This window comes from Grus americana, chromosome 18 (genome assembly GCF_028858705.1).
Source record: "Grus americana isolate bGruAme1 chromosome 18, bGruAme1.mat, whole genome shotgun sequence".
NCBI classification, from domain to species: Eukaryota; Metazoa; Chordata; class Aves; order Gruiformes; family Gruidae; genus Grus; species Grus americana.
The window spans coordinates 686,143-754,263 of NC_072869.1; the positions used below are offsets into that span (position 1 = coordinate 686,143).

General features: G+C 59.8%; 3 protein-coding genes and 1 long non-coding RNA gene across 9 annotated transcripts in view; 2 read left to right on the forward strand and 2 right to left on the reverse strand.

The window, feature by feature from the left end:
* The window catches only part of LOC129214816 (uncharacterized), a 117,563-nt gene extending 102,851 nt beyond the window's left edge, over window positions 1-14,712 (reverse strand). For all 4 annotated transcript variants that reach the window (XR_008579822.1, XR_008579819.1, XR_008579821.1 and 1 more), the window contains exon 1: window positions 14,440-14,712. This is a non-coding gene — a long non-coding RNA (uncharacterized LOC129214816). The remainder of the gene's footprint in view (window positions 1-14,439) is intronic.
* Window positions 14,713-43,793: 29,081 nt separating this feature from the next.
* ENPP7 (ectonucleotide pyrophosphatase/phosphodiesterase 7) lies at window positions 43,794-48,849 on the forward strand. Its single transcript, XM_054847066.1, has 5 exons — window positions 43,794-44,034; window positions 45,911-46,056; window positions 46,928-47,548; window positions 48,161-48,374; window positions 48,761-48,849. The coding sequence occupies exons 1-5, from the start codon at window positions 43,794-43,796 to the stop codon at window positions 48,847-48,849; spliced, it is 1,311 nt and encodes a 436-aa protein (XP_054703041.1).
* Window positions 48,850-56,907: 8,058 nt separating this feature from the next.
* CBX2 (chromobox 2) lies at window positions 56,908-64,479 on the forward strand. Its single transcript, XM_054847058.1, has 5 exons — window positions 56,908-56,997; window positions 57,076-57,119; window positions 57,684-57,749; window positions 59,494-59,563; window positions 60,055-64,479. Exons 1-5 carry the CDS (start codon window positions 56,926-56,928, stop codon window positions 61,402-61,404), a joined length of 1,602 nt encoding a protein of 533 aa, XP_054703033.1. The 5' UTR covers window positions 56,908-56,925; the 3' UTR covers window positions 61,405-64,479.
* Window positions 64,480-67,203: 2,724 nt separating this feature from the next.
* Window positions 67,204-68,121, reverse strand: part of CBX8 (chromobox 8) — a 4,509-nt gene continuing 3,591 nt past the window's right edge. For all 3 annotated transcript variants that reach the window (XM_054846992.1, XM_054846991.1, XM_054846993.1), the window contains one exon: window positions 67,204-68,121. This exon is cut by the window's right edge and continues 2,352 nt beyond it. The gene's annotated coding sequence lies outside the window, so the exon portion shown is untranslated.

Sequence of the window (68,121 nt, forward strand, 5' to 3'; positions counted from 1 at the left end):
GAGAGAGTTCCAAGCCGAGCAGCTCCAACTCCTCCTGAATCCCCAGAAGTGTGGGTTACCCTGGGCCCGCACCATCCCCGGGGCTGGGGGCAGCCGCTCGCCCCTCCGCACCCCACCGGCACGGGGACCCCGACGGCAGCAGAGCCACCGCTCGTCGAACGGGGGGGCTCAGGGCAGGGCGAGATGGGCCACATCCAGAGCAACCGTCCGTGTTCACAAAGCAGCCCGTGGCAGAGCAAGGCTGGGCCGTGCCCCCCCCCAGCTCCTGCGAGGCAGAGGGTGCCGACAGAGCCGCATCCAGGCTGGAAAAGGATTCCCGGTGCGCCCGCGGTGCAGCCTGCTCCTGGGCTCCTGACCCCGCAGCGGCTGCGAGCGCGTTACCGGCCCGGGGGTGCCTTTGCATCAGCTCCTCTTTTTTTTAAAAACAAGGCAAACTCGGGTGCTGTGCTGGGACGGAGGAGCCCTTTCCACTCCAGCAGGGCTAGCGCTGTGTCCCAGCCCCCCTGCCCTCAGCCCCTGGTCTGACGGGCAGGGACACGCTGCCTGCATCCCGCTGCCTGCGCCCTGCTGCCTGCGCCCTGGCAGCGGGGAGGCCACTTCAGCCGGTGCTCAGCTCCAAGGCACCGCACCAGCAAAGGCCAGGGTGGCAGCGGGGAGCAGGGTTTTCCCCGCGCGCTCGGGCTGGGGGTGTCGCTGCCCGGGGGCTCCCACCTCCCAGGCACCAGGGACGCCGCTGCCCAGCTGCACCCCGCTCCCCGCAGCGCGTGCGACACCCAGCCCTGCGCCCGCTGCAGCGGCACGCTGTGCGGCACGCCAGCTGCCCGCCCTGCATCCCCCCCACCCGCACCAGCGCCGGGTGGGCGCAGCGGTGCTGCCGGGAGGGCCGCGGGCGGCTGTGCCGAGGCTGCAGATAAATTTTAACTGGGCAGCAAGAGAGCAGGGGAGAGCGAGCTGGAGAGCGAGCGCGCTGCGTGTCATTTCAATGCGTGTATTTATATCCTTCACCGACGCAGCATCCCTTTGTAAAGCCACGGAGCGTGTATAGTCAGGGCTGTCAGTTCAGCGGCATGTTACAAGTGTTTGATATGGAGATTTTGGCAGTGGGAATGGATGTACCTCGCTGAGAGGTTTATGTAAAATGACAGCTTCTGGAAAATGAAGCACTCAGATATAAAAAAAAAAAAAAAAGTACAAACAAAAGGGAAGAGAGGCCTTCCGCTCGGCGAGTCCAAAACAGATTTCTCCTCCCCGCCGGCCCGCGAGCATCTCCCCACCGCGGCCGGAGGCAGCGCGCAGGCAGCGCACCAGCTGCACCAGCCCCACCAGCTCAGCTCGGCTGGTTCAGGCTTCACACCCGCACTCCCCCGCCTCAGACCGCTGCCCCATTTCCATTTCATCACTCCTCCTCTCCCCCTTGTTTACGGGGCTGAGCCTTTTATCGCTGCCTGCGCGTGGGCGTGCGCGGGCGGGAGGAGGAGGAGGATGCCTGGAGAGCGCTGCTGTCAGCAGGCCCGGGGAGATGCTCTGCAACTCCTGCCATCGCAGGGCTGCGGAGCGGGGGATGCTGCGCAAACAGAGCGAGGCAGCGGCCGGTGCCCCCCCGCTGCGGCAGGTCCCCCCCACCGCGGTGCCGTGCCGGGGAACGGATGCCGAGCTCTGGTCAAAGAGCAACTCCAACACCCGTCAGGGAGTCTCCGCCGGCAGACACGGCTGGAGGAAGCCCAGCCGAGGGCAGAGGCACCGCAGGAGGAGCGGACGGGTTCCCACCCCAGGCGGGTCCAGGCTCAGGTCCCTGGCCCCCGCCAGCCCAGGCGCCCGGCGCCCAGCTTACCCCAGCACCCTGCAGCCGCAGGAGCGAGGGAGGCAGGCAGGGAGGCAGGCAGGGAGGCAGGCAGGGAGGCAGGCAGGGAGGCAGGCAGGGAGGCAGGGTCAGCCCAGCCGGGAAGGAAAGCAGCTGCAGCACCCAGCTCACACCTCCACAGCCACGTCTGCCCCAGCGTGCTCTGCCGCAGCCGGCTCGCTCCTTCGGCTTTACACCCTGCTCCACCACCTCTGGCCCGGCAGGGATACGTGCCCATGGCCGGGGTGGAAGCAATTCCTGCTGCAGCTATAATGATCCATAAAGAAGCTGACTTGTTTCTTACCTCTCCGAAATGAAGGATGGTGATTACCCTACATCCCAGTCCACAAAGCTTAATCCAAATTGATGGCCTCCCAGAGATTGCTTCTCTTGCCTGTCACCCAATCTAACACCCGACTCTTCCCTACCCACGTCTACTCAGTAGCAAAACGTCAGAGTAACTCAGGCAGGCTCTGGACGGAAAGGCCATTTATCCTGAAGCGAAAGGCTCCTAGACGAGACGTTAAATTAACGGCGCGTTAGGGAGAGGGGACAACGCCAGCCTTGCCTTCCTGCAGCCCCCGAACCGTCAGGCAGCAGGGCAGGGGTCTGCGGGGACCCCTCCGGGAAGAAGCCCCTCTGCAACCCCCGGGCTGCTCCTCCAGGTCTCTGCAGTGGATCCGGAGGACAGGAGAGGACCGGGACGCCCCGAAAGCCCGTCTGCCCAAACCCCACCATACACCCCAAATTCGCAGGACAAACGCAACTCCAGACACACACGAGACCGTCACCACTTTGCACAAGGGCTAAAGCAGGAGGAAACAGCAGTCCTCAAGTTCTGACCTGGGTCACAGTCTGCAGCCCACCCCCGCGGCCCCCCCGGCACGGACCAAGTCCAGGAGCAAAAGAGCATCTACGGGCTTCGCCGGCTGCAGCAAGAGCTTCCTCACGAACCCGTCAGGGCACACCTCTGCAGGGACCAGCAAAGCCCTTGCAATAGCACGCGCTCTGCAGAGATCCCGGTGATCGCCACAGCCCTGCACCTATGCACCAAGCCAAGCAGCATCCGCAGGGAGCTCTCATTTCTGACAGCCCTGCCAGAGACCTCAAAGCCCAGTGCCCAGCTACCATGCTCCTCCTGGAGCAGGACAAACCGACCGGCTGCACTGGCCACGCAGCAGGATACGGCCACACGGGATGCCGGCACGGGTCTGGAGAGCAGCACCGCTGTGTCCACACACCCCTCAGGCTCCAAACGCTGCTCGTCTGCTCAGGCGGCCGCAGAGCAGCGACACAGCACCCCAGGGGTCCCTGCCCTGTGCAGCACCCATACATCTCAGCAGACCCAGCTCCACCAGTGCCCTGCTCTCCCCCTGACCGAGAACATCTCCCCGGTGCCAAGCGATCCGGCCCCGAGCAGGAGCCCAGAGCTCCCCCCAGGGCTGCAGCCCCCACTCCCCGGCCGGGGTGCGGAGGCACCGACACGCAGAGGGAGCAGCGCTGCGAAGCAGGCGCTGGGCTGGGCGCAGCTCCGGGTGGCTATAAATATCCCAGAGCCGAAGTGACAACAAAGGCTACAGCTGAACCGTGCACCACGTGTCACGGGAACAGCACGGCCACCGAACTTAACGCCCTGCATTTCCCCCCGCACTTTAGTGAGACCCGGGAGAAAGCGGTCCCCGATGGCCCATCCGTTGGCGGGATCCGCTGGCACACGGCGTTTGTCGCTCCGGCGCAGCCGGCCCCTCGGCTACCCGAGCAGCGGGGCTCGCCGGTGACCCGGCGGGTGCGGCGCTGGGGGAGCCCTGGCCACGGGCACCGGGACACAAACCCACGGGAGGTGGCAGCTCCTCCCCTGGCAGCACCCGGCTCAGGCCATCGGGCTCCACCGCCTCTAAGCATCCTCGCTGCCGAGAGCCCCGCCGCTGACCCAGGCATCGCTGAGCAGGAGCCCAGGTGTCCCCAGCTGCCAGCAGCCCCCTCCCCGCGGCCGGCCGGCGCTGGGCAGCTCTCCCTCGTGCTGGCCGGGCAGCGTGGGCTCCCACGGCCCTGGCCCCAGGCAGGCGAGCTGATGAACGCTCCTACATCAGCCCTCTCTTTTGATCGCTTAAGACATCCTCCTTTCTACTGCACCACAGGTGTGCACGGCACTTAGAGCCCGAGAAGCAGCCGAGCTCCCTGCCAGGAGAGCTTACTTTCTAATTAGCCAGATAACAGCAAATCATGACAACAGACCACCGTGGGGAACGGCAGGGACTGCTGCTCCGTGGACAGCGGGAGCTCCGGGGCCTCTCCGACAGCTCCTCCGCTTGCTCCGCACTCGCTCCCCGCAGACGGCCGTGGGAACGCAGCCACAGCCCCGGAGAAAAAAACAGCAGGAGGAGGAAGAGGAAGGAGAGAAGGCAGCTGCCGGAGGGCAGCGGGGTCACTTCACCTGCTCCCACCGCAGCCCTTCGCCCCAGGCACCGCAACGTGCTCGGGCACCACGAGCCACCGCTCGCACGTGCGGGGAGCACCCCCAGCAGACAGCACCCACCGCAAACGCTGGGGCAGGGGGGCCACGGAGCCAGGGAGGGACACCCCATCGCGGCTCTCCCCGCCGGCTCTGGCACCGACCCAGCGCCCATCGCAACTCCGGCACTGGCTGTCATCGCTCCCACCGCAGCAGTGGGTGGGCGGCCGCGCCGGGAGGGGATGAGCAGGGACGCGGGAGGAGGGGGCCCCACAGGGAGGGTATCCCCAGAGGAACAAGGAAAACAAACCCAAACCCGAGGGATATTCACAGAGCCGCCCCGGCCACGGAGCGAGCACAGCCACGAACGTGCCCGTCCAACGGGAGAACCCTGCGCAAATCCAAGAGGAGCCGAGCGCCGCTCCGCTCCCTCGTCCACCCGAAATTCTCCTCAAAACCAGACGTCCCCTCGCGGTGCGAGGCATCGGTGCGTGCGTGCGCATGTGTTTTCATCCCAGTCTTTAAATGAGGTCTTTGCTGAGAATTTACAATTCCCCCATGGCCTCAATCTTGCAAAGATTGCTTTTTTAACACTGTTGGGCTTTAATTCTAATAAGCCTCCTCTTTATTACGGAACCAGGTCACATTGCCTTGACACTGCAAGAAAATCTTTCATCAGGAAGGAAAACAGAGAAGGGAAAAGAGAAATAAAGAAAGGAGGGGGGGAGGAGGGAGGAAGAAAGGGGAGACAAACAAATAGAAGCTGCTCACTTCATCCGGGGGACTTTTTGAACCAGGCAAACAGCCGGCGGGCCAGCAGCGGGGCTGCCGGGGAGAGGTGCCTTCCCGCAGCGCCGCTCGCACCCCCGAACACGCAGAATTATTTCTGGTGCAGCTTCACCTCCCACGCTCCCTCCCACCCTCCGCTGCTTAAAAATGCCGAGAGGAGCAGGAGGGGAAGCTTGACAAAACTTTGACAGACATAATGAGGACAGAGTTCAGCCCTGCCCTGGACAGATGGCCGTTATCTCCAGCCCGGCGCAGGGCTCCTCATCACCTGGCCGGCACCGCGGGGACGGGAAGCGGCACGCCGGATCGCAGCGGCGGTGCCAAGCACCCACGAGCCCCAAATGCCCCTGCCAGCAGAAATCAAAGCCCTTCACTGGCGGGAGGAGGCGGCAGCACGGCTTCTTCCCATCCAACACAACTGGTCAAATACTGATTTTCCCTTCTGGAGGCTCCCTGCCCTCCAGCGTCCCGACCAGCGCCCGGCCCCTGGGGGGGGTTGCTGCCTCCTCAGCTCCCGAAACTTCTTGGGTTTGCCTGGCTGGAGACACGTTACCACAACACATCTCCTGTCGCTGTCTTGTCCTGGCCATCGCTGTGGAAATGGGCTGATCTCATACCCGCACCCACGGCCTCCTGGCGCAGGATGGGGAGAGGGCTCGTTTGGGGCTCATTAAACCCCTGCCTCCGTCAGCTCCCGGACAACGACGCCCTATTAGCCAAAACGCAGAGCGAGCCAGGACTGGTGCCAGTCCCTGCTCCCAGCACCTCCCACCACCTTCCCCCTCCCGCTCGGGGCCAGGCGGGCAGCCCCGGAGCCCCCCGTGCCATGCGGAAGCCTTGTGTCACGCGGCGGGGAACATCCCAGCCTGTGCCGACGCACAGCGGTGTGCATCCGTGGCACAGCACAGGAATCCCGTGCGCTGGCGAGCCTGTTCATCTCTGTCACCGACGGCTTGGTGCTGCCCGTGGCGGAGCAGCCCTCTGCCCCTGCCCGCACCGGAGCAAAACCCTCGTGCAGCACGTGGGGCTGCGCAGTGATGGGGGGGCCCACGGTGGCACGTCCCTGGCAAGAGAAGTGCCCGACCGTCACATCCCTGGTCCCCAGTCTGTTTCGGGGGATGGCTGTGAGGGTGCTCCTGCACCGCAGCATCCCAGGACACCCGCTCACGGGGCTGCCAGCGCCACGAGGGACGACGAGAAAGCAAAGGAGAAGCAGCCGGAGGCCACCTGCACCGGCCAGGCCACCACGGCACAGCTGCCCTGGGCCGTCCCAGCAGCCCCGATCTGGGGTGCCCACAGCCACACCTGCACAAAGCCACCAGCGTCCTCCACACCGTGCCCCCCCGCAGCAGCCCAGCCCAGCCCAGCCGCTGGAGACAGCAAAGCCAGGCTCCCAGCACCGGTACGAGGGCAGGGGCCAGCAGCTCTGAGGCACCGCGGCAGGAGGGAGCAGCTCGACCAGCAGCGAGGTTTCCTCTGCCCCGGACAAGGAGCCAGAGCCCCAGCTCCGGTTCTGGTGGTCAGAGATCCGGAGGGGGCAGTTACGCCGTTTAGCATGCGACAGCGTACGCGGAGCGACGGCCAGGCGAGGTGCATCGCTGCAGAGGCGGCTCAGCTCAGGAAGCACGAGTGTCTCTCTCCCGCGCTGATGGGGACCCAAACCCACCCTCCAAATTCTTCCTGCGGGGTTGTTAGTTTAGCACGGGAAAGGCAGGGCTTTACTAAGCCAAGCAGCTCAAGCACCGGAGCTCAAAATGCCTTTTCCAGGGTCAGCAAAGGACGCGGCTCCTGGACCCCAGCCTCTCCCCCCCCCGAGAGCACAGCCAGGATTGCAGCGGGGGGGCCAGGGCCGCTCCGAATGTAGATGTTTTAATTCTCAACGCTAGCAGCTGCACTTAAGGCAAGAGAGGCAGGGAAGCCATGCACAGGAGTAACCATGGCAACTTCACGGAAGTTAAATAAAAACTTCTTTTAAAAAAAGATAACGAGGTCCCTGAATCATGCTTTATCAGCTATGTTGCTATAAAGATCGAGATACAGCCAGCTCAGGATTCCTAATTACTTCTGCAATATACTGTAGATAGCTTTATTTAAAAAAAATCTGGCTATGCGTATAATTATTTAGGCCCCTCTCCATACCGGGATTTGCATATTCCACGAAGCACCTTCCCAGGCAGATTCGCCTGCGAGAGCCCTCCCATGCGACGCCTGCCTGCTCGCAGCTCGGGGGGCTCCCGCGGCTGCACCCCAAGCCCTGCTCCCGCGCAGGGGGCACTGGGGGACCCCACCGGCGCTGCCGGCACACCCCCCTGCCACGGCGCTGCCGGAGCCTCCGGATCATCCCATGCGCCCAGCCCCGGCTGTAACACGGCTCTGGGCGACTGCAGCAGCGATGCGCTGCCATGCAGATTACCTGGGCTGCCTGCAGAGCACCTCGGCGCAGAGCGACGTTCTCCAGCAGCAGCCACCATTTGTACGTGCCGAACATCTGTAGCCGCACGCGGAGCCCCCGCACAGGCAGCGCCGCAGCCCCCCGCCCCGCGCCCGCCAAAGAGGGGATCCGGCATCAGGGCTGCGGCATCCCAGCCGTGGGGGTCACCTTGCCAGGGCCCAGAAAAGCAGCGCTCGTCCCCAGTTCAGCCAGCAGCTCGCACCAGCTCCATGTCTGCGGCAGGAATTCCTTCACTGCCCAGAAACCAAAGCCCAAGTTGTGAGAGCCCTAAGCCTTCTCCCCCACTAACCAGACCCTCGGACAACCCCAGGAACTCCTGGGGAGCCAACAGACCTTCCCAGCCTGCAAACAGGCAACGCTCGACCGCATCCCCGACCCAACCGCGCCGTGCCACCAGCCGTTACGGACCCAAACGCTGTTTGGGGAAAGTTCATCGAAACCCACGGTTTCCATCAGTCCCAGCAGCAAAGGCGGCTGGCGGAGGATCTGCCGGAGCCCAAATGTCTGTCAGCACTCCCGGCGACCTCCCAAACCCATAGACGTGGGACACCAGTGCCGTGACCCCCCCTGCCCTCCCGCCACGCCGCAGCTTGAGCCCGGCGGCACCTTCGTGCGGGGCCGGTCCCAGCCAGCGCTGCCGGCCACGAGGCAAATCCCCAGCACCGCGCTGCTAACCGATCCCACGTTACCGGGTTGTCACCTGCGCTCTGGCTACTGGCTTAAAATTAGTTTTTCTTTCTTACCGGCCAATTCGCAAAGACGTCACATTTAGCAAAAGGATGACAGGTCTTCTGCTAACGAGACGAATGTACCGCGTGCAGGTTTTAAATAGTTATTTGGGTTCTTTATTTTCACAGCTTATGGTAAGACTAAGTGAATTATATGTATTATTTACAATGTTTTTAGAATCATTTAATTTAAGCTGATTCTGAATGGAAATTAGAATTCAATTAAAATGTGGGGGAAAAGTCAGCATTTTGAAGCAGATTATTAAGTAAAGCTACATTAAACGCGTTGGAAGCGCAAATATCTAGGAACAAATTCTATATTTAAAAGTGGATTTATTCAGCAAAGGAAGTATCATCTGCGGTCCAGGAATTGAGGAATCAGTTATCAAGGTCAAGATTTTATCAGTAGCTCTCACGTGCTCACATCTATGTTTTACCCAGAGCTTGATTAAGAGTTTAGAGATCTGGAAAACTCTCCTTTTTTCTCTGGCTCCCTGCTCTACAATTAATTGTTTATCGATCCAACAAGAGGAAAATATTCTCTCCCGGCTGCGGAGGAGGTGAGCCTCTTGTCAAAAGTCATTTTATCACTTCCATAAATTCTAGGTGCAATGACTTCCCCCGGTTCAATAATCCCGGGTTCTCTACGCACCGGCCGTGCACACACCCTGCTCACCGATTCCTTGCGCTGATTTGAGCGGATTACAGGAACTCAGGCCACTGCCCGCATTCCCAGTCGCAGGAATTCCCGAATCCCTCAGACTGCCCAAAGGGAGCGTTAGCAGTCCCTCTCGAACCCGAGTGAGTCCAGGGCCTCTTAGATATTTAAACCCCATTTTCACCCCTCTTCTGCCTGGGCAGAGCTGGGCAGCCAGGAGGGCACACCGGGCACCGCGGCACGCCGGGCATCACGCGTACTGGGCACCATGCACACCGGGCACTGCAGCACGCCGGGCATCATGCGCACCGGGCACTGCGGCACGCCGGGCATCACAGCACGCTGGGCATCACACGCACCAGGCACTGCGGCACGCCGGGCATCACACACACCGGGCATCACATGCACCGGGCACTGCGGCACGCCGGGCATCACGCGCACCGGGCACCGTGGCACGGCTTGGCAGCTGCCATCCCCAGCCTGGGGGGCTGCGGGCAGCGTCTCATCTTCCCCACGGCAGCGCCAGTCGAGACCGCAAAAGAGCCTTATTTTTATTTTCCCAGGCAGAAAAGCATCCCGCAGCAGGGGCGCAGGCAGCCTGGCAGGGCCCACACGAGCACACGGGTCCTTCGATGCTTGGGAGAAGCAACAGCAGAACACTGGGGAGAAACCACTTTTCCCAGCAACCAAACCCTGCGGACCCCTCCCTGCCACCGCAGGATCCGTCCCCGCAGCCCCCCGCCCCTGCCAGGCGACGAGGGATGGAGCACCGGAGCCGCTCTCCGCCCGGGAAGCTCACAGGAGCAGAAACAGCTTCCGTTTCCGAGCAGTAGAGCCGAAAAATAACTAAAGGAGAAAAAAAAACTCACCAGCATCACGCAGCACCGCATGGGGCCACAGAGCAGCCGGGCTGCCCAGTTCCCCCCACGCTCCCAGGCCGGGGTCCCCCGGGGTACCGGCTATCGCACCTCACAGCCAGCAGCACGGCTGTGCACCACGGCTGAAAATAAAATAACGTCTCCTGTCGCAGCAGCCGGAGGAACACGGCGAGAGAAAAGAGCCTGAAAAGGAGCTTTGGCCAGCGGAGCTGGTGGTATCGGGAGGTGGGGGCTTGGGGGGGACGGCGCGCAGAGGAGTTTCAAATGGCACAGACCCCACCGCGCTGCCAGGGCACGCCTGCAGCCTGGGGCCGAGACGGGAGCTCAGGACATGCCAGCGAGGGAACGGGATCAAGGCTGCCCAGCAAAGCCTGGGACGGGCAGGAGCCACCGACCTGTGCCCGGCAGGGAGGGCGGGGGGACGCGTACACGTTGGGTAACGCAACACAAAAAGGGATCCCGCACTCGCGTGCTCATTTCTACCCATTAGAAATTCAATCTTGTCTAGTCTGGAAGACACAATGATGCCCAGAGCATCCGAGTGCGAGCTGAGCAAAGGAGAGAGCTAGCTTTAGATTGGTTTATTAAAAATAAAGTTTAAAAAAAAAAAAAATGTAATCTCAATAACTAATGAAATAACAGAGAAGAAAATTTTGCTTCCTCGTCTGGTATCTCAGCCTGTCAATTAATTTGCAAGAACGCACGTCCCGAAATACCTCGAACGATTCCAGCAGAAAGCCCTGGAAAAGCACCGCCAACAGCCCCTGCCCGTACTGCGAGACAGGAAAAAAGCAGCTGGTGCCGCAGCCCGGCGAGGGAAGGAGCATCCTGGTGGGAGAAGGCACCGGCTCAGCCTGCTGCCCCGCTCGCTGCCGGGGTGCGGGTGCTCCCCGAGGGCCTGGGGGCAGCGAATCCCCCCGGGGCGGCCGGAGCCGACGGCCAGCGACAGCCGGGGCAGGACAGGGGCTGGGGAGAGCAGCGGGGGGTCACCGTGGGCTGATACGTGGGAGGCCTGTCAGCTCGCACGCTTGAAAATATGTCTCCTTTCCACTTCATTGTATTCGTCGCCGATGAGCAAAAGGCGTTCAGAGCCATTTGGAAGCAAGCTGCTCTGCAGGTCACCTCTGAAACCCAGCTGAGACACTGACTCACTGCACAGCCTCAGGAAAGGCACCTCAGCCCGCCGGACTTTCTTACGCCAGATGTGCAAAAAGGAGAGCTGCTGCCAACCGATCCGCCCCGGCACCTCTGCAGGCTGCTCCACGGTGATGCCCGAGGAGCCCCCGGCACCGCGTGACTTCGGCTGCGCACAGCCACGGCCGCACCGCCGCCAGCTCAACCCCTCTCCCCCCAGCTCAGCCTCAAACCTCACCACCGGCTCCCCTTCCTTTTCCACGGCTGTTTGAAAAGAGCAAATCATTCATAAGAACTAATTACTCGGTGTACTCTCACCCCATAAGACTGTAAATTAAAAGAGAACTCAAATAAATTAAGGAACTTCCCTCATGCCTTTTATTATCTCAATAACCTTCAGAGGCATTTATCTACCGTCAGCTGATCCATTTGAAAAATTGTGACGACAAACTAATTTAGTAAATGCACACACTTAAAAACCTTTATTTATACCCTGAACGAGCAAATACAGCCCGTGCTGGACGAGCTGCTTGAGACGCGAGTCTGATGGGGACGCTTGCATCCCCCCTGAGCGCCTGGACCCAGCCGGCGCGTGCTCCAGCCCCGCTCCCGCGCTCGCCGCGGCCAGGGAGACCCGGGGACCCCTCTCAGGCATCGTGGCAAACGAGCTAAACCGTTTCCCACCCTGGGTGGGAAAGAAGAAACCTGCTGTGCAGGACAGGGAGGCAAAGCATCAGCAACCAGCAGCAGCACGGAGAGACAGGCGCGCAGGCTGCCCGGCCATCCCACCGCCTGGGACATGAACGCAGTAATTAAGGACGACATGTTCTAGTGATGGGAGATGGAGCAGTAAGTGCAACTGGGAAAGGCCCTTTCTTTTGAAAAGGAGGGAGAGAAAAATCCCAGCCCTTGTCATGAAGGGACTGTGTAAGCGGGGAGCACACGGAGTTCGCACGACCGGCCAGGTTTGGGAAAGGAAAGCTGGAGGAGCAGGTTTTCCCAAGGCAGCATCACATGGAGCAAGGGTCAGCATCCCAAAACATCCTAAAACCTCCCAGCCCACCCAGGTCCCTCTGGTTCGGGAGCAGCAGGAAGGGAGGAGACGGGCGTCGCAGCAGCCCTGCGGCCGAGCACAGGGGTGCCCACGAGGGACACCAGCCTCGCGCCGAGCTGGCTCCGGGGGACATGTCTGTCGGTGACGGCTCCTTCAGCGCCTCCAGTTCTGCGACATCTGTCCCCACGTGGCTCCTAAACTGCCAGGAAGGAGCGAGAGAGGCATGACTGCCAGGCTGGGGGGTCCCCGTCCCATCCCGGTCCCTCTGCGCCCCTGCGGCTACCTGGGGTCGGGCTCGCAGCCAGAGCAGTTCACCAGCCAGCTGGCCTGCAGGCTCCGGACCTCCTATCTTCAGTGGTCTAAGCCGCCCCCCTCAGCTCGCTACACAAAATTTATGTCCCTGTGAGAGGATCCAACAGCCGTGCCCCAAAAGCAGCCGCCTTAACCCTGGCAAAGGTTTCCCTAACGCTGCAGCAGAACGTTCGTGTGCCCTTGTGCCGAGGCTTTCCGTGGTGCCCAACAATCCCACAGATCACTCCAAAGTGTGTGTGTGTGGGGGGAAATCTCCTGTATTTTCTGTGAACTAACAGGCGGAGCCACAGCTCCCCAGAGCCACGAACAAGTTCCCAACAACGGGCCAGATCTGGGCAGCCCGGCCAGCCCCAACCTGCTGCAACCATCCCTCCACAAAAATTATCAACTCCAGGCCCTTTCTCCATCTATTATCCAGAAAAACAGCCGTCTCTTCTTACTTCGTGAGGCTTTATCACGCCTCCACCATTGTAGCCTGAAACCAGGAAGCTCTTTGGGGAACGGACTGCCCTCATCTACGTTTGCACAGCACCCAGCAGAGCAAGGCCTCCAGCCCGGCTGCAGCCTTTGGGTACCGCTGGAACGCAAATAGCACCAGGGCAGCAGAATACACCCGCGAAGCGCTGCGAGACAAACCACGAGCCCCGGACACCCCGGAGAATGCCAGGCAGAATTAGCAGAGAAAAAAAGCAAGGAATTCCCCGACGTCGCAGCCTCCCGCAGCGCACAGCGACCACCCCAGGCTGTGCCCCCCAGGACAGGAACCCGAGCGGCAGGAGCCACCCTGCCTGAGGCCAGGCTTCTGCAGAGGCAGCGAGCGAGTTCCAAACCTTCATGAAAGGCAACCGAAAATAGTCTGTGTTGTTAATGTCATGCTTACTGGAGTGAGAAGCCGAGAAATCCCTGCTTCCCTGCTCTCCCCCCCACCCCATCCCTCCGCCTGCGCACACACAGGCGCTATGGAACCTCCCCAGCGCTCTCCGGGCTGCTCCAGCCAGAGGGATGGGACCGTGCCCCCGGCTCCTGCCAGCCCGCTGCCCACACCCCGCTGCCCATCCCCGCGCGTGCCCTGCCCAGCACCTCAGCAGCACGGCCGCTCCCGGACCCCCGCACCACATTTGTTTACTTCAGACATCTGCCTTGAAGCATTTGGATGTGATGCTGCGCACGGTGCAGCCTCCCGGCACGCGCACCGACGGGGGCACCGCCAGCATGCGGGTGGCTGGATAACGGTGCTCTGCATTTACACCCGCGACACAAATAAACCAGGTGACTCCGAAAGGCCTTTTCCCTCCCCACGCAGCAAGCCCTTGACACGCCGGCACAGCAAGCTCGTCTCGCAATGAAATTCCTGGAGACAGGCAGGAATTCGGGAGAGGAAAAACCCAGCGGAAGCTGCACCAGCTCGCGCTTGCTCGCCTGGCTCTGCCCGTTGGCCGCGGGGCCAAGCTCTGCGCCCACGGCTCTGCCCGCTCCCCGAGGCCGGCCAGCCCAAGCGGGAGCCTCTCCTCCTCCTCCTCCTCCTTCACCCCATTAATCCAGACTCCACCTCGCCCAACTTTTCCTTATAATTTACCTTCACCTGGAGGGTGCGATTTTAATTAGCGTAATATTCCTGTTAACAACAGCACCTAATTAAGACATCCGTTAAGAACCTATAATGCAAACTTAATGAGAAGTTGTGCCAGAATCCTCTCGCAGGCAAATCAAACGCTGCCGACTCCAGCTTGATGAGGCGTCGTTAACGGGCAGGCTCGGTTACCGGACCCGAGCTCAGGCTCCCAGGCGGCACCGCCCGCCGCAGCCAAACTTCGTCCCGGAGCGCACCGGGGCAGCTGCACGGCGCCGGGGAGGGCGCTGCCGCCGAGAGCCCCCCCCGCCCCGCTCCGCTCCGCTCCGCCCGCAGCCGCGAGCCTTCCCCCGGGATGCGCTCCGGCAGCACCGCCCCGGGGCTCCGCTGTGGCTCCCGCTGTGGCTCCCGGTGGACACCCCCAACCCCCCCCCCCCCCGGCCGCCCCGGCGGAACTTCGCCGCTCCCCCCGCCGAGTTCCCGGGGCAGCATCGGGACGAGCCGCCCCCACCCGCAGCCTCCCCGCAGCGGCCCCGCTCCCCTCCCCGGTGCCGCCGCCCCCGGTGACTCACGCGCTCAGAGGTCCCCGCCGCGGCGGCGGAGGCGCAGGGCAGCCGCGGGTCCCCGCCCGCCGAGCGGCATCTCCCGAGCAGCGGCGACCGGGGCAGCCCGGCGGCAGGAGGCGGCGCGGCAGCGGGCTGAGCTGGGCTCGCCTCGCCGGGCAGCCTCGCACACGGCTGCGCCCGCGCCGCCGCCGCCCCCGGAGCCACCGAGCGAGCGAACGAGCGCGCCCGCCCCCGGCCGCCGCCGAGAGCCACGGGGGGGCACGTGCCACCGCCCCCGCCCCGCCCCGCGGCTGCCGCCCCCCGCCCGCGGTCCCCTCCCCCTCCCCCTCCCCCTCCCCCGCCGTGGGGCCGGGGGCCCCGAGGGAAGAACCGAGCGGGGATTGGGTTGGGGGGGGGAATGCGCCCCGGGCCGGGCCCCACCGCCGCGCAGGGACCCGCTTCCCCCCCCCCCCCCCCGGCGGGGGCTCACGGCGCGGCCCCACCCCGGCGAGGCGTCTCCCCGCCCGGCAGCGTGCTCGGCACACGCTCCCACCTCTGCTCCGGAGGAAGGGGCAGGTTTTTCCTCGGTTTCTCCCCCGACATGAACGTGGCACAGCCGTGACGAACGGGGAGCCGATCCCCGCAGCTCGGCTCCTGCCCCGGGGCTCCTCTCCCTTCCCGTGGGCGGCAGCGCCAGGCCCAGCGGGCCCGCAGGTGGGCGAGCAGCAGGACACCCCCCCCCCCCCCGCACCCCTTCCGGCCGCTGCCCGCCCGAGCGCGGTGGGATGCCACGGGTGGGCGGGATGCCACGGGTGGGTGGGATGCCACGGGTGGGTGGGATGCCCGAGGGCTGGCTGGGACGCCTGGGCCCACTTGAGCCACCCGGCAGGACGGCAGCGAGGAAGGAGGTTTCCGTTCCTCAGTACAGGCACTGGGAAACTGAGGCACACGGGAAACCCTCAGGATGTCGGCTGGCAGCGTACCCCGGATTCACGCTGTGCGTGCCTCAGCCCCTTACCCTTCCTTCTCTTTAAATCGAATTCAAGGACCTCTCTTACCCTTCCTTCTCTTTAAATCGAATTTAAGGACCTCTGGGCAGTGACCCTGGCATTCCCGGCTGGAAGGAACAGTCCTTCGTGGAATGTTACGCGAGAGCAGACCTCCGGTGTTCCCAGCGCTCTCCCGTTCTCCTGCTGTGCACCTCCTCCCCCAGGAAGCCGGCCGAACGCGGTGCAGACCTGCATTATCAGATTTTGCAAACCACAGGCCGTCAGAGGTCCTGTTCTCCTGCCCTTTCTCCTCCGGCTCGCTGGCGGGAGATGCCATCTCTCTGAGACAGCCACGGCAGTGCGGGTCCCTTGTGCCAGGTGTGGCCGGGCACCCCGAGGAGTCGTCGTCCCCCCCCCGAGTCCGGGGAAGTTACAAAGCGCAGAGGCAGCACGCTGCTCCTTGCAGAACCGTCGGAGTTACTGGATGGGGCTCAGCACCTTTTTCTGGCTCAAACAATGTATTCGTGGTTCCCAATAGTTAAGGCTGTGGTGAACCTCCCTAAGTTCTATTTCCTGAGAACCATCTGGAATACCTGCAGTCTGTTCAAGCCATCGTTTACTTCCTACGAACTTAGAACAGGGCCGATCTGAGATATTATCAATATCCTGCAGAGTCCGTGTGCAGCCCCCTGAAAAGGGGCACCCCCCCTTCCCCTCCTGACACAGTTTTACTTTCCTCCCCAGGGCTTTGAGGAACACTCTAGAGAAAATCACCAGGGTTAGAGAGAGCCGTAACGTGAATGAGGACTGTAAAATCACCGAGCGCACCTCATACATCTCACCATCCATTTTGCATGACAAACGTGTATATTTTTAGCCCTCCAGGATGCAGTAAGCACCCGAGCCCGAGCCCCGCTGCCCTGTCAGAGCGGCGGCAGCCCTTGTTCTCACAACCTGCCAGACAAAGGCAGCGCTCAGCCAGGATGGCTCCTTGCTATGCCCCGCCGTGCTGTTTTCTCACGGTTCATTGAGGCTGAAGATGCTTTAGGCAGCAGATTTGGAGAACGAGGAACCAGGAACACAGGAGAGAGCAGCTCTGCAAAATTTTCTCTGCATTTCAAGCCTCCGAGCGGGGTCCCTGTTTACATCTGTTCCTAGAAATGCAAACTGGTACCCGCTCGGGAGGTGCAGCCTTGCAAACGGGGAGGTGTGTGTGCGCTAAGCGGAGCTGAGGAGAGGCAGCGATGCTCGGATTGCTAGGCAACCCCGCGCTGCCCAGCGGGAAAAGGCCTGAGCCGAGCAGCGCACCCAGCCGGGGCTCCCGGGCAGGGAAACACCGAGAGGAACCTGCCGGGGAATCTGCCCGTGGGTCTCCAGGAGCATCGGAACTGGCCGTGGGAGAGGAGGAGCAGATGGGGGATAATGGCAGAGAATGCGCACGAGCGACGGTGGAGGGAAGAGAAGCAGTTAGAAAAAGCACAAGTCAACAAACCCCTGCCTGTGGCAAGGCTGTTACATGAACCAGAGGGAACAAACATGACTCTGGAAACATTTTTTTTTCTTTTTTTGGCTTATTTCACAGCCATTTAGGACCTTCATTTGGAGGAAGTCATAGTTGTTAAATTACTGCTGCTTTTTTTTATTTTATCCTTAACGATGACGAGGTTTTCCTTCTCATAACGGCAGCTGGAGTAAAGAGATGAGAAGACCTGTTGTGGCTCTGCCTTGGGTTCTTCTGAAGGCAGGGGCTGTAAGCAGGAGGCACAGCGAAGCCCCGGCACCCGGGGATCCTCTCGGTCCCCAGGGCTGAGCCTCCTGTCCCCGTTACTCCCCCTGCAGAGCCCCAGCAAGGACAGTGCCAAGCAGCCAATCCCGGATCCGCAGAAATCACCTCCGAGAGGCAACAAACGGCACCGAGTATCGGGAAGAGACGGCAGACAAGGAGGCGGCAGCCCCTCCGAGTCCTCCACAACAGCCGGAGCTCTCGGGGACCCTCGACTTCGAGGTGCCCAAAGGAGGCCCAGCCCCTCCTCACGACTCTGCCCGAAAAGGGGCCGTTTGCAGCGTTTTCAGCTCTGACACAGCACCCGCAGCTCAAGCCTGGCCCTGCCGGGAGGTTCACCCGCACCCGCCGGTGCCCGTCCTACCTGCGCAGGTGGGGCGGCAGCGCGGGGCCCTCTGCTCGCCGGGGGCCGGCAGGCACGGCGCCAGCTGGAGCCGTCCCCAGAGAGCCACCAGAACAACGGGTACCTGCACCGTCCTTGGCTGCGATGGAGACGGTGGGATGACCTGGCAGGACCCAGAATGTTTTTTTGGCAAGTGTCAGATGCCCTGACCCAAAAAACCCGAAGCGGAACGTGCGATACCCGAGGAGGAGCTGAATGCATGCCTGCTCGTGAACGCGCTCAGCCTGCAAAGCGCTCTCCAGCGCTGGAGAGAGGAGAAGGGAGAGCCATGCTAATGTGCGCAGAAATAATGCTTTTTAAAACATAATTTACGATAGATTTCATAGCTAAGTTATGCAACATAATGAACAAATCTAAAATGTAATTGTCACTGCACATTAACAGCAAAATCCTGAACCTCTATTATACTAACAAACTTATTAAATCAGTGAACATTGCATTGCATCAGTCAATTACTAAAACAACGCCAAGATCAGTAGAACAATCTGATATCCATTACGGGGGGAGAAGGAGCAAGGGCAGCAACCAGGGCTGCCCACAGCCTGGCGTGGTTTAAAACATTAACTGTATTTCCGTCTTCGATGTAATGCTGCACCCGTTGGGTGTTTCGCAGCCGCTTCCCCTGTTCCAGGAGAGGGGGAGTGCAGAGCCTGAAGCCATCTCTGTGTCGGACCCCGCGTCCCTGCCCGGGAGCAGGAGCCCAAGCAGGGACGCCCCGCCAGCCTCGTGGCTGGGATGGCCTCGGTGCCAAGCATTGACTCTGCAGCATTAGCAGCGCTCGGTATCAGAAAACACCGTGCAAAAACGCAGGTCTTGTAAAAAGCAAGGGACACGCCGCAGCGGGTGCTGCGGGGCCGCTCGGCCGCCCGGCTCCCCCCCTCCCGGGCACCGCAGGTCAGGTCCCATCGCTGCCTCTGCCCCAGCTCTGCCCCAGCCGGAGGCAAAAGGCTTATCGCCAGCCACCCACCCCCAGCGCCTTCCCAAAGCATCCCTGGTGCGGAGCCGTGGCGCACAGCAAGCGGGCACGAAACGGCCGGGATTCAGCCTTCACGTCGCTGCCGCTCTCGGAGGAGCCAACGTTGGCCAGAGCCCGCAGGTCCGTGCCCGCGGGCAGAGCTAGCTCTGAGCTCATTCCTGGCTCCAGGGCTGCGGCCACCCACCGGGACACACATTTTCAGGGAAAAGCCTTTGCTCCAACAGCAGGACAGAGCACGCAAAGGCTGGCAGGGATTTTGCCCTGCAGCCCCGGGCTCTCGCCTCCCCTTTGACTCTGTGAAATCCCGTCCCCACCGATGCCACGTCCTTATGAGACTGTTAAACATGAAATAAGGTGAGCTTGAATAACCCTGGAAAGATGTCCATGCAAACATCTACAGCAAAGTGTGCCTTGCACCTCGGTGAAGTGATTTGACACAGCACTAATTATGCAAATTAATCATTGGTAAATCAGGTACTTGTTTATTTATTTATTTTGCATTTTGCACAGCAACCAGGCAGGAGGAGCACCGGGAGGGAAGAGCTGCTCCATTTCGGCTGAGAATAAATGTTTGGTAACATGTTGCATGATCCGACCTCCCCACGTTCGTTTTCAGATTAAATTCTGAATTGATTTGCTGGTATCATACCGCTCATAGCTCTCAATATGTCATGGCAGCTAATGAACCATGCCAGGGACACATTTATAACCCGCTATTAGCCGCTTCCATCAGGAAGGGATTTTTCTTTTCCCTCTTTCCTCTGACGTTCTAAAAGTTAAAAAAACCCAAACTAAACACCAAAAACCCCACCCCAAAACCATCATTAGTAAACACTCCTACTGAAAGTCAAGCACTCGTGTGATTTCCATCCCTCCCCCCCTTGGGACCTGCCTCTCAAGTGGGCACAGAAAAGCCCCCGGACGAGTCACCCAAACCCCAACAACGTTCCCCAGCACCGGCTTGCCCGGAGCAGGTTCGTCCCCTTCCCCAGACCTTCGCCTCTGCAGGCAGAGGAGCTCACGCCGTCTCCTGAGCAAAGCTGTGCCGACGCCAGCTACAAAACCTGCCTCAAACGGCACCCCAGAGCCGAGCTGCCGGGGGCTGGACCGGAGGGGAAGGGGCTGCAGCTGGAGCTGGGATCCTGCTCCGAAGGAGCCGCAGCGCGGAGCGGGGAGGTGGCGGTAGGAACAGAAATGCAGCGGCGAGCAAGGGGCCGCTCGCCTCTGGCAGCGATTGCAGCGTGCACGCTGCGGGAAGGCAGCGCTTCAAATGGGAGCCGAGTTCCCCTTCGCTCCGAACGCAGCACTTCAGGATCGCAGAGACAACTCTATCGGGGGAACAAGAGCTAATTAAATTTACTGGGATCATTGAAGAGGAAATTATTTAATATTCTGCATGGAATTTAATATCTGAAAGCATGAATGGCCTTGTTTCATCAGAGATCGGTTCCTTCCCAGCGTTCGAGTTTACATTTCGCAGCCAGCCCGCCGCCGAGGGACGGGCAGGGACGGGGGAGGATGCTGCCTGCGAGGAACCGCGCTGTCAGAGCCGGGGAGAAACAAACAGCGGGGGAGCAGAGCGTCGCCAGAGCTGCGGCCGCATCCTCGGGTGCTCCCGACGGAGCAGCAGCTCCGCGATCCAGAGAGCAGCCTCCCGAGGGGCTCCGCCGGCTCCTCTGCGGGAGGATCCTCCCGCTCCCACCCACAGCCACTTCCACGTGCGGCTGCCGCTCTTCTGCTGAGCACCCGCGTCCGCGTGGGGCCTTCAGCTTACGACCTCACATACTGTCATCTAGTGCCATTTTAACAGCCAAAACGTTGTGACATCTTAAATCCCCCCAGTTCGCTCCTCTGTCCAAAGAGGAGCCCGGGCAGGGCGCGCCAGGGTGCAGGGACAGGAGGACTTGGCCGGAGTGAACCTTCGCCTTGGCTGTGCATCCCTCTGGAACTGCTTTCCCAGATCGGCCTCCCCAACACGAGCGCCTTTCGCAGGGCAGGAGGATCCCACCGTTGCGTTTTTCAAACACTCCGTGCTTGCGGCTCTTCAGCTTCTCGCGGTCCCAAGGGCGAGCAGCCAGCTCTGCACCCTCTCGGTGCTGTGCTTGTCCCTGCAGCAGCGGGTGCCAGCCGGGATGCGGGATGCCATCGGGCCACCCTCCTACCCGTGCAGGGTGGTGACTGGGATGCCGCAGGAGCGATGCCCTCGACACGGCGAGTTTCCCTGCTGCAGCTGAAGCACGCTGCCTGCAGCCACTCATCTGGAACCGCTCTGTTCTTGTCCCTACAACCCGCGTCCTTCCTTGGCTGGTTAATGATTTTCTAGAGGCAAAATGTCAGACTCCGCTTGCTACTGTTCAGAAAATCCAGTGACTTCTTCCCGGACGGCTCCCCAGACGCTGGCCCCACGTACCCCCCCACCGACTGACGAGGGCCGGGTCTCTGCTGGGATGGGCACGGCCCCTTTGGCCTCGCCGGAGCCAGCAGTGGGGGGACCCCTCCAGCCCCCCAGGCCTCACTTCAGGGTGGGGGACCCATCTGCCCCAGCTCCCATCCAGCCAAGCTATTGCCATAATCCACCTTCCCTCGGGGCCAAGCGCAGCTCCAGGGAAGGTGCCGTTCAGCTCTGACTCTGCCCCAGACGCGGACTCAGACCCTCGGCAGAGCCGGCATCTCTGTTCGGTGGAGCAGAGGAGCCGCTGGGGCTGGCACGGAGCCGCACCGGCAAAGCCCCCAGCGCCGCAGCCGCGGGGTCTCTGGCTCCAGAGCAGAGCCCGAGGACGTGGCAGCCTTGTACCCGGGGCCCCAGAGCTCCTGCCCCTCGGGCTACCCGTTTCCTTCTCCTCTTTCTGCCCTGATAACGTCTCTTTCTCTCTCACGCACATGAAAGTGATTACAAGTAGCAATAATTTTGCTTCTGTATTTATGTCACCAATACCTTCAGCTAATTCCTGTAACTGCCAGCATGGAAGCACTAATACCTCTACAAAAGACAAAGCAATTATTTCTAAACATAGCTCCCTTTCTTTGCATTGTCACCATCCAAATCACCAAAACCCTGGTCTGTTGTCAACATCTTTCCCTAACTAGCAGGGGGGAAAAAAGATTTTTTTTTTTTTCCCCCAAAAAAAACCCATATCCAGTGGCATCAAGCAAGCAAACACACCCCCACCCGCACCCTCGCCTTCCCAGGCCCCGCAGCACCCCAGCCTGCACTCGGGCAGAGTAAGGCGTATCTCGGGGGCAATGTATGGAGCGACACGCGTCCTGGCCCACAGCTGGAGGGAGGCACAGGCATCACCCGGGGACAGCCCGGGATGGGGACATCGCCCTGGCGAGGGCTGAGACTCTCCAGTGCCTCGGGCGGGCGGCTCTGGAGCCGCCCCTGGTGTCGCAGCACCCATCTCTGCAGCAAGCGCCGGCTGGGTGACAGGGACCCAGCTGGGGACAGCGGCGCCTTGAAGAGGTGCTCGTTTTCTGGGGAGGGACAAGCGAAACGCCGAGCACAGGGGCCGGGAGCCAGTTCTCCCACGGGTCCCAGCGCATCAGCCGCTGCTCAGCCGCCCTGCCAAGAAACCCCCCGCTCTTCCCCAGGTGACGGGAACGTGCCACCGCTTGACCCAGACACAGCACATTAGCGGTGTTCCCAGCGTCTCTGTCTGGATGGAGACACACTGTCTGCTTCGGGACCCTCTGCAGCGCTAGACCTTATTATCCTATGGGCCTGCTCGCAAGAAATTAAAATGAGCCATAAAATGACAAGTAAAGTGAAATAAGGAATGTAAAGAGCAGGGGGAACGTAAATCGCGTCACTAGCACGTGTACAGCACTCGCAGAGCGCCTGTTCCCCACCGGGTCAGCGCGGCCCCCAGGGAGGGCTCCAGGGCTGCCCCGAGACGGGGCCACGGCTCTTCTGCACGGGGGTCCTGGGGGTCCCCTGCCCCAGCCGGGGGTGCTCCCCCGGCCCCCCTCTCCCAGGTGCCCACTCTGTGGAGCCGTAAGGGGTTCGGGGCCCTCGAACGAGACGTGGTACCCCTGGCCCTGTGCAGCCCTCAGGTTTGCACAAAGCCCCCAGAGCCACGGGGCCACCCCCGCTCCCGGCCGGGCACAGCAGCCCCGCCAGCCCCCGCTCCAGAAGGACACGGGGAGAGAGCAGCAGCCGCAGAATTAATGAGCAGACGTAGGCTCCCCGCCAAGGGCTGAAATGAGCTGGTACCTGGAGGCAGCAGCACACCTGGGTGACCTACATAGCCATCGCTGACGGAATATTTAACGGGCTCTTTTCAATGGATTGTGCAGGAAAAACCTCCGGGCTCTTGCACGCAGCGAAAGGTGCATAACGAAGCCTCCGTCTCTGGAGAGAGGCCCTGCTGCCCGGCCTCGGCTTTCAGAGAGGTTTAAGGGAACAGACGGCGGCTGAGCAGGGAGATACAGGAACGGTAGCTACACCACTGCACTTGGCTTTTGGCTGGATGCTTATCAGCATCCCGTATCATGGAATCCCAGGATGGTTTGGGTTGGAAGGGACCTTTAAAGGTCATCAAGTCCAACCCCCTGCCACGGGCAGGGACATCTTCAACTCGATCCAGTTGCTCAGAGCCCCATCCAACCTGGCCTTGAATGTCTCCAGGGATGGGGCATCTCCCTCCTCTCTGGGCAACCTGTGCCAGGGTCTCACCACCCTCAGCCTAACAAATTTCTTCCCCGGCTGCTCCGTGGGAAAGCATCAGGGATGCTCCTGAGCCGCCCGCGCCACGGTCCGGTCCCAGGTGATGGATCCGAGTCCGGAGAGCGGGCAGCGGGCACGGCAGGGTGCGGTGGTGCTGTACCCCCACGTCACACCTTCAGCACCAGCCGATCCCTCAGCTGGGACAGCAGCCCCCAGCGGAGGGGACCCGACCAAGGGAGAGACAAGGGAGAGAGCCCGGCCCTTAAAAATATTTTCATAACATTTCATATCCAACCTACAGTAGCACCTCCAGTAATTAACAGCTAAGTTTTAATTAAACATTGATTAGTAACTAATTAGTCTAATGATTAGTCACCTGAAGGAGACATGGCAAAATACTGGGGCTGCCAAGATAGGAGCGGGAGAAGGCAAATGATGAAAGACAAGAGGCAGCTTAAATTCTTTCTCCGCTTCCCTCTGGGCCAAACGTTTTCTCTTATTTTGGTCCTTTACAAATGAGGCCTTCGATGTGAATTTTCCTAATTGTGGCAAGTCTGACAGAGTCTCAAGTGAGTGATGTGGAGGAGACCAATTTTTTTATCTTTCCCATCAGATCCCAGCCTGTTAATGCAGCCGAAGATTCTTTCCCTGCTGGAGGAGAATCGGTCTCTGTCGCCGTACCAAAGTCAGGGGGGACTTTTGTGCCTTCGGTCCTGCAGCATCCTGACGAGAACACTGCAGAGGTGGGCAGCACGTGGGCAGCAGCACGCTGCAACAGCCTCACCTCCCCCGGGACACCGCCGGGAACTTCACCCTCGGTTTCTCCCCGACAGAGACCTGGTTCGTTACCTCCTGCCTGCTGGAGGGCTCTCCCATCGCTCTGCTCCCCGCTCCCCGCGCAGCTGAGCCTGCCCCGCGGTGCAACGAGCAGGGGTCTGCCAGGCCGAGCTTATGGGGGGGCCAGGACGGACCCGGGGCTCTGGGACGGAGGAGGAAGACACCCAGCAGGTGAAGGCAGAGCCCTCGCGGCAGCTGGCAGGGCACAGCCATCCCATCCCTCAGGGGATCCGGGCTGGAGAGCTGCTCCCTTCTGCCCACACAGGTCACTCCCGGTGCAAGCCCCTCGCCTGGCCGACACGTGCTGCTCTGCAGCCCGGTACCTCCCCGGTAGTCCCGGTACCTCCCCGGTACCTCTGCCCAGGTCGCAGTCGTGTCTCCAGGCTGCTGAGCACACACGGCACCGAGCGCTTCACGCATGACATCAAGTTCACGTCGCACCGAAAAACAGACTCAGCCCTACGTGGCCGCTGGTTTGCACTTACGAGGAGCCGTGGAGTCGGGCCAGCTCCTGGAAAGCAGCTTCTCCACTTGCCCAGGGCCTCTCCGCAGCCGGTGTTTAACCCCGTCGTCCCGAGCAGGCTCTGCGGGCGATGGCTGCTCGCTGCTCTCGCACGGACGCGGCTCCGCTCGGGTGCTGGCTGAGGGGGGGCTGCCTGCCCCGCACCTCCTCGGCTCCAGTCACTTACCAGGGCGTTGCTGCTACGAGGCTGTTCGTTATTTTGCCGCTCCCTTTTGTGAGATAATCCCATTTACCTACGTTACTTCTGCCTCAGAAAACACCACTTCTGGCCGAGGGCTATGAAAGCCCTTACAGCCAGCGCTGCCCCCCCAGCTCTCTGCCCCCGGCTCCTCTCGCAGCAGAGCCCTGGCCGTGGCCGAGCAGCCCCCGGTGTGCCTGGCAGCTCTGCAGCCCCTTCCCCTCCCTCCTCCTACCCCAAACTTCTTGGCCCTTCTGCAAGTTTGAGCCTTTTTGAGTCTTTTTTTTTTTACCACCACCACCCCCTTTTGTTTCCTTCCTCCCCACGCTCTTCCCAGGCTCCTCTCTGGAGTTTCACGGGAAGGTGAAACAATAATGCAGGCGCGGGTACGGAGGTTGCCAATGTCACGAGGGTCGGAGCAGAGCCTGCGCGGGGCCAGGCTCCTCTCGGGAAAGGCTGGATGGCGAGGCCATTGCACCGCGGCGCTGCCCGGGGAGCCCGACGGCGTCGGTCCCGCTGCGCTCCTGGCCGCCCAAGCGCAGTCAAACCCCCGAGGGACGTAACTCAAAGGCAGAGGCCGGGCAGGCTGGCGGTGCGCTCGGTGGGACGGGCACGGCGGGGGACATCCCAGGAGACGAGGGAGATTCAGGAGCCACCCATCCGTCCCCAGGCAGCACTGGGACACTCGGCACAGCCTGGCCGGCGGGACCTGAGCAGGGACCCCTCAGCCCCGGGGGGGACACACGTGGACGACCCGCAGCGGGGGACAGGAAGGGTTAAATGCCGTACCCTCATCCCCTGCCTGCCCGCATCCACTTGCAGAGCTGCAGGTGTATCGATTGCTTCACACATCTCATCAGACTCGGATCGGTACAAATCAATGGGGTTAGGTCAGGGAGAGACGCAGCTGAGTGGATACCGATACCCTCCTCCTCCTCCTCCTCCTCCTCCTCTCACCGGGAACAGCACCCGCTGGGAAGCCCCCGCAGCTCCTGCACAGGCGTATCCTGGGAGCCTCCTCGGGTCTTCTTGCAAAGGGGCTTCCCGATCCCCCAGGAGAGGTGGAGAAGAGGCAGAGACCAGCAGCAGCGGGCAGGGGCCTGGCAGCTGCCTTCTCCTGGAGTGAGGGACAGGGCTGGGCTGGCTGTGGGGACTGCTTCTGCTGGGCTGGCTGTCCTGCAAACCGGGAGAGCTGGGAACACCAGCCGCAGCTGGGACATGACCAGCCGTGCCGGGAAAAGCCCCCACCGCCTGCATGCCCCCCGGTCTCCCTGTCCCGCCCACGCTCCCCAGAGGATCCCAGAGATGCCCAGATCACAGGCGTGAGCTTCATCCAGCTGAACGCATGAGATCTGTTAGCAGCAGGGAGACAGCAGCTCTGTCTGCGGCTGTTTCATGCTTCTCTACAAAGCAATCTGCTGCTTGGGCTCCTCTGTTCTTCCCTCTTATGCAACTGCACAAAATGTGGAGGAAAAAAAATCCCCTAGATGCTAATTTATCTGAGGAGCTCAAGCAGGTTTGCACAAGGCGGCAGTTTCAGCAGGGGAAAAAAAAGGGAACAGCCATGTCTGAAATGCTGCTTCAGAAATCTGCCCTCCCTCCCAGGGACTCCTGCCCTCCCCAGCTCCCCACGGGGAAGCCTGCCTCCATCCCTGCTGCCTGCCTCCATCCCTGCTGCCTGCCTCCATCCCTGCTGCCTGCCTCCATCCCTGCCTCCATCCTTGCTGCCTGCCTCCTGCCTGCATCCCGCTCTGCCCCACGGGCTGCCCGCACCCTGGCTCAGCACTCTCTGGGCACGGCTCTGGCTCTGCTCGCCCACTCGGAGAAGCAAACGCGGGGTGGAGGGTGCAGTGGGATCACACATCAAACCGAGTACCTGCCCCGAGGTGGGAATCCCCAGGGATGCGCAGGGGAGGTCCCAGCAGCCGCCCCGACCTCAGCACCCCTCCCAGGGGGGACCGGGCTGAGCGCCGGCTCTGGAGGGAGCTCGCCCGTGAACCATCTCAGGCTCTGCTGCTGGGGCAGGGACAGAAGAGCTCGGGGCAGGCAGGCGGTCTGTCCCCCCCGGCCGCTGCCCCCGCACCCTTCCTCCCACCCGGGGAGCACGGCACGAGCCCACCGGCAGCACCTCGCAGCCGGGCTGCTCACCTTTCGTGGGGACCTTTGGCAATTACAGGTTTAGTGGTGCAGAACGTAGTTTAATAGCAGCCGAGGCTGGTGGGATTGATTTCTTGTTTTGTTTTAAGTGCAGCTAATCTAATAGTTAATTTATTTAAATTGATAGGGCAGAGAGAAATTACATTTCTATCTTCTCCGAATAGATTTTACTGTGTCTGGTGACCCAGGCGAGCTGAAGAGCCAGGCTAAGGGCCCCAACACGCCTTGGAACAGCCGCCTTGATCAGCTTGTAGTATTTTTCAATTCATTACTGCCATTTTAGCAAACAACCAGTATAGATTTTTTGTTACAACGGCTCTTAACGTGTTAGTCGTGTGTAAGCTGGTACCTGCCTTAACCGCCTACAGCAAAGCCTTCCCTCCAGAAAGCTGACCTGACCCTCCGGAACCAGCGCAGCAGGGAGGGTCGGGGCCCCCCAGCCGCCTCCCCCCGCACCCCCAGAGAAGGGGCTGAGGCGTTCCGTGGGGCGGGCAGCCCAGCCCGGGGGCTCGTCCCGCCGCGAGGGCCCGTTCCTGGCCGGGGGCTGTAATTAAACCTGGGGATGTTGCTCTGCTGACGCGGAGCCCGTGGCAGCTCGCATGCCAGAGCAGCGTTCCGCAGCTGAGCGGTGGGAGGAGGGAGCACGCTTGGGCTGCAAATCTTGCTCTTATGCCTTTGGGAATTGTCTTTAGTGCTCTCTACAAGATCTCTAGCTGTGCTGGAGCACACGGGCTCCCCCACAACAGGCTCCAGCAGAAATCTCTGAGGGTTTTCCCAGCGCAGGGGAGAAATGCTCAGGACGAGCAGAGAAGGAAGGGCTCCCTGCCAGGCTGCAGCCCTGTCACGGGGGTGGGGGGGATTTGGAGGCGTCGGGGGCGCGGGTGACGGCTGGTGTGGGGCACAGGTTCCTGCCGTGCCACAGCTGCTCCCGGTTGGGGCGTTCACAGCACCCGGGCGTTTCTCTGCCAGTGGCACCGCGGGAATGCAGCGGGCAGCGGGCGATGGGCAAGAGGGCAAACGGACACGGCTTCCATGGTCTGTCCAGGTTTGCCAAGCAGGGCATTAAAAAGGCACCGTCTGAGCCCAGAGCGAAGGGCAGGAGCAGCAGGAGGGAAGCGGTAAGGGCAAAGCCAGCCCCTGCCCGGGTGCGGGTGAACCCCCCCGCCACGGGGGAAGGCAGCGCACCGGGCTGGGCGTGGGGATACAGCCCCCGCTCATCCGCCTGATAACGCCCGCTCTCCTGGCAGAAAGGCAATGCCTGAGCTGCCCACCCCTCCGCACCGTGCCCCCCCGGACCCCCCCGATGCACGGCCGGCACCCACGGGGCCGCACCGCGCTCCCACCCCTGCCGTGCTCCCGCAGCGCTGCCGCAGCCGCTGCCATAGCCTTTGCCTCTCACGTCCCAGCTCTCCCTCCCTGCAATAACTCCAATAAAGAGTAAATCACTATTATCCTGTACCCAGCTCTTCTGATCCATCCTGATGAGGACCTTCCCCTCGTCTCCTCAAAGTCACCAGGCGGAGGGACTCATCCTGCAGAGCCCCGGGGGAAGGGGCCAGGCTCTGGGGGTGGCTGCGGGGGGGAAAGCATCCCCCCGGAAGCCTGCGAATTGTATTTATGACCCCAGTAAGAGTAATAAATAAGAGGGAGGCTGGTGGCAGGCGCAGGAGGGAGCAGCGGGGCCGAGGCGGGCGGTTAAGCCCTTGGTGGAGGCTCCTTATCGGCTCCGCTCGGAGGGGAGAGCGGCGGCACGTGCCCTCGCTGCCCGGGCTGCTGCACCGCCAGCACTCCGGCAGAGACTGCCCGGCCTCGCTCGGCCATCGGCTTCCTGTAAGAGTCAGCACCGTGCCAGATTTATAGCGGATGCTGCTCAGTATTTCATGCCTGCTGCAGGCAATCCCACCGCTGCCACTGCGGCTGCACGGAAAGCACTTTGTAGATTTGATTATGCGATAAGGGGCATCAGAAATGCAACTTGTTGCCTATTTCCCAGAGTAATTAATTTCATCTGTATTGAACAAATGACATAATTTGAGGATTTCTGAGTTATGGATTAAGTAAAGACCAGATGAGAGCATCCTCATTGGCTTGGAGATTAATTAACAGCGCGAGGTGAAGCGAGCTCTCTCCTCCGCAGGATTGCTTTGCTCGTGCATTTTTAATCCCCCTGCCCGGCACCGCGGCTGCCCCCGAGGACGCCGCACCACCCTGCCACGGGGCAGCGGCACTGCCTATCGATCAGGGCACGGGAGCCCCGGCCAGGACTCGTTCCCAGACCAGGACGCTGGGGGATGCCGGTTAATAAAGCCAAGCTTTGAGGCTTCCTGCTCCCCTGCCCGGGTTAGCACTGCCTCTCTAATCATCTGCTCTGGCCAAGCGACAGGCAACCAGAGAGCCCTCGCTGCCCGGCAAAGCACGGTGAGTGCACACACGGGCTCGTTCCCAACTCCCGCCCCGGGACCCCTTCGCCCGGCAGAGCCCGAGCCCGCTCGCCTGGCGTGGCTGGGTCTGCGGTCCTTACATCTCACAGATTGCGTTACTCAGAAAATACAACCCCCACATGAATCTCAAGCTCACTTACAAACATTGAGAGATGGACTGCAGCTGTGTACAGAAAACAGATCGAAATGCAAGGCACGGGGGGAGGAGGATGGACCCCGACCTGCGGCACCATCCCCAGACCGCCGCCGGCACAGCCCCTCGCCTCAAAGCCTCTCCCAGCAGAGCAGGGCTAAGACCCTGGGTGTGCCGGGCAGGGTCGCAGGGAGCAATGGGGACAGCAGGGGACCGCAGCAGAGCTCCGGGGAACCAGGGTGCTCCTTCAGCCCACCCCAGCACCCTGCCACGGCGTCGCAGCCGCGCTTTGCCTTTTGTAAGCACGCCGGGGGGGGTTGTCACTGCAGCCTGCTGCTCCTGCCCCGCTCCATCGCCTCCTCCCTGCCCTGCTCCTGCGGCACAGCCTGGGGCCAGGGATCTCCCCACACACACCTCAGAGTCGCTGAAAATTTTCTGAGCGGGGTCAGAAAAACAGGGCTCCGTGCAGCGTTTATTCATGAGCCAGGCATTTTATTTAATGTGCCTTGCGATGCAGGATCAAAGATCCAGAGCAGCACCTAATTAATTATTTTTCTCTTCTTCTGTACCATCCCCTAGTTGAGCACCGAGTCCCAGAATGTAAAAGCCTCCCTTTCAATGACTCTGCATAATGAGATGGATTTGGACTCCAGCAAATTTGTTCAGTTTTATGGAGTATTATATGAAAATGCTGTGAAATTAAGTTCTGTCTTTGCTATCACGCCATGGCCATCAGAGCGCTTTTATGTATGGCACTGAGACTAAAAGATGGGAAAGTGAGTCCTTGCTGCAGTAATGTGGCGAATGGGGAGAGGGAGGAGCCGTGCAATGAAGATGACATGGTGGAGGGTTAGACTGGGGGAAATAATGAAGGAAACAAGAAAGCGATGCAGATGAAGAGAGTCTCAAGCTAAGAGCCTGGAACTGGAGCGGTGACAGCCAGGAGGCTCTGGCGATGGGGAGGATGGGGAGGATGGGGAGGGCTCCCTGCTCCCAGATTTCCCCTCTGCAAAGCACTCTGGCAGCCCCACTCACGGCACGAGGGAGGGGGACACGGGCAGAGCCCCCGAGGGAGGGCGGACAGGGCGACTTACGCCCCGGCACACCCCCGCACGGCCCCGCGCTCGGCCGTCCTCGCTCCTGCCGCCCCAGCACGGGCACTCGCCTGCTCAGCGGGGTCAGGACACCTCTGGAAGCACCGCGTTCGAACTGTGGCGCTTAGGGCAGAAGAGAGCACCGTGGGGAGGGGCTGCCCCAGCCCCGGGGTGTTCCCAGCACAGACCCTTCCCTTCTGGGCAGCATTCCCCCCCTCAGTGCCAGGAAAGGTGCCCAGCACAGAAGATGCCATTTCAGCGTGGAGGCAGGGAGAGCCCCCCACGTCCCCTCCGAGCCGGCTCCCTTTCCTGCCTGCCAAACCCTTCCTGTTCTTTCTCCCCCCCTCCATCTCTTCCCATCCCAGCCTTTCTCCCCCTCCTCTTTACATCAGCCCCGCTCCCCTCCATTTACCCCACAGTCATCTATTTTTTCCCTTGGCAACTTTATAACCCGGTTCCTTGCCTGACAGCAATTAAGTAGATGCTTCACTTCCAAGCCCATGGCCCATAAACATTGGAAAAAGAAAATGCTGTAAAGAAGACAACAATCAAATCTGCACACAGATGCATGCACACGTGTACAGAGACACAGAGGGACGCCGTGGAGGACAGGGTGAAGCTGGGGAAGACGTCTGAGCCCCATCACTTGTGCAGAGGCTGGAGACCTCCTCACACACGCCGCAGCCTCCCCACCTCCAAACGTGTGGGCGGAGGGAAGAGGTTTCTGTAACGCATGAAAAGGCGAGTTGCATCCATCAATCCCCGCAGCTCCTCAGCCCAAGCCCTCCCGCGCCCTGGGCCGGCTCTCACGCTGCTGCCCCTCTCCTGCCCCACCATTTGCTTTGCAGCGCTCTGGTACTCACAGAAAAATAAAATGGCCAAAAAAAACAATAAAAAAAAAGCAAAAAAGAGGCAGCAGCACCATCCCCCCTGATGTATGGGATTTTTTAGTGCCTGACAGACCCTGAGCCTCTGGGGACCAGCATTGATAAATCGCACCTTTCAGTTCGCCGTGAACATCTTCACTTTCCCGGGCTGGCCGGTGGCTGACACGTCAAATCGCGGCACTGGCCCCAGCACCAGTGCGGCGGGGGGGAGCGGTGGCTGCCCACAGAGCCCCGGCCACCTCACGAGAGCTGTTCCCGCATCAGCGCGGCAAGAGGCTCTCTGATGTACGAACCGCTGGGAACACGGAGCCCTGTGCTGAGGAAACTCAAGCAGACACACTTTCTAATTTCCATGACAACTGTAATGGGGTGTTTGCTGGTTTGGGAGCGCCGGGGTGTGCAGGAACGCGCTCGTTAGGCACCAAGCAAGATCAGCCGCTGCTGCAGTGCCCCGTGCACAGGTCTCTGCGGGCCCCGCACCTCGAGCCAGCGGGCAGCAGCCCTGCCTGCGCAGCCCCTGCCCGCACAGCCCAGCACGGGGCTGCCCAGCCGGGGATGCAGCGGGACTGACACCGGGGAGCGCAGACCGGGGCTGCTTCTCACGCCATGGTAGCCCGAGGAGCCGCTGCCCGTCATCTCCCACTGCGGGACGTGCTCCGTGCACTGAGGGGAAGGTCTGGGGAGCCTGGGGTGACAGGAGCCCCTGCCCGGACAAACAGAGGCAGGAACGCTGCCTGCTGCCGGGGCAGGGCAGGAACGGGATGGGAACCGACCCGAGCGACGGCCGCGGGGCCGCGGGGCTGCTGGCCGCAGAGGAGCCGCACCGGGTGCACGGCCCTGCACCGCTGCCCTAGGCGAGGGCCTGAGGAGTACCGGTGCGGAGGCAAACACAGCCTGGCTAAAATGAGCTCCTTTCCCATCACCGCAGGAGGAAAAACTAAGAAGAAACGAGCAACCAGTTAGCAAGAGAGCACAAAATCCAGGCGATTACTGAAAAGCTTGGACATGGCTGTGAATCCCATGGCTGCCAACAGTATCCCCAAGCTATTAAGAGAAAAATCAAGATGTGGACAGAATTAGATTGGCCATAGGTGAAAAATGGCTCAATTATTTGTAGTGCCAGAACCACAGAAGGACATTTCCCTCTGTTCCTGATCCACAACCTCCCGCTAATTAGCAGACCTAGCAGAGAGAAAAATGCTCCAAGCTCCAGAAAGAGCAGCAGCTACAGACCCAACACACCGCACGCATTTGTATGCGCTGCGTAAGCTGGGCACAGAGCACCGCCCAGGCAAAATTACACAGGTCCGGCAGGGACTGGCCGTGGGAGATGCTGGAGTTGAGTTTTGCCCTCGGGGGAGGGCAGGCTGCCAGCCCTTCCCCCAGCCGGGCTCCTGGGTGACGAGGACCGTCCTGGCTCGAAGAGGGATGCCCTGCTCCAGCTGCTGGGCTCGCGCTGGCTCCTTTCCCTGCTCAGAGCACGTCCCGGCGTCCTTGTCCTCGTGCATGCCGTGACACGGGGTAAGAGCCTGCGGGAGCAGAGGGTTCGGAGGAAGAGCCAGGGATCCAGCGTGTGGGGATGCAGAAGTCCAAAGCCTGCAGAGGCACTGAGCGGGACGGCAGAGCGGGGCTGGCCTGGGACAGGGGACGCAGGGCTGGGCAAAGCTGGGAGCAGAATCCAGCCCAGTGCTCTTTGGGGACGGGCTGGAGGGCAGAGATAACCGCAGGCGCTACCTCCTGAGCCTCTCCTCTCTCCTCTCTGTTTATGCAGGGATCTTTTAAAACAACTGATGCATAAAACTGAAAAAAAGTTACCAGGAGGCCCTGCCCCCTCTCCGACAAACTTCGGAACATGCTGTCATCAAGAAAAATGATGCTGGCAAGAGAGAAATCCGCTGGGGTTGCTGGCAATTTACCAGGCTCCAGCCCCAATGAGTGTTTATCAATAATTTCAGGATCTGCCTGTCGCAGCCGCTGACTGGGAGCGCAGGCAGGGAGAGCGCGGGCAGGCAGGTGTCAGCACAGCCACGGGCAGGGGAGGAACGATGAAAAGGGAAATCAATTAACGGCTCCTCAGGAACAGGGATTTGCCGGCATTACAGGGAAAGGTCTGTTCTCTTGGCTGTAACAGGGAAACACTTAAATGGTCCTCGGTGACACGAAGGCACATCCCAAGCCGGGGCTAGCTCACACCGTGGCCAGCTAAGCTCCGGGCAAGGCCAGGGCTGGTCACCGCAGGTTACTGCAGGAGAGGGGACGATAGAGCAGCAAGGGCTGTGTGCGCTGGGCTGCCGTAGCCCGGCCCTGGCTACGTGCCGCAGGTCAGAGCTGCTGCAGGCTCCGGCTCTGCTCCCCAGCTCCTCCCCACTGCCCACGGGGCCGTACCCAGCCCACGCGCCCAGCTCCTCCACCCCGGGAGAGGAAGAGGAGGCCAGGCTGGCTGCAGGTCACGCCACGGGCTGCAGCCTCCTCTCACTGCTCTACCTGGCTGTCAACAGCCGAGCGCTCCTTGTGCCGGGCGTTGCGTCTGCATCGCTGCACTTAACCGCTGGTAATGCATCCATCTTCCATGAACTTGTCTAATTGCTTTCTGAACCAGGGGCTGTGGGTCCCTGAACTGCCCTGCAGAGCCAAGTTCCACAGCATAATTAAGCACTGCATGAAAAAAAGAAAATCTTTTTCTTCATTTATGTTTTAAACCTGTTGCCTGATCGTTTCATTTGATGCCACCTATCTATGGGAAATAGTGAATATCCATTTCCTATTACTCACCTTTATACCACTGCTGAATTTAGGGAACTCTATCCTATATCACCTCTATTGTCTCTCTTCTAACCAAGATAGTCCTAATTTATTAGTCTCTTCTCACAGAGAAGCTGTTCTGTGGCTTTGATCAGCCTTGTCATCCTTTTCTTTACCTTTTCTGGTTCAACTACCTCCTTTGCAACCAAAACCACACACAGCATTTGCACTGCGACACAGCATATTATACCTTGGCATAATGCTGCTGCCTGGTTTGTTTTCAGCTTCTTTCCTAATAACTACTAACAAGCAATTTGCCTTATTTGACTGACACTGGGCACTGAGATGACATTTTCATAGAACTACCCTCAGCGACTGTGAGGTCTCTTTTCCTGAGTAGGAAATATTAAATTAAAGGCCAGCTTCGTGTTTCTGTGGTTAAGGATGCTTTCTTATCTGTATTACTTGGACTCGGCAACATTCATCTGCCATTTTGCCACACAGCCACTCACGCTGTAAGATTCTCCCACAACCCTGCCCGATCAGCTTTAGATTTAAACTATCCCAGCTATTACCGATAACAGCCAGCAAATGGGACTGGTGCAGGCAGATAGGATATTAAATTCACAGCTCCCTAGCCCAGCTCTCCTGAGTGGGGGACACAACTCCAGGTACGTCCCCATGCCTCCTCCCAATGCATCTGATGTAGTTACTTGTTTCTTTATAGGCAGCGAGATCCCGGAGGCTCAGATCACATGAAGACAATGATGACACATGTATGAGGGAACAGGGTCCTTTGATTTTTTTTTTTATTTTTTTTTACTGCAGTGGTGTTCTCTACGTGGCTTTTACATGCCATCTGCAGTTTTTCCTCTCTCTGAGATGACTTTACACCTTGCCAGAGAGAAGAAAAAGCCCAAGTGTCCCATGAACGTGTGGCCAGCACTACGAAGATCAGTCAAGCCTTTCCGGCAGGGACCGGGGGAGGCCGCTCCGCCTCCCCCCGCGACCTCCTCTCCTTCACGGGACGGGGGTGGGGGGGTGGTTGAGGGAGGATTACGCCCCTGGGCACAGATTGACAGAATCGGGCGAATGGACAGGGAGAAGCAGCGGGAGCGCGCAGCGGGAGCGCGCAGCGGCCCCTGGCACCGCCGTCAGCACCGCGGACAGCGCCGGGCGGCACCGGAGCCACGGGCGGGCAGCGTGCGCCCCACGCCGCACCCACGCCCTGCCCACCCCACAGCGGGCACCCAGACCCCCCCACCTGGGCACGGCGCAGCCCGCAGCCAGGAGTCAGACCCCCACGGTGAGGCCCGGCAGGCCCCACACCCAGGGAGCCGGACACCCGCCCCCCCCCCCCCCCCGCCGGGCACAGCGCACCCCACGCCCGGGGAGCCCCACGCTGGGTATGGAACACCCCACACCTGGGAGCTACAGCCCAGACCCCTGACACGGGTCCTCCCACGGCACCTTCTGTGGGAAGAGCCACCCATTAGCCAAGCGCCAGTCTGCCGCAGGGAAAGCTGCAGACATGCAGCTGGGTGCCTTCATACGTGGGGAAAGCATGCTCAGCATCCGACACGCACACCCCCCTACTGAAAACACATCCTCCCTTTCTGGCTTTCTCGAGCTCCTAAAATACCTCATCCATTCCTTAAGTGCTGTTGAGGAGTGGCCATCCCACTGCTGCGGTGGGAAGCGCCCCCCAGCCCCCCGGGGACCGGCCATTTAGGTGCTGCAGGGAATTTTGCTCCCAGCAGTTGGCCCAGCATCCTAGCTGGGACCAGACAGGCAGTGCTCAGCCCTGCACTCCCTCTGCTAAGCTTCAGATGTCCCTTCCAAAAGGAACATTTCTTAATTAATATTAATCCTCTGCATCATGTCAGACCTTCTCACGTATTTATGCTCCCTCCCTAAGCACCTTCCCTGTTGTCCCTCTTCCAGCAGCAAGGTGACTGCACAGGCTGGGCCTGTGCTACTGGGTGTTCCTGAGCCACGGTCCTGGTGTAGCTGTAATGGATTGGTGGCACCGTTATATTTATGGGTATTTCAAGAGAAAGAAAAAGGCTACTGGGTGTTCATATGTTCTTGTTGTATTATTTAAGAGAAGCCATTTGAGAGCACAGGAGAAGCAGTGTCTGCTCCCAAAAGGAGGAAAAATAATGGAGGGGAATATTTGCAAAAAGCTCAGTTAAGTAAATATTTTATGCCCAATAATGTTATGGCTTTTGAATGATGCATGCAAGAGAGTTGAAAGGAGGTGAAGCACAGAGTGAGGCAACATACAGTGTGTGCTGAGAGCGAAGGTGTTTGGGGGGGGGGGGGGGGGGGGGAAGGAAAACACCGTGCCCTGGCTGGTGCCTCTCACCCTGACTGGGTGGCTGCTGGCAGAGGCAGCAGGGCAAGGCTATTCCAGTTGCTGGATTGACAACACCAGTTTGCTGCAGAAAAGTTAGAGTGAACCTTACAGGGAGATGGTTCTGCCCCAAGCGGGTGACACCTGCTGAGGTGCTGACCCATTCCTCCCCTTCGCTTGGTACCAGCCCCACGCAGCAATGGAGAGGGAAATCTGCATCCCCCTGACCAAGCCTGCAGCAGGCAGGAGCCCTCCTGGCTCTCAGGAGGCTCTGTGCCGTCTGTAAGACACATCCAGAACACTCCTTGTAAGAGCTGTGCCCCAGGCAGCCGAGATACCCCAGCAAGGCAGTACGACCGCCCCAGCAAGGCAGGACAGCCCTGCACGTGGTGGGCTCTGGCAAGCTGGAGGGATGCTGCAGTGAGCAGCAGGGAGGGAGGGAGGTACCGCCAGTTGGAAAGGAGTTCAGTGCAAGGTCCCTGGCAGCTCAGTGGAGGCATTAGTAGGAGCCATGCAGAGGCAGGGTACAGGACAGGTTGTCCCAGGAGGCTCACAGTCCTCTTGAAGCACTGGGAACCGTGGCTGCCTTGTTGCTTTGCTTGGGAGAAAAATCAGACCTCCAAGGACGGCATGGGAACAGGGACCAAGGGACAAAGAACCAGAAGGCAGAGGGATTTCCCCGGCCCAGGAGCAAGAAGCAGGCAGGGAAAACAGAAGAAAGGCCAGTCAGGCAGAGGGAGACGGCATGGGGAGTGACTGAGGGGAGGAGAGCAGGGCCAGCACAGAGGAGGGATGTTTCCCTGACCAGAGAAATTCTGCCCCTGGCAGGCAGAAGCACGGGGTGAGCATCTGGCACAAGGTAAGCACAGAAAGGAGTAAAATACCATTAAGTGTAATAAGAAATGTACTTAATCAATGAGCTCTGCAGCTGAGGATCAATGGGAGGCAGACACAGCCATTAGCTAAGAAAGCTGAGAAAGAGCCCCAGGCACTGATGGAGCGGTCGATACCGAGTTTAACTGAGCAGCAGAGGAAGGATCCCAGGTGTAGAGCAGAGCCAGGCTGCAGCCATGAGACAGGGCTGACCCTGCTCCGCTCCTCGGACCCAGAACCCCAACAGGGAGCAGAGAGAGGAGCCCAGGCCATGCCCTGCTGAAGAGCCTGGTGCTGAGCCCCAAGAAGCACCATGGGCTCCGGACCAGACATGAGTGTCCAGCAACAGCCGTAAGGGTGTGAGAGGGAATGGGACCGCTGCTGGCAGGGAAGAGAAGGGACTAGAGCCCATCATCATCATCATCCAGGGACATCACTTGGCTGTGGAGAGCAACAGCCAGGGGTTTCACCATGGGCCTTTCTCCTGCAGACCAAAGGCTGCAGTGAACTTCAGGTGTTGGTCCTTGCTGTGGGGCCCAGAGCAGGAGGGGGCAGGGGGCTACGGGCACTCTGGGAAGCTCACCCAGAGCAGGAGACATGCAGAACCTCACTCACACCCACGCTGCCTGGCTGACAGCTACCTCCTCCAAGAAGGGCCGGCTGCAGAGCAGCTTTCCTCACTGCTCCTGTCCCTTTGCACCTCTCCTCACCTTGAGCGCTGTGCCGGATTGCTCCCCAAGGGCCACCACATGGAAGAAGTGCAAACTAGATGCAAAGAGGTCACCTCCCAAGAAGGTGTTGCACCAGCCCAGGTAAACGGAGCTGCTGCTGAGTCAGGGCTTCCCCAGGCCCCAACCTTGAGAGATGCCCTAGTGCCCCCCTTGACCCAGCACACTTGGAGCCGGTCCGGGTGGTGCCGGTGCTCGGCTCAGTCACCGCACACGGGGCTTCCTCAGGAGAGAGTCTTGATTTTCAACCCATGAGCACATTTAGCGCTCGGGAAGGCAGACAGCCCCAGGCAGCGATGGGCACAACCTCTGGGTCTGACTCAGCCCTGGCACCGAGACCCTGCCACGCTCCTGCCCTGGGCTCCAAACACCCAGATCCTCGAGCCAGCCCAGCCCCAGTGCTGAACTCCAGCTCCGTGCTCCCTTCACATTTCCCCCAAGGCTGTCGCCCTCCATCCTGACCCCCTGCTACTCCCCTTCCCACGCTTGCTGAAACCTGATGGCCAGAGCCCGACCTGAGCCAGGCCAGCAGCACTGATCTCTGCGCAGGGGGGTCTTCGGGCACCAGGCACGTAGCTAGTGGTGCCTCAAGAGCGTTAGAGCCTGGGGTTGTGCTTCAGGCAGAGTTTCTATACGTTGTGAAGAGGAGAAAAGCGGCCGTCCCCTGAGGTCCCTCCCAGGGGGTGGGCTCCCTTTTCCCACCAGGGCTGAAATCGTAGCGCTGATCCCGGGAGGCTGCTCCCGGCCCTCCTGGAGCACAGTACGTGCTCCATCCCTCCACATCCCTGGACGCTGTCACCATGGGCCACGCAAGACGCTGTCCCCCTTCCCAGACCCTACAGCCCAACGGGGACAGCTGCCCTCTGAGCCAGGCATGGGCTGGGGGGGTCACAGTGCTGTGTCACCTGCCCTTTCTCAGACTCGGGCACTGACCATGGGTAGATCTGACCAGCTCAGCCCCTTCCTCACGCCCCCCCTCACGTTCCTCTGGACCCAACGTGGCCACCCAGCCATTGCCGCCCCCCCTCCCCCCCCCGGGCTAGCTCAGGGCCCGCCGCTGCTGCCCCGCAGCCTCCCGGGGACACCCCACACCCCCACACACACAACCCCACGCCCCCCCCCCACACCCCACCCCCCCTTCCCTCCAGCCCGGCGCGTCCGAGGGGGCAGCGCGACCCCCGCCCCCCCCCGCCCCCCCCCCCGGCGGCTGCACAGCGCCACCTGGCGGCCAGACCCGGCGCAGGGCCGCGGGGGGGGGGGGGCGATGGGGGGGCGATGGGGGGGGGTCCCTCCCGGGGGTCCCGGGAACAGCCCCCCAACCCGCAGCTCTCCCGAGAGCTACATCGCGGAGCGCCGCGGCCCCCGGCGGGTCCTGCCCGGCCGATCGCTGCACAGGCCCGGGGCGGGGGGGGGGGGCCCAGCCCCGCGGTGACAGCGCAGCCCACAGCTCCCGCGGCCCTCAGGAGCACCGAGGCAGCAGTTTCACAGGGGTACGACCCAAACTCCTGCCTCCCGGTACGGGCATCCAGGCCCTGCCCGAGGAGCTCCCCTGCAGCGACCAAGGCAGCTTTTCCAGCCTCCTTCCCTCTTTTCCAGCCTCCTTCCCTCTTTTCCAGCCTCCTTCCCTCTTTTCCAGCCTTTACGAGCTGCTTGGCTGGAGCACCTTCCTCCCTCCATCTGACTCGGGGCTCAGGCCAAGTCCAGAGCTGCTCCTGGCTTTTGATTTCACGCCGCACACTGTCACTTTGAGGCCATCAGCAGCGCTTTCTTCACCTGCATCCCAGCTCCTTGGCCATGCCTGGGGTAAAGCAGCTTGAGCACCCACAGACAGCAGTGAGTCTCCCTGGCTGGCAGCAGTGGGTGTCTGCTCTGCCTGGGAACAGCCTCCTCTCCAGGAGCTGCTCTCAGCCACTCAGCTACGCTCCACAGGGAGCAGAACAGGGTCTGCTCAACGCCCATCAACTCCACTCAACTGTCCAGGTGCATCCAGTCACCAGCAGCTTCCACAGCTCCATCCAACACTCAGTAGCTCATGTACCTCCCCCCGCAGTCGCTCCAGACCCACTCAGCTGCAGAGTTCCTCCTGGTTTTGCTCGCCAGGGCAGTGTTACGACCTTAACCGCGAGGTCCTGGCACCAGATGTTTCGATGACGCTAATGAGCTCATCTGGCCCTTGGTGCTCAGGCAGTCATGTGCTGGGAGCCAAGAGGAGCAGCGCAGCCATTTACCCATATCTGAGCTGCACCAAACTGATGGAGGAGGCAAGCTTAGCGTAAAGAGCAAACCAGGGCATCTCCAGCTGCTTTGTTCTTCTCCCCTCACCCTCCTGGCCACCTTCTCTCTTCCCTTTTCCCTTTCTTCACCCTCACTGCTGTATGTGCAATGCCTTAACCATTGGGACAGCGTAACTGATCTGCAGAGCAGAGTTACTCCAAGCAGGCCAGCGAGGTGAACAAAAGAAAAGCACATACTTGTTTTCCATCGACTCATCCTCTATGTTAGGTCCAAGTCAACTGTTTCCAGCCTGCAGCAATCCCACCCTTCACCACCCAAGCAAGCACCTGGGAGGGGGCTCTCCCTCGGAGGGGAGAAGGCTGCAGCTTTCTCCAGGGGAAGCAGCCACCCACCCACCCCGCACACATCCTACCTCTCCTGAGGGGACTGGACCTGGGTCTCTGCCATCCTTCCACTTCCCAGCACTTCCTCCACGCTCAGGCAGGGCAGCACCAAAAGGGCTCTTAGGGGCATGGAGGGCTTTTATCAGGTGTCCCCCAACACCCCTCCCTCCAGCCAGCCAGTCTCACCTGTGGAGCCCAGCCCAGGCATTGCCCAGCTCCTCAATCCCATCGCCAGGGAGCAGCTCAGGCCATGCTGGTGACGGATCCCTGCAGACACGTGCCCTGTGGAGCCGAGTGACCCCTCGTGTAGGACAAAGTGTGACATTCCTGACTGGAATTCAAGTGGCGCCCCTGAGAAATTTGCAAATTTTTTTTTTCCATTTAAAAATCAAATAATAAGAAGGAAAACCACCCAGCCCCTGCCTGCCTGCCCAAACTGCTTCTCCCAGCACAGACCCCCGGCAGCTGCCCAGCGCTGCCCGTGCACATTCCCACGCTGCAGGGGAGCTGCGGTTTCACCCAAGGGGTGCTCGGCACTTTTCCAAAGGCTGGAAACAAGCCGGGCACCCGAGTGCCGTGCCTCAGAGAAACAGGGCTGTTCCACTGGCGAATGACTTCTCTGTATTCGTGATTTCTATTTTTCTAGCCCGTTCATCTGTCTTCACTGAGTTAATTGGTACCCAAGTGTGGGGAGGACAGTCTTGGCCCCAACACGCCTTTGCAGGGACCATCTTCCCCAGTTAGGTGTTGGGACTGATGACTTGTGCCCTCTGAGCGTAGCTCATTGCACGTTCTTGTGCGTGCTTCCAAGGATGCAGGATCAGTGCCATCAGCAAGGTACCCGTGATCCGGAGGGTGCTGAGCAGGGACATGGTGGCCCCAGAGCAACCACGGCCCCTGGGGCACATCTGCTTGTAGGATAAGTACCTGGGGTGCTGCTGGTGCAAGATCAACTGCATCAGCCTTTTTAGCTGGAGACAGACAGCGTTCCCAGGCAGGGTGGCCAAAGGTGATGTTCGTTATCTGCGCCTCACGCTCCTCAGATACCAAATATCAAAATGTGCCTTGAGACACTCCTGTTATTAAATACTCCTCCGAGATTAGAAGCAGTGCTTCCTTCTCTCTAGCCTCTTCCCTCCCCAGCGGAGCCGATGAACACGATAACTTATCGGGACCTTCCCCTGTGCTGTTAGCAATGGCATCAGGACTTATTGACCCACCTCAGAACAACATGCTGAATATTTAGGACTTTCCGTGAGCTTGGTAAGTGATAACATCTTTATCATACGAGCCCTTTAAACCCTCGGTGCCTGGCAGGCCCCTCTGTCCTCACTGAAAGGACAGTATCAGACCCAAGGCAGCAAATGCTGATAACAAAATAGTTTTCCGAGCAAACTCCAGTGCCGGGGCTGGCAGAGCGGCTTGCCCAGCCAGCAGCTCCTCTCCCACCGCTCTCCGCTCTCCAGACACACGGCAGGTACTGCGACGGACAGACCCCAGCAGAGTCACTGCTCCGCTCCAGCCTGGCCAAACCCAGGGCACGCAGACGTGCCGGTCAAACCAGCGGCACCCAGCAGAGCCCCCAGAGCCCAGCACAGCCCTGCTCAGCCCCGCACAGTCCCGCAACCCCGGGTCCCAGTGAAGGGATTCCCCCTGGGCTGCCGTCAGACCAGCACCCAGCCCATGCCCTCTGTCAGCAGGAGGAGGGCTTGGCTCGGGGCTCAGAGCAGGCTCCATCCCACCGCAGCTCGGGCTTGTTCCCCTGTCCACAAACAAGGCGCCCAAGGCTGCGGTCCTGGCTCCTGTCAGCCGCGAGGTCCCCAGTGGGATCGCTCGAACCTCTCACAGTGTCCTGGCACGATTATCCCATGTCACACCTGGGGAACACAAGCACAGAGGGAGAGGCGACTGAGACACTGTCACCCTGAGAAATCGGTCCAGGCAGGAATACCCGGGGATGCTCCGGTCTATGAAGAGACTGTGGCAGGCCAGGAAGGACGAACCACGGCATGTGCGTGAGACTCATCTGCCCGGCTCACCTTTGCGGGAGAAATGCCAACGAATGCACCAAGGAATAAATCTGGAACCTGAGCAGAGGAAGATCAGCAGTGACACAAAGGTTGAGAGTTCGGACCCTGGGGAACCAAGTCAACCTGTTAGATAAGGCTACAAAAGCCTTAAACTCAGTTTTGCTGAGAAATGAATCATCAGCAATGATTAAACCCCAGAGAAGTCATAAAAACAGCAGATATTGATAAAATGGGATGCTGATACGGTGAAGCTCAGCAGCGCACGAGTGGATGAGGGTCACCCATGCTGCGGCGAGCAGCAGAGCCCGAGCAGCGGGAGGTGGGCTGATGGGACACGGGGCGTCAGAACTGGGCTCACCCTCTGGAGCATCCCTGGGGGTTGCTGGCAGAGCCAGGATCCAGGAAAGAGCCTCCTCCCCCAGTGTGTAGCTCCACCAAGCCACACTCGAGAACCTCAGGTAAATCCAAGCTCCTTCCTGAGCCTCTGAGCACCTCTCTCGAGGTGGACAAATGGCCCAGGGATGGGGGTGAGTTGCCTGTTGAAGCTGAACTACTGACCAAAGAGCAGGGTGTGGAGAGGACACAGCAACGGGCTGGAGGGAGCCAGCACGGGGGGAAGGACGGAAGCGGGGGCGCGGGGCGGTGGGGAAGCAGGTTTCGCACGGGCTGCCTGCAGAAGGCAGCCTCCTGCCACACGAGCAATTCTTCGCATTCGCGAGTACCAAAATAGCACCCGGCACCACTGATGGAGGAGGCGGATTTGGTGTTTGACCCAGAAGGAAATCTAAGCTAATCTGCTTCAATTAGACAAAAACCAGAGAGGCCCATTCTGATACGAAGTGCTGGCTGAAGCCATGCACTTGATCAGCAACTGCAAGATTAGATAAAAACTGAACTTAGACCCATCTTGCATGTATTAATGTGAGCCCTCTGGATGTCTGGGCTATTCCAGTTCAAGGGCATGAAGATGTTCACTTCACTGGGGTTCGTATTTGCTGCCCTCTCTTTAGCAAGATGTATCCCGGTGCAGCAGGTATCCAGCCGCAACAAAGTCCTCCTGGTGTCCTTTGATGGCTTTCGGTGGAACTACGACCAGGACGTGGACACCCCCAACCTCGATGCTATGGCTGCGGAGGGGGTGAAGGCACGGTACATGACTCCTGCCTTTATCACCATCACCAGCCCGTGCCACTTCACGCTGCTGACCGGTGAGTCCCAAGCCCGGCGGCGCAGCACAGGGTGCGGGCTGGGGAAGGGTAAATTTAAGGCTTAACATCAGTGAAGGACACAAAGTCAAGCAGCCATCCTGCCTCAGCGGCATGCGAAGCTTCGGAATAGCTGTGTTTTGGAAATACAGCTAGAGAGAAGGCAATAGTTGCAGAAAGCGACAGAACTGAACCTGTATTTATCGAAGGTAAATAGCACCAGATCTTGTAGGAATTACGCAGCCGCCGCCTAGACGATGGCAGGAATTACACGAATGCCTCCCCAGCACGGCTTGTCCCTAGGTTCCGCTTTGATAACAGATCAGATCAACTCTTTTGTATATATTTATTCCTAATAATTCCTATCTTTATTCCTATATCTATTCAATCTGCAGCTCGAGCTGGGTGCCTGTCGGTTGTTACTGGGTTTATAGTCTCTGTAGGTCGCCTGACTTCCCAATGGCACTTCTGCTCCTCCAACCCTGTTTGTGGAGTCTGGGGTCTTCTCTTCTCCTGGTTCCATCTCACACCCCCCAGGCACCCTTTTTGTCTGTGTTTTGAGACATGCCCTTCTCTTTTGTTACAGGATAGCCTATAGTTAGAGTTTACTTCTTTATTCACCAGAGTTACAAAACAAAGACTAAAGTACAGTTCATGCAGCCTAAGGCTTCGTTTACTTTAGTTACTAGTGCTAAGCTCTGGCACAAATTAGTCTCTCCCTACAGTGTCCTCCCACTGTTTTTATTAGCATGCCTGCATTACCTGTATTGTATAGGGGCCCAGTATCGATAGCCTCTAATACATAGTTGAGTACAACACATGCTACAACATTGCAAACGCACAAATATAATTCCAAAGGCACAAATGCAAAATAACATTCCAGACAATATTCTCCTAATCTAGATTCCCCAGTCAGCGAGAGACAAGGCAATAGCCGCAGGAAGGGACAGAACTGAACCTGTATTTATCAAAGGTAAATAGCACCAGACCAACCCGATAGCCTCCTTTGAGAAGATAAATTATTTTTTTAGACAAGGGAGATGCACTAAATTTAATCTTTCTGGAGTTTAGTAACATATTTGATACAGTGCCACACGGGAAATCATTAGTTAAGATGGAGAAGATGAAGATGAGTACAAAATCTCTAATGTGGGGAAGTAACGGGCTACAGGGAAGAGGACAGCAGGTGATGCTGCGAGGAGACTGTCAAGCTGGAGGGAGGGCAACAGGGGAATTCCTGAAGAATCGATTCTGGAGCCAATCTTATTTAAGATTTTCATTAATAACCTTGGCATAAAAGAGTGGAACATGATAATGAAATCTGCTGATGAGAACAGGCAGGGAGGCATTGTCAATACAGGAGAGGACAGGGATATCGTGCAGAAGTAACTGTGCGTTCTTCAGGACCAGAATAATAAAAATAGCATGGAATGTAATAGTACAAAGCACAAGTCTTTCATTTCTAACGGGAATTTCTGCGGCATGCTGACCTCGCCAATTGTGAACAACAGAGAAAGTGAAACGCCAAAGCAGCTGATTAAATGCAGGACAGCAGTGAACCCTGCCTGCACCGAGAAGGGCAGGAGGAATTGCAGGCAGCACCGGCACCTCGGGGTCTGGGTGAGACCCCCCCAGGACCGACCCACCCGCATGAGGAGCAGGCATCCCCCCAGCATCTCACTCCCTGCCCTGGGAACCCCGCTTTGCCCGAGGCAGGGGGAGGAGGGAGGCAAGGCAGAGGCAAAGCGAGAGCTGGGACGGGCTACGAGAGGCAGAAGCTCCTCACTGACCCGGACCAGCCCGTCGCCCAGCACAGGGGCAAGACCCCCCCCCCAGTCACAGCCTGGCTCACCCCCACCTCCTGCATCTCTCCCGACAGGGCGATACCTGGAGAACCACGGGGTGATTCACAACATGTGGTTCAACACCAGCACGGGTGAGAAGCTGCCCTACTACAGCACGCAAGGCGTGGACAGCTGGTGGGACAACGGCAGCCTGCCCATCTGGATCACCGCTCAGAGACAGGCAAGTGCGGCAGCCTCCTCTCACGCACAGACCCTGCCCAGACAGATCCTGCCTGCAATCACGCAGTGAAAGCTACAGGCAAGCCACGATCTCTAGTGGCCATGAGCTAACATCCTCGCTGCAAATGACAGGCTAATTAGACCAGCAAAAAAAATGAAATCCCCAGACACTGGCAGGAATAATTATGATCATTCTATTAAAAATAGCAAAAAATAATAGATGCATTTCAGCTTTATTAAGACATTAATAAAACAGGTTATCCTTTTCCTGCTTAAAGAAACCTCAGCCGGTTCCTTAGGGAGCATCGTGAGCCCAGGGACTGCAAATGCTCTGAGGCACCAACCCCATCTCCGCAGCCTCACCCAGGACCTTTTGGGCGGCAGCGCCAGGGACTGGTCCCCCCCTCTCTGGGCACCGCCGCAAGGCTTTCCTAGAGCCCAGCAGGCTTGGAGTCTGGCTTTGAGACAGGACCCAAGACCTGGCCCAAGACACGTACCTTTGCCTGTATTTACCTGCCAAATGGGCCCCAGCGATTTCAGGGGGAGCGCTGGTACGACTGGAGTAGAACACACCTTAACGTCTGGATGGTCAAGAGCCGGAGGGTCTGTGCAAGGTACAACAGGTCACCGTTTCCAAAGTTATAACCAGTGTTACTGACACAGTGAGAAAACCAACGTGCAGGAGTTCTAGGAAGGGCAGTGCTTTCGATTAATCACTTTTAATTGGCAATGAGCAAGAAAACGTCATTAGAGGCAGAGGTAGACATTAGGGGGCTGAATGAACTAACCACACGAGTCGGTGGTTGCACTGACAGATGGAGGGATCCTGCAGAGCGAGTTCAGGTGACTTTATGCAATGTCTCCACTAACAGGGCTTAAAGACAGGCTCTATCTATTTCCCCGGAGGAAAAGCAAAATATCAAGGGGAAGAAGTGAATATGAAGTTGGTGGAGCCCTTTTTCTTCAACTACAGCAATGAAACCAACTGGAGAGAGAACATTGACACCGTCATGGAATGGTTCACGGTGCACAACCTCGACTTCATCGCCCTCTACTTTGGCGAGCCGGACTCAGCTGGACACAAGTACGGCCCTGAATCCACGCAGAGGAAAAACATGGTCAAGCAGGTGGACAGAACCATCGGTTACTTGAGGCAGCGTATCCAGGAAAGCGGCCTGGAGTCAAACCTCAACCTCATCATCACGTCTGACCATGGCATGGAAACTGTCATAAAGACCAACGAGATTCACATCCAGACAGTACAGAACTTCACGTTCAAAGACATCCAGTTTGAACTCTTAGATTACGGACCAAATGGACTACTGGTGCCAAAAGAAGGAAAATTAGAGCATGTGTATTCAGTCCTGAAAAATGCCCACCCAAACTTACACGTGTACAAGAAAGCAGACTTTCCGAGGAGATTCCACTACGCCAACCATTCCCGGATCACCCCGCTCGTGTTGTACAGCGATCCAGGATACGTGATCCATGGGGTAAGATGTATGCACAGACATGTCTTTTGGGGATCTGGCTCTCTCCTCCTGTCCTTCTCATGGCACCCCAGTACCTACCCAGCTTTACACCTTCATGTTGAATGGTCTCCCCACAAACAGATGGAAATTCCAGCTCTTTGTGTAAAGACCTTCTCTACTCTTCAGAAAATGAGAGGTCCAGAAGTCTTGGAGCAGGACTTGCATGAACACAGAATATCAGTTGCAGGATCCTCTCCTAGCCTGGCATTAAGGGAAGGGCCAAAGTCAAGGCCAGCGGGCAGCTTCCCATCGTGAAGCTCCTCAGTACAGCAAAAGTTGGATGCGCTGGCATTTAGGGAGGGAACTTGCAAGATGTAATTGTTTGAGAGCTGTGTCCAGGCAGAACCCTCCAGCTTCTGCAAAGTTTAACATTATTAGATCAACTTCCAAAACTCAGAGAAACCAAACAGACTGTTCAACCCCGTGCCTGCAGAACGTGGCGTGCCAGAGCCACGTGCAGGAGAGGTGGAGGCATCCGGCAGCGCTGCCGCTTCGGCGCCTGCCGCCTCCCGGGGGCCGTGCCGTGGGGGCCGAAGGCTTTGGGCACTCACACCCTCTCTCTCTCCCTTCCAGAGGTACAAGGTCCAGTTCAATAAAGGGGAACACGGTTTCGACAACGAGGCTTTGAACATGAAAACCATCTTCCGCGCCGTGGGGCCGGCCTTCAAGCAGGGGCTGGTGGTCGAGCCCTTCGAAAGCGTCAATGTCTACGCCCTCCTCTGCGAGCTGCTGGGCATCACGCCCGAGCCCCACGACGGCTCCCTGGAGCCCATGAAGCCCATGCTGCGTGAGTCCGGGCACCGGGCACCGGGATTCCCGCGGGAACAGCGACACCTGGCGGCAGCCGCCCGCCACCGCCCCGCGGCTCCGGGGCACCGGGAGGGACCGGGCGCGGGCCCCGGCCCCAGCGCCGCACGCTGCTGTCCGCCGTGCTCGGCCGCAGCGCGCAGGTCGGGGCCCCCCGGCCCCCCCCGGGCAGCACGGGAGCACAGAGCGCTGCGCCAGCACAGCGTCACCCCGGGGGGGCAGAGCGGGGGGCTCTGGCTCTGCCAAACTCCCTGCACAAGCTCCCCCGTGTCGCAGCCTGCCGGGGGGGGGGGGACGGGGCTGCTGCTCACCTGGGCCGGGGGTGGGCACCGAGCTAACGCCGAACTCCTCCTCTCGGTATCGCAGGTTCGAGGGCTCCTCTCCCTCCTGGCAAGAAGCTGGCGGTGATGCTGGGAATTGCTCTCGTTCTGGGATGCTGGGGAGGAATATGCTAACCCCCCCATGAGAGGTAACTGACTCTAAGGATACCCAGAAAACCCCCTGGAAGTGCTCTTGTCCAGGCAGGCACGTGCCCCATTTGTTCTTGGTCTCTTTGGGGTTCATCCGTCTGTGAAACCCCGTGCTGCACGGTGCCCACCAGCCGCTCCCCACAGGGCACAGCAGACCCTTTGCATCTCAAGCAGAGGGACTCTGGATTTTTACTGCCCGCGTCAGCACTGACACCACCCAGGGCATTTGCTGGGCTTGAAAGAAAGGCTGGACACCTCTCCAGCCCCCTGCCTGCCACTGCCTAACCGTCCCTCTGCTCTCCAGCCTCTGTGCAAGGCTCGGTCTGGGCTGGAGAGCAGTTGTGTGAGCATCTCGGGGGGTGAATGCTTCATTGCTTGTGGCTCTGTGTGTGCCTGCAAGAGAAATAAGGACATAAGTTTGTTGCTTGCCTTCACTGTGCATATGTGCCTGGAGACCCATCAGGACAAGTAATTCTCAATCTAATTTCCTGGCACTTCCAGCACTGCGCACCCCCAGCCGATATCCACAGGCTGCATATACGTGAAATAAGTAACAGCAGTGCCGTGCTTTCCTGTCTTGGCAGCCTCCGAGTTCCAGGCAGCTCTACCAGAAACGTGTGGCGAGATGAGGAAGGACATGTCTCATGAAGACAACCAGTTCCAGTCTCAGAGAACTGTACGGTTTTCTCAAAAACCTCCCCAAATTACTGATCCATGCTTCTCCAGAATGACCGAGTCTCAGGGGGGAGATGCCTCTCCCGAGCTTTGGGGTGCACAGCAAGATGCACGGCTGTGGGAGCTGGCACTGATGTACAGTCTGACCTTGACAAGGTCACCCCATGTCTGCGTTACTCCAACTTCCCTGTCTGCTCAAGACAGAACAACTCCAACTGGTTTTGGACCAGGGACAGTTAATACATGTTGAGCATCTAAAGCAATTAAAAGCATATCTCAGCTCTGAGTGCGCTGGGAGCCTCCTGTAAATGGTGCTGGGCTCTAGCACAGAGTGGACAGCCTTGACACACACGGTGAGGCCCAGCTCGTTTCGGCTGGCCGCAGGGCTGGGCTGGCTGCGGCAGCGGTGTTGGGAGAACCAGCTCTGCTCCAGCAAAGGCAGCCACCCGGCCCGGGAGCCTGGGAGGGATCCCAAAGTCCATCAGTGCTTCCAGCCCCTGCTCCGAGAGCCCTGGGTGCCCTGAGCACTGTTCTGTTTGTCTTTCTGTCCCTTATGGCTGTGGACAAAAATGGGAAATATCCCCTAGACACCCCTGAGCTCAAAACCCGCAGGCAGGGCGGGCCCGGCTGCGCTACTCCATAGCAGCACTCATGAGACTGAACCCATCTGCAGCCCTGAATCAGCTCCTGGGAGCTCTGGTAGGGAGCATTAATCCGTGATGTATTTTGGAGAGACACAAGATGTGGCAGTGACACAGTCAGGACCCCCAGCTCAAAGCAAACCCCCAGCCCCGCAGTTCCCGAGCCCAGAGCCACACAGAGCCTGTGGCGTGTGCCACCCGTCCAGTACCCCCTCCGCAGCGGGGCTGATGCACCCTGGATGCAAAAGGCCCTTGTACGAAGCCAAACTTCTCTCTGCAGGAAGCAGCCCAGCATCCCTCAGCCTCGCCGGAACTTAGCAGACAGGGAGCAGGACACCCCCCATCCTGCAGCCCCGGTCCCTGTCCCCCCAGCAGGGCGTTAGCATGGCAGCTGCCCCAGACCCCATCCCAGATGCTGAAGTGCCTCTCCCCAACTCTGTGCCTCATCTCAGGGGCTCGATAAACATCTGTTGCCATAGAGACTTGCTCGCGCTGCCTTCCCTGCATCACCCAACGAGATGAAACAAGAGACGCACGCTCCACTTGGAAAAACAGGAAGAAAATGTTTGGCTTGAAACTGTGCTGGGGGTGGGGGTCAGGCCGGCAGCACGCAGAGCAAACAGCCTGGCAGCAAACAACGGGGAGGCTCCAAAAGGGGAGCTGCACGGACCAGTGCTGCATATATTATTTAAAATAATATTAATAATAATAGTGCATAGTAACTTTCCCAGTGATCCTGCTGGCAAGCTCAGGACTTTCCTCACAGATCAGCACAACCGTGTCCGTTCTACGGACAGAGGCAGCCAGGTTGTTTGTGAAGTTGGTATCCCAGAGATCCCGGCAGTCAGAGCCCGCAGCGCTCATAACCAAACACTGTGCCAGGCTCTGCACGCCCCGTGCCGGGGTCCTCAGGGTGCCCGGCAGTCGACTGCGGCAGGTACAGCACAGGATGCTCGCAGGGCTGGTCCCAGTCTCATTCCCAGACCCACACAGGCAACGTGGAGTTCATAGTGACCAACCTCCTGATGGAATCCTTACCTAGCAGCTGATTTCTGCCTCAGTTGTGAATGGGAATTTAGCTCCTGATTCAACAGGCACTGTTTCAGTGAGACAGGGGCTCTGTCGGAAAAGTCTCCTGTGAGGTAGATACTGTTCTGGCTAAAGGCAATATCCCTGCTAGGAAGATTTCCATTGCACCTGAAATCATACGGCTCGCCATTAGACATACCCTGGAGCAGCTATTTTCACTTGGAGGGGAGGAAAGAAAAAGAAAGCACTGAACATGGTATTTCTTTAGTCCAACCGTATTTACGGCACAGAGCATCCTCCAAACTTGGTGTCTCTGAGCACCGCAGGAACCGGGAGGATCCCCCTCCCTGGCCAGAGACCCGGCCCTGCTTCTCTGTCCCCCCGCTGCTGCCCCCCGGGCGCCCACCCACCCACCCGCGTTTGACTAAATCCCGACTTGCCCCTGGGACCGGCCTTTGCTGCTGCTCCAGCCCTCGCCGCCCGGCTCCACTCCGCCGGTCCCGCCCGGCTGAGCCGCGGTGTCGTCCCGGTGCAGTCCCGGTGCAGTCCGGGTGCAGTCCCGGTGCAGTCCCGGCAGCCGGCGGGCGGTGGCTCCCGAGCCGCGCTCACCGCCCAGCGTCCCACGGCCCCCGGGAGAGCCCGGCACCGGCGGGGCGGGGGGGCAGCTCTTGAGAAAAGTCCGTCCAGGAGCATCTCGTCGGTTGTTAAACTCGCGGTGCCCGGAATTACCGGCTGCTCGCCCAGCTCCGGCAGCTGCCCCGGTGCCATAAACTGCCGCCAGGTCTCGGTGTGAAAGGCCTGGGTGGCTTCCACGGGGAGGAATCCCCTCCCGGTGCTGCTCGGTAACCATACCAAGCCGAAGCTCTCAGCGGCACGAGCCTGGGACCCACCTCTGGCAGCTGCTGAGCCCGGGGTGCTCCCCAGCACCCAGCACCCATTGCAGCTCTGGCTGCGCCAGAACGTGCAGGGTCGCTCCAAGTGATGCCCTGGAGATTCACGTCACACACTTACTTAAATCTTCCGGTCCTCTCCTCCCCTCTGACAACACGGCCCCAGAATGACGGATGCTCCGAAGTCCCAGGCTGGGCGGGTGAGGCAGATCCTTCCCCCCGTGGGTGTGAGGAGCTTTAACCCCACAGACACGCGGAGCTGTGAGAGCCTAAACCGGCTGCTGACCCCCTGCTCCCCAGCCCAGCACCAGTCTCAGCCAGCCTCTCCCTGGGCAAACCCTGGAATCCAGAAACCACTGGCAAATTTTGCATGTTCCAGCCCCTCCCTTTGCATCTCATCTCACACCTCGCACACCTTCACCTTGTGACGTTTCCACCAAACGTGTCCCCAACAGACAAAGCCCTGCCTGGTCTTGCCGGCAAACCGGGCACTGGTTTGTGCCGGTGGACACGGTCGCTGCCCGAGGCGCAGCTGGGCTCAGCCGAGATCCCTGCTCCGCAGAGTGCTGCCTCTCCCCCCGCCCTCCCGTCCCCACGTAATTCATTCCCCACCGCCCCCCTCCCCAGGGCTGGGGGTCACACAGCAGGGAGGGCCCTGCTGTGCATTGCATCCCAATTTGCTATGCATTTCCACACCATTTGCTTCCCTTTCTTTTTCCTGCACTAGAAAGATGCTGGCTACCCAGGGGTCCCAACTGCTCCAAGATGGCAACATTACAGCAAACGTATACATACATGTATTTATTTATGGCATACACACACTTTGCAGGAAAACTGCTGCCTCTTGAAATGCCCGGTCTGGGGATGGCACGTGCCCCCACAGTTCCCGCACACAGCCGCGGGGCCCGGACACGAAGTGCTGCTGGACATCCCATCCCGCAAGCTGCACAGTTCCGTACCCAGCTGCGCTCGGCTGAGGTACCCAAATGATATGCAGATCTCTGTGCTTCAGTTGGCTGATGCCTTGGGAAAACAACCACCATTTGCCCACAACAAACAGCTATGGCCCAGCCGCTCCCCGGGCTGGCCCCAGCTTCATCCTCTGAAGTCAGGAATATTCTGTGCACTCGGCATCCCCTCAGAAAACCTCGTCACTATTATCCCTGGCCCACGAAAGCACCGAGCCCACAGTGCTGGAGGGAAGCACGGGGCAGCCCTGCCAGTGCTCCCTCTTCCTGGTGGGTCCAGGTGCAAAGACAGAGGCCAAGTGCCCCCTGGAAACAGCCACGGCCCTGACCCTCACCCTGCGCCTCCCCGGCCGGGGCTCTTTGCTCTGCAAGCCCCCGGGGAGTCGCCGCGTCCCTCGCCGCTGGTACAAAGCCCGACAGGACGGGCTCTCGCTCCTGGCCGATGCCCAGCCCTGCCACGCTCACTGCTGCAGCCCTGCTCGACGTGCCTGCTCCAAACCCTCTGACCGCCAGCAGCACCACTGATTTCAGCAGGAGGGGCCGGTCTTCGGGTGAACACCTTGCTCTGACAGCAAACCTCCCCCCCCCCAGAGTGACAGCCCCCCGCTGCCCACATAACGCAGGGTATGTGGCATTCCTGGCATGTCCAGCATACTTGGGAAGAGCTACAAAATTATGTTCCACCAGATTAGCTCAGGAGTCTGAGTCTCATTTTTAAGATGCCAAAGGTTTTCTCAGTGACTGCTGAGTTTATTGGCCCTGCCGTCACTTAGCTCTGTTTGAGCTGGGGAATGTGGCAGCCAAGCCATTTACCGCGTGTTCCCAGGTCTCTCTGGGAAGATGAAGTCGCTGTCAGGGACAGAGAACGCTGAATCCAAAGGCACTCGCAGGTGGAGCCGCAGCTTCGGCAGCAGCGGGCAGACATCTCCTCCCGCGCCCCCCGGGAGCTCTGCCCCAGGCAGCAGCCAGCGCCGGTGCAGCCTCTGCGGGCGGCTCCGCCAGCGGTGCCCAGGGAAGCGCCGTCGCTGGGATGGTCCCCTCTGGCCAACTCAGCAGAAAGGGGACATCCCGCTGTGCCAGGACCCGTAAACCCCCCCATTTCCCTTCGCAGCCCCAGCCCTCCTTGCCCTCAGCCCCTGCCCTTCCTGGGGGGGCTGGAGGCAGCAGCAGCAGGCAGACGGGCAGGGGCAAAAGACACTCATGGACAATTTTTTTTTTTTACACTGAAACATCTTGAAATGGCAAAGAGAAAGCCAGGCAACCCTGGGCCAGAACCGGGAAGGGGCAGGCAGCTACGCTTCCAGCAGGATCCTCTTGCTGTTGCTGCGCCTAAGAGCAAACGATCTGAACGGGAATGTTAAAACTCATGAGGTTTTAACGTATAAACAAATGTAGGATTTTTTTATTTGCTTCCTGTTTTTGTAAATCTTCAAAGCCACGAGTTCAGGCTTTTTTAATGCTTAGAGTGATTTGGTTTCTATCTTTTCCTTTTTCTTTTCTGAGAAAAAGTGAGATTTTTCATTTAACCACACAGCTTCATTAAAGACATCAAATAATAGGAAACCTGCGATCAACCTGAGAAAGATGCTGCCCCAGAACAGACGACAGGCAGGGCTTGGTGTGCTTTGTGCTCCCAGGAAGCACCTGCTCTGCCCCAGCCATCACTCACAGCTTCTAAACCACGCAAAATAACCTGCAGCTCCAAACTGGGGAGAACTGGCAGAAAGCACAGAGCCCACCGCAGCCCAGGCGCTAGCCAGGACCGATTCCCAGGAAACCCCCGGGGATATAAAGGAGATTTCCAGTCCACGGAGCAGCGCAACCCTTTTGCCCCAGACAGGCAAAGGGGACTCGGCTCCCCGTCGAGGCGGAGGCGTGAGCAGGAACGCGGGCGGTGGGGGGGGGTGTACAGCATTCAAGAAACGTGGGTCATTGCTGGAAATGACCTGCTCGGGGCTGGCAACGAGGGCTCAGGGACAAAGCTGCCCGCGCCAGGCACCAGCTCCAAACGCTGCACACACTCAGCCCCCCAAGGACACAAAAGCCGAGGGCTGCGCCCGCTTCCCATCCCCAGCCTCTCTCGGGCTCAGCGAGCAGAGAACGGAGCACCTCGGCTCACACCAGCCTTTTCTTCTTCGCTCGGGGAAGGAAGAGAACAGCTATTCCAATCCTGCGTCCTCACCAGGATGCCAGCACCGAGTGGTGGCTGGGAGAGCCCACCCGGCGTTACCCGAATACGGGGCTCATTTCCCGGCGGTGTTCGAGCCAGATGCCAGCAGCTGGGCCAGCCCCACGCCCTGCTCACCCCCAGCACTCGGCACAGCCGGTCACTTGAGCCGCACACACACCGCCGTGAATGCCGTATTGTGCACGCACACGGCTCATGCGCGCGGGGATGGAAAGTCGCACACATTTTTTTACTAAAATTTAAGACGTGCTGCATACAAAGAGCAGAGCTGACGAAAGGTAAATTAACTCTAAAGAAAGAAAAAGCGCACAGCTGGGTTGCATTTCTGCGTCACCTTCAGTCAAAAAAAAAAAAAATCCTTCTAACAGTTCCCCTGGTCAGCGAGCAACCCCAGTAATTGTAAAAAGAAAACAATAAAACGTGATAGCGCTCGACCTGGGACAATTACCCCGCACTGCCCCAGCACCCCAGGCACACCCACTGCCCTGCAGAGCCCGAGCCAGCCCCGCTCCGCTAACGAAGCAGCTATTTTCCCCTTCCATCATGCAGGGGCTCCCCAGCAGCGACGTTATCGCCTGCAGCGGGAACAGCCCAACGCGCCAGCCTGGAGCTCAAACGGCTTTTTCTAAATCCAGCATCGCTTACCGGAGACGGCACTGCCCGGGGTTCGCGTGAGGCCCCGCGCACAGGACACCCCATCGCCCGTCCGGATCCCGCTCAGTCCCTGCGCACCGCGGGCACCCAGGCGCTGGGGCTACGGAAATTCATTTCCCTCTGGCTCCTGCACAGTTAATCGCAGGCTCCGGGCCCGCGGTTGTAAACTCCCCGAGGTGCTGACTCATCTTCTTCCATGCCTGTGAAGCACCATATTTCACTGCTCCACGCCCACAGCGCACAACCGCGGTGCAGCAGCTCCTCGCGCCGCCTTGCACGCCCCGATGGCGCGCGGTGCCGCGGCGCGGTCGTTACCGCGGCTCGGTGGCGGGGAAAGCACCGTGGGCCAGGCCGTACCGGGCTCCGAGCCTGGAGCTGACACCGCGAGATGGGTTATTCACCCGACTGCCTCCCGCCGAGGAAATACGCTTTATTCCATCAGAATCTACTATTTCAGAACCAAACACGTGCAGCTCGGGACCGGCAGGGACCGGCGGGGGCGCAGCCCGGGCCCGGGGGGCGCAGCTCCCGCCGCCGCTTCGTCCCCGGGCGGGCCCTCGGCCGTGCGGGCAGGGCCGCGGAACCCGCGTCCGTGCAGGCGGCGAACCGCGCGGGGCCGGGCAGGGGAACGCGCACACACACACACACACACACACCCCCCCCGCGCCCAGGGGAACAAAGCCCCGGCCCGGCCCATTGTCCCCGCTCCGGCCGGGCAGCGGCCGCCCCCCGCGCGGGCAGGAAGGGGAGGGGTCGCGCGCAGACAATGCCTCCCCCCCCCACCCCGCCGGCACGCCCCGCCCTCCGCTCCCCATTGGCCGGCGGGGAATTTGGGGAGCCCCCCTCCTCCCTCCCCTCGCTAGTCCCCCCCCCCCCCTCCCCGCCGGGGGCGCGCACGCCGCATTGTGCCGAGGGGCGCGCGGGGATGGGGGGGCGGGGGCGCGCGCAGCCGCCGTCGGGGGCGCGCCCGGGGGCTCCCCTTGTGTGTGCGTGTGCGTGCGTGCGGGGCCGGGGCCATGGAGGAGCTGAGCAGCGTGGGAGAGCAGGTCTTCGCCGCCGAGTGCATCCTCAGCAAGCGGCTCCGCAAGGTGGGACCCGCCGCGCCCCCCGCCGCCCCCCGCCGCCCCGGCCGCCGCTAACGCGCCTCTCTCGGTCTCTCTCCGCAGGGCAAGCTGGAGTACCTGGTCAAGTGGCGAGGCTGGTCCTCCAAGTGAGCGGGGCTGCGCGGTGCGCGGAGCGGTGCGGTGCGCGGTGCGGTGCGCGGCCGCGGGGGTGCCGCCCGCCCGGCCGCTTTTGTTCGGGCCGCTCCTTTTGTTTACAAATAAGCGCGGCCGCGGCCCGGCCCTCCCTGCCGCCGCGTGGGGCTCCGCTCCCCGCCCCCCCCCCCCCTCCCCGGGCCGGACCGGACCGGCCGCCCCCCCCCCCCCGGAGCGTCCCCCCGGCGGGCAAGCACCGGCCCCGCGCCCCCCTGCTGAAACCGGAGCTCCCCCGGGATGCGCGGGGCTCGGCTCGCCCCGCGGCGGCGTGGCCGTCCCCGTCTTTCCCCCCCCCGCCCCATCTGCCTCCCCCGGCCCGTTCTCCCCTCGGGAGGGGGTGTACCGGCCCCCGGTGCGGGGATGCCCCGGTCCCCGCGGGGCCCGGCGCCGGGTGCTCGGCCCGGGCGGCGCGAAGGGCCCGTTTGTCCTCGGATGAACTCCCCGGTGCTGGGTCGGTAACGGGGGCGGCGGGGAGCACCGGCCCCCCGCTCTCGCCCAGTCCGTGTCTTCTGTTGCAGGCACAACAGCTGGGAGCCCGAGGAGAACATCCTTGATCCAAGACTCCTCCTCGCTTTCCAAAAGAAGTGAGCAAACTATAAATATTTCTAAGCAAACGATAAAGTCAATTAACTTCTAATTGGCTGCGCGTGCGGTGGAAGTTGTGGAAACAACAGATTGAAGCTCGCCGTGCCTTTTGTGGCACAGCCCTTTTGTTCATCTCCTGGAATCACAGTTCAGGTCCACCTAGGACGTCAGTCCCTGGGCTGGGTAAACACGAAGAATTTATGGCCCGGTGCACAATCTGGTTTTGCGCTGGCTGTACAATGGGAGCGCGGCAGCGCCCAGCAGAGACCTTTGGCTCGTTCCCCGTCCAGCGGTCGGGGCCTCGCTCTGCTTGGGGGGCAACTGCCGGCCCCAGGGACTGCAGAAATGCACTTCTGGAGGGCGCAGCTATGAGAAGGTGAGGAAGTAAGGGGTGGGAGAAAATGGTTTCCTCTGTCGGGGCTGGGGCTACTGCCCAGAGCCGAGCGGGGACCGGCAGCTATTACACACCAGGAATCACACACGGAGGTAAAAAAGTAGCCAGCTGGCTACGGTAAGCACAACGCTGCCAAATATTTTGTCTCCATATTAATAAAAATCATTAAAGTTTATGATAGGATTTAATTATAACTTGTTTCTGGATCCATTTTTTCAAGAATGGAATCTGGTGGTTAGTGCAGACAGCGCTGTGTTTAATTAGCCATATGTGTTACAGCTTAACGCTGTCCTTTTTAAACGAAGAAATACGAAATAGTATAGCGATCTGAAAACACTCCTATATGATCACCTCAGGCTTTGCGTGGCTGCCACCCTGGGCCACCACGTCCAGACCAGGAGGTACAGGAGATGTGAAATGAGCCCAGCGAAGGAGAGAACTTGCAGAGTTTCCAGGGAATGCATTTGCTTTCCCTCCGCACGGAGGCTGTAGTGCTGCTCGCTGAGCAGAGGGGAAGCTCAGCTCTGCAAGTGTGTAAGTGAGGCAAGGCTTGGCAGAGAGGGGGCAGATCTTCCGTTTGCCTGATCCCGTTGTACCAGAAAAACTGCAAATCTCGCCATGAATCGGAAGAGCCGCCGACTCAGGATGGGTAACGCCATGCGGTCCATCGCTGACCGCCAGAAGCTTCTTGCCATGGGGATGTTATTGTAGCAAACAGGGATGCAAACAGGGACTGGGGGAAACAGTGGGAAGGTCCTGCGTGGCAAAGGATTTGGGCTCTGCGATTAGTTGGGTAAATACATTTCAGCCATCCGTGCAGTTCAGGGTTTCTCTTTCCTTTCACCTCTCCAGTAAATCAGGGCAGATGCCTGCTGCTGAGCCAGCTGGGTACCCCGATGTCCAGAGCGCTGTCCTTGTTCTACAGCCACAATTTTCATAATTTTTTCCTCACTCTGTAGTTCTTTTTCTTGCATTGTATCGCATTCATGGCCCAAGTCTTCCAGCGACCTGTGCCGGTCCCGCAGGGTAAATGGTCCAGATACCACCTGAGGGAGGTTTAAGTACCTGGGTTTCTGTACAGTTCTTGGGGTTCCTTGACTGCATTCGAGTGTGGTGTGCCCATAATAGCATGGGTTCAAGGAAGTGGTCTGCTCAGAGCCTGTATCATCGCATGTCGGCAGGGGTTAAGGACACCCCCAGCCGCTGCTCAGGTGCTCAGACAGGAGCTGAGCCCACAGCATCCTGAGCAAGGGGGGGTTTAATGACAGAAGAAAGGGAGGAACCAGGATGATTTTGTATGGGTTTTTTTTTTCCTCCGTGCAAACATTGTCCTTAATCGTTTTTTTCAGGGAACACGAAAAAGAAGTGCAGAATCGGAAGAGGGGGAAGCGGCCCAGGGGCAGGCCCAGGAAACACGTGGTGAGTCCTCGTGGTGGTGGAAATTCACGGCTGCTGGGAAATCCAGTGCCGGAGGGGCTCTGGCCTTGGAAGGCACCAGCGAGTGTCTGCCCGCAGCGCAGGGTGCGGTGGATGCTCAGCCTCTGGAGGGTGTGAGGACCCAGCGATGCCTGCAGACCCCGGGTTAGGGGCTTTGAGGATTGCAGTGGTGGGTGGGTGGATGAGGACGCCTGCGAGGAGGACATCTCTTCACCGCTGCGATGGCAATGGCATAGAAGGAGCCAGAAGAGTTCCCTGGCACCAGGGTCCCGCCTGGTGCTTAAGCCAGTATTGTACTGCACGCTCCCTAACTCGTTTTATGGCAGAGGACGCGCAGATCAGCTAACGCGGAGAAAGAGCCCGCGTGTGCCTGGGGCACCTGGCCAGGCAACGCTGCAGGGTCTGCAATGCCTGGAACCAGTCTTGGGTAATGTGTGTTAACTCTTTCCCTGTCTCTCTCTGTTGCTTCGCAGGAACCAGAGATGCCCGCAAAAACTAAGTCAAGTAGCTCCTCTTCCTCCACATCCTCCTCTTCCTCCTCCTCTGATGAAGAAGATGAAAGTGACCTCGAAGCAAAGAGAGGTCCCCGCAGCAGAGAGACTCACCCCGTGCCGCAGAAGAAAGCTCAGATCCTGGTGGCGAAGCCTGAAATGAAAGACACTTCTAGGAAGAAGCGTGGGCGGAAACCTCTTCCCCCAGAGCAGAAAGCGGCTCGGAGGACCGTGAACCTGACAAAGGTGCTGAAAACATCCCGGAAGGAGGTGGGCAGCAGCGCCAAGCTGATGGGGAAGCTGCAGCCCCAGCACAGCGCGCAGGTCTCGGGCATGGCCATGCTGAAGGACCCGCCGGGTGCCTTGGCCGGGCTCAGCTCGGGGGGTTCATCTGCAGAAAACCTGCCCAACATGATGAAGAGCGGCTCCGCGAGCCCAAACCGGGCCATCAGCTGGCAGAGCTCCATCGTGCACTACATGAACAGGATGTCCCAAAGCCAGAACTCGGCAGAGACCTCGCCCCTGGGCAGGCTGGCACTGAAGTCCCAGGCATCCAGTAAGAGCGGCTTAGGGCTGGACTTAAAAATGAGGAACCAGAAAGGATCTGGGGAGCTGGGGCTGAGCATGCAGGGACCCAAGACTGCTAAGGCTCCTAGCAGCGGCGCTGGAGGGGACCAGAAATCGGGGTTTGCTGCGGGAGGCCAAATGCTGCACAATGGCAGCAAGACGCCTGCGAGCTCATCCGGGGCCGGCAGCCAGCCGACCTCCAGTCAGGAGCTGAACCTCCAAGCTCTAAACCTGCAGAGCGTCAAAAACGGGCCGAGCGCGGCCGTCGGGAGCAGCCTCCCTCGCCACCTTTGCAGCGCCCTGTCCAAAGGCTCCGGCGGTGGCGTGGCGGCAAGCACGGGTGCTGCCAGCACAAAGGGCGGCACAGCGGGTGCCGGGTCGAATGCTGCCAGCCCTGGCGTGCTCTCGGGGGGGGACGGTGGCAAGAGCGAGAAGCAGGCGCACCGGGCGGGCGACAGGGACTTGGCCAAAAGCGGCACAGCCGGCACGCAGGAGGGGCACGCGGCCACGGAGAACCGCAAGCCGTCTGCCCTTTCTGAGATGAGCACAGGCGAAGAGACCAGCTCGGATTCGGACCGGGATTCGGCTTCCTTCCCGGGCGTGGGTCAGAATATGTCTGTCTCCATCCAGACCAGCCAGGACTGGAAACCCACCCGCAGCCTGATCGAGCACGTCTTTGTCACCGACGTCACCGCTAACCTGATCACAGTGACGGTCAAGGAGTCCCCCACCAGCGTCGGGTTTTTCAACCTACGGCAATATTGAGCTAGGGAACATGAGAGAAGGGGGAAGGTCCTTCGGCCTCTCCCTCAGCTTTGCCCAGCTCTTCCATCAGGTTTTTCTTTCTTCAAGTGAACACGGAGACCTCGTCAGACCTGCTGGGACTCGTGTCCAGGGAGGCTCGAGAGAGAGACGCAGTGAAACCTGCTCAGAACTGCCAGTGGGTCGATGGATCCCTCCCGGCTTCTCCCCATCCTCCCCCGGAGCGGTGTCCCGAGCGGAGGTGGCTGATGCCGTTCCCCGGGAGCAGGGCACCGGTGCTGCCGGGGGTGACAGGCTGGCAAGTTTTGAGCCAGGCTTCACTGTACACGGGTTTCTTTGCTTTACAGCTTGAAATGGCAGATGACCAGGTCTGCGGCTCTCTGGCAGCACGGAGAGGGTGTGGGAGAGGAAAAGGAGCTCCTTTTCTTTCCTCTGGGCTCCCCGTGAATCTGTCAGTGAGCTGTGGGGAGTCGCAAGTCAATCCAAATGAGACAGCCGCTGCTCCCAGCCCTCGGGGGTTGCTGGGGGGCGGCTGTATACGGGGGTTTTTCAGGGTACACTCAGCCCAGCCACCCCCCTGGGCAAGGTCACTTCCAATGATTGTGAAGTCCACGATGTTTCTGTTGTGGTTTCCAGCTGATAGGGAAATATTGTTTACATTTTTTATTAAGGACAAATCCTTTTTTTGAGGGAGGGAAATAAACCCAGTCTAGGGAAGACTGAATCCTGGATGCCACTGATGAGTCGGGCATCAGAGGTGCCTCTTTCAGAGCAAGGGAGGCTGGCAGTGGGCATCTCCTTGCCGCCGGGGGAGGGTCCTGCCTCGCCAAGGGTGGGAGCCAGCGAGAGCCGCTGGCTTCTTTGCAGTGACTTGGCTTTCAGATGAGAGGGAAGCCCAAATTGCTGTGCAGCCCAGGGAGCCCCAGCACCGCTCCTCTGCCCCGTCCCAGCACTGCCGGCGTCTGCCCTCCCCTTCAGCAGTTCCAGGCACTCGTAGGGACCGAGCCGGGGAATGTGTTTGTAAGTCTTGCAGAACGCGCGATCCCTTCCAGCGGCAGGCGGGTTGGTCCCCGGGCTGCCGGTTGTCTGTGAGGTCAGTGCTGGAGTTCAGCTGAAAAGCAGCACCCGGGCAGAGCTGGGGGTGAGCCCTCCCTGCTGGGACCCGGCCAGATCCAGCCTCCAGTCCAGCCCTGTGCTGTGGATGCTTGCTGGGTTTGCTTTACGCTGATCATCCACGTTTTTCTCCCAGCACGGGACTCAGAAGCTGGTCAAGGACACCTGCACGGGTGGTCCGGAGTGGTAGGAAAGGGCAGGAGAGGAGGGAGCTGGGGCAGGGCCAGGCGGCAGCAGCGGTGCTCGCACCACTGCCCACCCCATGGGCTGTTCCCTGAGGAGCCGGAGGGTCGGCAGCAGCCGTTCGCCTTCATCTTGCCGGGGTGTTCATTTTGGCTTGAAATTGCAACCAGTAATGGCTTTTTTACTGAGGTCTTTTTTTCCCAACTGTAGCTTACTCTCGGAAGCCAAAATTAGCAGCAGTGGTTCAGGCAGAGTTTAGTAGCATTCGAGGTCATTTTAGTTCTGTTAATGCTGAACTCCTTTCTTGGAGGAGATGAAAAGCCTGCAGTCTGCCAGGTCTCGGTGCGTGGCTAGGAGGTGCCCGAAGAGCTGTCCCGCCGGCATCCCCGGGGTGGCTGCTCGGTGTGCACATGAACAGGCACGGCTTCGGGGTCAGCCTTGCTGCGTGACTGACCTGGCACCGGGACGGGCATCTTCCTTTGCCAGAGGCAGGGGCACTCGCAGTGTCGTCACACACAGGAGTGCAGAGATAAAGGAACCAAGCTGGGGGTACGGGTACCCCCCCGACGCATCAGCCCACTGCAGTCGCGGTTGCTGCCGCTGGCTGGCGGCAGTGCAATTCTCAGGTGAAGTGAAAAGCCAGCGCTGGCTGCACGCGCTGCCCAGTCGTTCAAGGAATGGATGGTCATTCCCCGAGCGGCGGCAGCAGCCTCTGCCAGGGTGGACTCCTGCGCTCCAGAGATGCTCTCCCTTAGCTTTTGTATTTAATCCCCAGCTGTCGTGTTGGTTGTGGCTTTGAGTTTGTTGTGTTATGGAGCTGAGCACGGTGTCCTGCGTGAGCCAACGGTGAGCCGGGATGGGTGGAAGCGTATCAATGCTTTGCAGCAGGACCTGTGCAGGCTTTTTGGGCAGCTCCAGTTCTGCCCCAGTACAGCCAGGCAGTCTTGAATGTCACCTTGCCACGGTGTCGGGCAGCCTGGGGCAGGGGGTTTGCTCCCGGCTGCCCGCAGAGGACTGGCGCAGCCCTGCTCTGCTGCTGGCTGCCTGGCACAGCAACGTGCTGCACGTTGTTCTGCAGGCAGAGGGGAGAGGAGGGAGCATTGTCCATGGAGGAGGTTCCCAAGGACAGAGTTTCTGTCGAGCTCCACGATACCAAATGTCACAGCCTGTGCTGTTTACCTTCTAGTCTTTAACTTTGCCAAACAAGCTATTGTTGCTTTGAACAGTCCAAGGAAATGTTAGCCTGTGTCAGCAGAACCAAATGCTCCAGGCATGGTCTCTGCTGGGTGTGCTTTTGTGTTGGGGATACGAGCGTTTTGGGAGAAGAATCAAGGGATCTGGGAGCGCAGGGGTGACGCTCTTCCCCGCACACCAAATGTTTGCTACTTGGCCTTTGCAAATCCAAACTGAACGACAATGTGCCTTTCGGACCGTCCTTATCTCAGCCTTGTCTGCGACAGCGGTCCCACGACAGGTTTGTGCCTATGCAAAGCGGGGTGGTCACAGGGTCCCGGGGACAGCCGTGACACTGACGGGGAGCGGTGCCCTCATCCCCAGCGGGACGCCCAGCCGTCACGCAGAGCCCTGCCGCAGGGCTGAGGGACGCTTGCTGAGGGGAAGCCGGCCTGGCAGGGATGCCTGGAGCAATAGGATGTGGAGGCTGCTGTCACCCCGGGGAAAAAACATCTGCGGATGGTCCCAGAAGGGGTCAGGCACCAAGCATCCACAGAGGGTGCAGGAGACGAGCCGTGACGGTGGGTGCTGTGCTCGCTGCGTGCTGGCTCCAAGACGGCTGCTCCCTCCAGAGCCCCCGTGGAAGCTGAATTGTGTTTCTCTGTGTGGGGGCTTGCTCTGGCCTCTTGCGTATCCCGATGGCGAGCGGCTTTCCTCCATCTCCCCCCGCTTCCCAGGCGTGTCCCCTCCCGGTAGCGGCAGGACTCTGCTGTCACCACTTGCTATTGTGCCTTTCGCTCACCAGCTGGTTCAATTCCAAAGGTCTAAGGATGGTGAAAATTATAATCCAGAAATTTTTCTGACTTTTGTCTCCTCCTGCGCTCCTTCCCCGGCCCCTCCCCGACCTCGTGTTTCAGGCTCTCGGCTCTCCCGGCAGCGCTGGGGTGTCTGAGCGAACAGTTCCTGTTGGAGTTTGCCTCTCAAAGGCACATTATGTGAGTGATTTACTGTAATCTTTTGTGGACAGGGGTTGAAAGCCGGTGCAGACCCTGTTTACCAGTCAGTACCATTAGTATTCAAGGTCTACCTTTTTTTTTCTTTTTTTTTTTTTTAAGTTTGCTGCTATGGGTTGGAGTGTTCAGCCGTGTGTCAAACAGCCAATTAAAGGTTCGTCATTTGTCATTTTTCTAAGGGGTTTCCGATGTGGAAAGTCCTGCAGTATTTGTATATTGAATGGATATTTTCTCCGGGCATAATCTGGTTAAGCATACTTGTTGTTTTCCATTGGACTGGAAGAGGTGGCCAATTCAGCCATCTTCCCTAGAAACTTAGTCTATTTTTATATATATATTTTGTACCAAAAAAAACTGGAGTTCGTGGAGGGATGGGGATGGTTCAGGGGTCCGGTTCGCCTTGAGTTTCTGAGCTGGGTGTGAAGGGCTCCAGAGGTGGAGAGAGGGTTTTTTTGCTGAAAGAAATTGAGGGATGGGTGAAAACAAACAATTGTTCTTGTAACTTGTGCCAGTCACTGGTTTGATTTGTATGTTTTAATTAAAGAGAGAGAGCCAAATTGTTCCTGTATGACACTTATAATTGCTTTAAACTACAGCTGTTTGTTTGCTTTTATTTTCAGAGAACAAAAGTTGGAGATGTTATTACCCTGGGAAAGCGTAAGGGCTTTGTTGCGCAGGACAGGCGCCCAGCCCACCGAGCGATGCTGGGCTGTGGGGCCGCGCTCGCTGCTCCCCCCCCCCGGGCCTCCGGTCGCCCTCCCGGCACCTCGCATTGTGCGCGGTGCGTTTTCCAGTGCTTCTGGACACTAACGCTAGTGTAGACCCACGAGCTCTAGGCTGCTCTTAATTTATTTGCAGGAAAACACTAGGAGATGGTTATGTCGGGTGGGTTTTTGTGTTTGTTGGGGGTTTTTTAATAACTTTTCCACTGCTCTTTTTTAGCATATCAATAAATATTTTTTTAAACTTTTCAGCCTGGTGTGATCACTGCTCCAGGAGCATCCCCCACACACACACACCCCACGGGGGCTGCCGCTGCCTCGCGAAGCCGCGTTCCCCCGCCGGGGCACCGTGTTCTGTCCCTGCCCCTGCCCGCGGGGTGCCCCCGGGCTGGGGACGGGGGATGCTGAGGGGAACCGGAGCCGGGCAACCCCCCCAGCTCCCTCCCGAGGGTCCGGGCAGGACGCGGCCCCCGCCCTGGCCCCGGCTCCGGCTCCTACCGGGTGGCTGAGCGCGGTCCGCCGGGCTCCGCTGCGGCTGGAGCTCCGCCTGCCCGGCGGGGGGGGTTCAGGTGCCTCTGCTCAGCCCCGGCCCAGCCCGGAGACCCGCCCGGGGGCCGCCTCCAACCTGCGGGACCGGGACCGGGACCGGGACCCGCCCGGGGGCCGCGCTCGGGCCGGGCCGGCCTGGGGAGGGCGCTGCGCGGCCGCGGGAGGACGCGGGGAGCGGCGGTTCCCCGGCCCCGGCTGCCGCGGCGGAGCGGAGGCCAAGCGGCCCCCCGGGGCTCCGCCGTCGGGGCTGCCGTCGGGGAGAGCAGAGCCGGGAGGCGCGGAGCCGCCCCGGCGGGGGGGGGGGTGTGCCCGGCTCCTGTCGGCCGCGACCGGGGGCTCCGCCAGCCGGTACCCCCCGCCCCGCCGTCCCCACCCCCTCCCGCCGCGGCCCGTGTGAAAGGGCCCCCCCGCTGGGCCGGGGGAGAAAGGCGCCATTGTGCGGCCCTTTCTCCCGCTCCTCCTTGACACTCATTTTCCGCGCCCAGCCGCTGACAGCTCCCATAATGCGGGTCCGCGCCTTTCACCCGGCGGAGCAGAGAAAGGAGGTTAATGAGGACACAGCTCAAAACCCCCACCAAAACCACCACCCCCCCCCCCCCCCCCGCTCCGCCTGCGCGGCCGGGGCAGATTTGAATACAAAGGCCGGGCTCGCCGGGCAGCGGTGGCCGCCGCGCCCCGGGCCCCGACCCGCCGCCCTGCCCGCCCCGTCGGAAGGGCAGAACGCCGCGGCCCGGGGCAGAGCCGGAGCCCTGCCCGGTACCGGAGCGCCTTCCCCGGGGCCGTTCCTCGGAGGGGAGCCGTACACGGCACCCGCCACCGCCCCGTCCAGGCACCGCGGGACCCCCGAGGGGGCGGCCCTAGACCTTCCCCCGGCCCCAGCACTGCCACAGCTCCCCCTTGTCCGTGTGGAGGGGGGATGCGGGGCCGCCCGCCCCGTCGGGATCCCACCACCCACCTCCCGACGGTCCCGGGCACCCCCGGCCCCCACCTCACCCCAGGGCCACAAAGGGAAGACAGACACGTTTCTATTTACAAAGTATATATTTAAACTCACATAAAAAGCAGGTCTCATATGGACATTCACGGCTGGCAGAAGACACGTAAGTTAAGCTTCACTTCTGAGACTGAGATTTAGCCAAATCGTTTTTGTACAAGTCTTAGATTTAAATAATTCACACACACACACACACCCCCACGCACACACACTCAGTATATACGTCGCTATATACATACACACATATACACCCACATGTATGTTTTGCTCCCTATACATGTGTGTCAGGACACACACATATACACGGGGCTGGAGTGAAGCACACCAAATCCCGCCCGCACCCCGGCGGGGCAGGAGCGCGGCTCCGGGCTCTTTCACAAAGGGAGGCACCTTCCAGCCTTGGCACGGCGGCAGCGGGAGGACGGGCAGCTCAGTCCCATCGTCATCCCTCCAACAACACACGTGTCCTGCGTCGGCTGCCCTGGCACCGAAACCAACACATCGATTCTTCGTACAAACCAAGTTAAAAATCTCAATTTTACAAAATATGCCTTAAAAAAACCAACCAAACGAAAAAAACAACCGAACAAAAACCAACAAAAAAACCCAACAAAACCCCCAGAACTTGCAGAGATGGCTCCCTTTGTACAGTCAATACGGCATCCTCCTGCTAGGCCGGCTGACAAAGGTCCCCAAAGAAGGACAGGGAAAGGGACCAAGCAAGGTGGAGCCGCAGCTGGGCCCAACCCCAGAGGGCTGCTCCTTGCCCCAGCCCCTTTCCCCACCGTCAGGCCCCGTGTGCTTTCACCCCCGTGCAGGAGCCTTCCGGAGTTCGGCCGGGGCAGCCGGTGATGATGAGGAAGGACAAGGGCGACCTGGCCCAGCCCCAGCGCTACCAGACAGATTTGTGCTTTCCAACCCACAGAGATGCTCAGACCAACGCCTCAGGACGGGGACACCTCAACCGAAATCA

What these genes read in the sequence shown, in the direction of transcription:
- ENPP7 (XM_054847066.1), top strand. Translation starts at nt 43,794, where the DNA reads ATGTTCACTTCACTGGGGTTCGTATTTGCTGCCCTCTCTTTAGCAAGA. An exon ending in CAGGATACGTGATCCATGGG is followed by an intron (nt 47,549 to 48,160) that starts GTAAGATGTATG and finishes TCTCCCTTCCAG; the next exon opens with AGGTACAAGGTCCAGTTCAA. An exon ending in GCCCATGAAGCCCATGCTGC is followed by an intron (nt 48,375 to 48,760) that starts GTGAGTCCGGGC and finishes TCGGTATCGCAG; the next exon opens with GTTCGAGGGCTCCTCTCCCT.
- CBX2 (XM_054847058.1), top strand. Translation starts at nt 56,926, where the DNA reads ATGGAGGAGCTGAGCAGCGTGGGAGAGCAGGTCTTCGCCGCCGAGTGC. An exon ending in TCAGCAAGCGGCTCCGCAAG is followed by an intron (nt 56,998 to 57,075) that starts GTGGGACCCGCC and finishes CTCTCTCCGCAG; the next exon opens with GGCAAGCTGGAGTACCTGGT. An exon ending in GCAGGCCCAGGAAACACGTG is followed by an intron (nt 59,564 to 60,054) that starts GTGAGTCCTCGT and finishes GTTGCTTCGCAG; the next exon opens with GAACCAGAGATGCCCGCAAA.